The following is a 72089-nucleotide window of genomic DNA, read 5'->3' as shown; positions in this document are numbered from 1 at the left end:
GAGTGTAATTGATCATGGGATTCACTCTCCCAGTCCTTTGTTTGAAGAAGACCATCGAGAAGCTAAACTAGCTGTTGGCCAGGTTGGAAGGGTAATGTAGGAAACAGAACTTGCAAATAGCCATTGAGGTTCTTGTGTCATTGAAATTGTACTAGGCTCTTTATAGCCCTTATAAAATGTAAATGTAATAATCCTGATATAAGATATGACTTTGGCAGTTAGAAAAGAATATATTTTCTCTTGCCATGAATTTGGCAAATAAATACAATTACAGAATTAACAATCTGGTTGATATCTAAAAAGGCTTTTTTTAAAATCAGGAAAGAAATGGCAGAATTTTATAGAATCTCTGTCTCTACCACTGGAATTGTATTAGGTTAATTATTTTTCATGAGTCTTTAGCATTGACTCCTCATTTTCTGTTATTAACTCTATGAGTATGACCCCAGTTTTACCTTGGAAGGATCCAAAGTAGAAACAAAGAAAGAAAATAAGAAAATCCTATCCAGCAATTCCACTTCAGGACATACACATCTGAATAAAATGAAATTATGATGTCAAAAAGATACCTGCACCTCCACATATGCTGCAGCATGATCTCCAATAGCCATTGACATGGAAACAACGGAAGCGTCCATCCACAGATGAATGGACAAAGAGTGTGATATATATATATACACACAAGAACCCCTACATGTGAACCTTCCAGCTGCAAACCTGTGTTTGCACATCCCATCACGTGCGTTAGTCCATAGGCCCCTGCACACTGTCTCCTGCTGGCAGCCTCCCCGGGGGTCGCGTTTTGCGTACTTCAGTGGAGCAGAGTAGTGCGGCATCTTTATTTCAAGCACAGGGCGTGTGAGGGACAGTGCACTCAGTCTTGTCCAACTCTTGTGACCCCATGGACTGTAGCCCCCCAGGCTCCTCTGTCCATGGGATTCTCCAGGCAAGAATACTGGAGGCGGCTGCCATTTCCTTCTCCAGGGGATCTTCCCAACCCAGGAATTGAACCCAGGTCTCCATTGCAGGCAGATTCTTTACCGACTGGGGAAGGGGCGTGTAAGAACAAGAAAGCACATAGAACAGGGTGTCCAAAGAGTGGACTGATTAAGATTAATGGGGCTCTAACTGGATCCATTTTGCCATGGCTCCCCGGCCATCGCAGGCTCTCAACAATCACATGAGATTTTAAGAATGCACTACACAGAACTGATCAGTGAAAGGATACACCACATAGAACTGATTTGTTAAATATCACCCCTCCCTTGCCCTCTGCTTCCAGCATACTCCCTAGAGTACTACAGGCATGGAAGACCTAAACTATTGGGAGGAATCCCTAACACTTCTCCAGAGTAGAATTCGGCTAAGTCCAAAAAGGGTCCTTCTTTTAAGGGTTTTGGGAAACTGCTGCTGCTGCTAAGTCACTTCAGTCGTGTCCAACTTTGTGTGACCCCATAGACTGCAGCCCACCAGGCTCCCCGTCCCTGGGATTCTCCAGACAAGAACACTGGAGTGGGTTGCCATTTCCTTCTGCAGTGCATGAAAGTGAAAAGTGAAAGTGAAGTCGCTCAGTTATGTCAGACTCGTTGCGACCCCATAGACTGAAGCCCACCAGGCTCCTCCATCCATGGGATTTTCCAGGCGAAAGTACTGGAGTGGGGTGCCATTGCCTTCTCCGTTTGGGAAACTAGACACCGCAATTTTATTAGTATCAGCGATGTTTGTTTGGAGCAAATTCATCTCCAGGAGCTGCATGGTTGAATGCAGGAGGGGTTCCACCAATTGCCCCAATTCCTTCCATTGTAGCAGCTTGGCACAGGACGTCTAGAAGCAACTGTAAAAGCAGCAGGGATGTAGCTGCTAACTGCTACTGCTAAGTCGCTTCAGTCGTGTCCGACTCTGTGCGACCCCATAGATGGCAGCCCACCAGGCTCCCCCGTCCCTGGGATTCTCCAGGCAAGAACACTGGAGTGGGTTGCCATTTCCTTCTCCAATGCATGAAAGCAAAAAGTGAAAGTAAAGTCCTTCAGTCGTGCCCAACTCTTAGCAACCCCATGGACTGCAGCCTACCAGGCTCCTCTGTCCATGGGATTTTCCAGGCAAGAGTACTGGAGTGGGTTGCCATTGCTTCTCTGAGGGATGTAGCTGGTACTGCTAAAAGCACCATGCAGAAATGATGGAACCAAAAGCAAAAATAATTGAGAGAGTGGAGTAAGAACTGGGTAGATATGACTTGTTCTTACCATAAATAGTTCAACCACTGGCACAATTCTGAAGAACAAAATCATGGAACATGTGAGGTCAGCTATGCTAATGACATCAACAATAGTATAAAGAAGCACAGAGCATGGAAAAGTGATAAAGGAGATGGAGAAGCTTCTCAGTGTGTGGATGCAGGATCAGCATCAGCATCAGACATCAACAATAGTATAAAGAAGCACAGAGCATGGAAAAGTGATAAAGGAGATGGAGAAGCTTCTCAGTGTGTGGATGTAGGATCAGCATCAGCATCAAGTCCCACTTAGAAAACTAAAAGGATTTGTGAAGAGTTGAAGTATCAGAGGGTGCATCTTTTAAAGCCAACTGGCTGGTTCCATTGGTTCAAGGTCAAAGCCAATCTTAACAACATAAAAGTAAGTGGCGAGGCAGATACAGTAAGAAGTGCAGATACAATAGCTGCCCAGGAATTTCCTGAGACTCTTTGAGAAATTACTGATGAAGGCACATATTTACCCAAGAAGGTTTTCAATGGGGATGAGATAGGATTATACTGGAAGAGGATTCACATCAGTAAGGAGGAAAAGTTGACACCAGTCTATAAAGCAGCAAAGAATAGGCTAACCGTGTTTAGTGGCAACACTTCCAGAGATAAGAAGCCAAAGCCTCCCTTAGTTTATCATTCAGAGAACCCAGGAGCCCTTGAAAACATAGCCTATTGTGTGGAAGAGTAGCCCCAAAGCCTGGGTTACATGGGCCGTTTTACAAGATTAGGTTTTCCACCACTTTATCCCAAACATAGCAAAATATTGTTTGGAGAAGGAAATCCCATTCAATATATTTTGCTGCTCAAAAATGCTCCAGGCTGCATTCATGAATGACTTTAACCCCAACATCAAAATAGTGCATCTGTGCGGGAGAGGGCAAACTGGCCAAGATGGGTGTTCAGGATCTCTCGCCCCACGTTTTGAAAACAATGGCTATGTAAAGCTGAGCTCATTTGTAGCATTGTGCATGTGCGTCATGAGGTGCTTGCTGGGTCCCAGGCTGCACTGTGCTGTAGGGATATATGAGCTCCACCTAGAAAGCAATGGCATTGCTGCTGCGTCATGACTGGGTACATGGGGTCAGCCGTGAGAAGAGAAAATATAGGTGTCTACTGCTGCAGCGGCTGCGTCAGCCAGGAGAGAGGTTGTGTTGTGTTAGGTTATGCTACGGCTGCTGCTACAGCAGCTGCACCAGGCAGGAGAGAATGAACATGTCTGCAGTTCCTACGGCTCCTCAAGTCTTCTTCCAGCCTCTGAGCTCGCGCCCTGCCTACCCTGGGTCAGTGAACAGTGCACACGGTGAGATACCGCAGTACAACTGGCATCACAAACAGGATCAGCAGCACAACCGGCGCATCGAGGAGGGTGAAGAGCGACGCGATCTGCCACTGAATACTATGCTGCTCATCCAACCTATGGAACAGGAAGTTATAGTGACTTTCAAGCATTCTTATTTACATTACACTTTGAGTCTGGCAGTGTTCATTGGAAGGACTGATGCTGAAGGTGAAACTCCAATCCTTTGGCCACCTGATGTGAAGAGCTGATTCATTTGAAAAGACCCTGATGCTGGGAAAGAGTGAGGGCAGGAGAAGGGGATGACAGAGGATGAGATGGTTGGATGGCATCACCAACTCAATGGACATGAGATTGGGTAGACTCTGAAAGTTGCTGATGGACAGGGAGGCCTGGCATGCTGTAGTCCATGGGGTCACAAAGAGTCAGACATGACTGAGCGACTGAACTGAACTGAGAATTAGGAACAACCTTGAAACAATTTTAGAAGGACTCTCCAAGGCTATGAAAACATTGATTTTGCTTGGCTTCAAAGTACAGCTGTCACCATGAATGGAGTTTAGAAAAACAATAGCCCACAGTTGGGTTTCTCTTACCTTGGCGTGGGGTATCTCTTCACGGCTGCTCCAGCAAAGCACAGCTGCTGTTCCTTACCTTGGACGAGGGGTATCTCCTTACCGCTGCCGTTCCTGACCTTCAACGTGGGATAGCTCCTCTTGGTCCTCCTGTGCCTGCACAGCCACCACTCCTCGGGTTGCTCCTCCTGGCCGCCGCCCCTGGCCTCGGGCGCGAGGTGGCTTCTCCTGGCCGCCCCTGCTCTCGGACGTGGGATGTCTCCTCCCGGCCAGCGCCCCGACCTCAGACGTGGGGTAGCTGCTCCCAGCCCCTGCCCCTGACCTCGGACAAAGGGTAGCTCCTCTCGGCCGTTCCTACACTGTCGCAGCCTGGCACTCTAGGCTGCTGCCCCTGACCTCAGATGTGGGGTAGCTCCTTGCGGTCCCCTGCACTTAGTGAGCCGGCTCGCGGCCGCCTGCAGACACACTGAAACCATACTCACAGAAAACTAGTCAATCTAATCACACTAGGACCACAGCCTTCTCTAACTAAATGAAACCAAGCCATGCCTGCGGGGCAACCCATGACGGGCGGGTCATGGTGGAGAGGCCTGACAGAATGTGGTCCACTGGAGAAGGGAATGGCAAGCCACTTCAGTATTCTTGTCTTGAGAACCCCATGAACAGTATGAAAGGCAAAATGATAGGATACCAAAAGAGGAACTCCCCAGGTCATTAGGTGCCCAATATGCTACTTGAGATCAGTGGAGAAATAACTCCAGAAAGAATGAAGGGATGGAGCCAAATCAAAAACAATACCCAGTTGTGGATGTGACTGGTGATAGAAGCAAGGTCTGATGCTGTAAAGAGCAATATTGCATAGGAACCTGGAATGTCAGGTCCACGAATCAAGGCAAATTGGAAGTGGTCAAACAAGAGATGGCAAGGGTGAATGTCGACATTCTAGGAATAAGCGAACTAAAATGGACTGGAATGGGTGAATTTAACTCAGATGACCATTATATCTACAACTGCGGGCAGGAATCCCTCAGAAGAAATGGAGTAGCTATCATGGTCAACAAAAGAGTCTGAAATGCAGTACTTGGATGCAATCTCAAAATGACAGAATGATCTCTGTTCGTCTCCAAGGCAAACCATTCAATATCACAGTTATCCAAGTCTGTGCCCCAACCAGTAATGCTGAAGAAACTGAAGTTGAACGGTTTTATGAAGATTTACAAGATCTTCTAGAACTAACACCCCAAAAAGATGTCCTTTTCATTATAGGGGACTGGAATGCAAAAGTAGGAAGTCAAGAAACACCTGGAGTAACAGGCCAATTTGGCCTTGGAATGCAGAATGAAGCAGGGCAAAGACTAATAGAGTTTTGCCGAGAAAATGCACTGGTTAAAGCAAACCCCCTCTTCCAACAACACAAGAGAAGACTCTACACATGGACATCACCAGATGGTCAACAACGAAATCACATTGATTATATTCTTTTGCAGCCAAAGATGGAGAAGCTCTATACAGTCAGCCAAAACAAGACCGGGAGCTGACTGTTGCTCAGATCATGAACTCCTTATTAACAAATTCAGACTCAAATTGAAGAAAGTAAGGAAAACTGCTACACCATTCACGTATGACCTAAATCAAATCCCTTATGATTATACAGTGGAAGTGAGAAATAGATGTAAGGGCCTAGATTCGATAGATAGAGTGCCTGATGAACTATGGAATGAGGTTCATGACATTGTACAGGAGACAGGGATCAAGACCATCCCCATGGAAAAGAAATGCAAAAAAGCAAAATGGCTGTCTGGGGAGGCCTTACAAATAGTTGTGAAAAGATGAGAGGCAAAAAGCCAAGGAGAAAAGGAAAGATATAAACATCTGAATGCAGAGTTCCAAAGACCAGCAAGAAGAGATAAGAAAGCCTTCCTCAGTGATCAATGCAAAAAAAATAGAGGAAAACAACAGAATGGGAAAGACTAGCGGTCTCTTCAAGAAAATTAGAGATACTTAGGGAACATTTCATGCAAAGATGGACTTGATAAAGGACAGAAATGGTATGGACCTAACAGAAGCAGAAGATATTAAGAAGAGGTGGCAAGAATACACAGAAGAACTGTACAAAAAAGATCTTCACGACCCAGATATTCATGATGATGTGATTACTAATCTAGAGCCAGACATCTTGGAATGTGAAGTCAAGTGGGCCTTAGAAAGCATCACTACGAACAAAGCTAGTGGAGGTGATAGAATTCAAGTTGAGCTGTTTCAAATCCTGAAAGATAATGCTATGAAAGTGCTGCAGTCAATATGCCAGCAAGTTTGGAAAACTCAGCAGTGGCCACAGGACTAGAAGAAAGGCAATGCCAAAGAATGCTCAAACTACCGTACAACTGCACTCATCTCACATGCTAGTAAAGTAATGCTCAAAATTCTCCAAGCCAGGCTTCAGCAATATGTGAACCGTGAACTTCCTAATGTTCAAGCTGGTTTTAGACAAGGCAGAGGAACCAGAGATCAAATTGCCAACATCTGCTGGATCATGGAAAAAGCAAGAGAGTTCCAGAAAAACATCTATTTCTGCTTTACTGACTGTGCCAAAGACTTTGACTGTGTGGGTCACAATACACTGTGGAAAATTCTGAAAGAGATGGGCCTACCAGACCACCTGACCTGCCTCTTGAGAAATCTATATGCAGATCAGGAAGCAACAGTTAGCACTGGACATGGAACATCAGACTGGTTCCAAATAGGAAAAGGAGTACGTCAAGGCTGTATATTATCACTCTGCTTATTTAACTTCTATGCAGAGTACATCATGAGAAACGCTGGACTGGAAGAAGCACAAGCTGGAATCAAGGTTGTGGGAGAAATGTCAATAACCTCAGATATGCAGATGACACCAGCCTTGTGGCAGAAAGTGAAGAGGAGCTAAAAGCCTCTTGATGAAAGTGAAAGAGGAGAGTGAAAAGTTGGCTTAAAGCTAAACATTCAGAAAACGAAGATCATGGCATCTGGTCCCATCACTTCATGGGAAATAGATGGGGAAACAGTAGAAACCGTGTCAGGCTTTATTTTTGGGGGCTCCAAAATCACTGCAGATGGTGACTGCAGCCATGAAATTAAAAGACGCTTACTCCTTGGAAGAAAAGTTATGACCAACCTAGATAGTATATTCAAAATCAGAGACATTACTTTGCTGACTAAGGTCCGCCTAGTCAAGGCTATGGTTTTTCGTGTGGTCATGTATGGATGTGAGATTTGGACTGTGAAGAAGGCTGAGCACCAAAGAATTGATGCATTTGAACTGTGGTGTTGGAGAAGACTGTTGAGAGTCCCTTGGACTGCAAGGAGGTCCAACCAGTCCATTCTGAAGGAGATCTACCCTGGGACTTCTTTGGAAGGAATGATGCTAAAGCTGAAGCTCCAGTACTTTGGCCACCTCATGTGAAGAGTTTACTCATTGGAAAAGACTCTGATTCTGGGAGGGATTGGGGGCAGGAGGAGAAGGGTATGACCCAGGATGAGATGGCTGGATGGCATCATGGACTCGATGTACGTGAGTCTGAGTGAACTCCGGGAGATGGTGATGGACAGGGAGGCCTGGCGTGCTGCAATTCATGGGGTCGCAGAGTCGGACACGACTGAAGGACTGAACTGAACTGAACTGAGCCCACAGTTTGTTCACGAGTTTCATGGATTTGAGAAGGTGGATGAGGATTTCAAACAGATCTTCAACATCTTAGTGACCATCAACCAGAAGCTGGAGCTAGGTCTGCACGAGGACAACTTCACTGAGCTTCTTACTGGGCAACACAAGAAGCTTATGAGTGAAGACCTGGTAGAAATAGAGGCCCAGAGAAAGGACAGAGAGAGACAACAGGAAGAATAAGCAGGTGAAGGACCGAAGAGGTTCACAATGCAAGAGATGGCAAAGGGGTGTTCTTTACTTGAGGAGGCCCATTTTTGAGGCACAGGACCCGAATATAGAACAGTACTGGAAGGTTCCAGCCGCCGTTCACAATGCAGTCCAGCGCTACGATGTCGAATATGATGCGAGAAAAAGAACTGCTATCCAGGCATCACTGGATCAATTTTTCAGGAAGGTAGATGGAATTGAATCTAGCAAGGAACCGACACCCATGTCATCAGTGTCAGGTGTGACTGAAATTGCAGCTCGCCCTCAGTTCCCCGTTGCTGGTGATGCTCCAGCTCTACCGTCTCCGGCTTTCCCTCCCTCCTCCAGTCAGTAGCTCTTCTCGCCTGTTCCCTTGAATACAGCCCCTGTGTGCCAGCTGTCATGCTGTACTACTGTACTTTTCAAGGTACTATACTGTAAGGTTAAACATGTTTTATTTTCTGTGTTCGTTTTTCATTATTATTTGTCTGAAAAGTATTAAACACCTGCATAGTACTACATGGCCGATTGTGTTCATTGGGTACCGAGGCTAACTTTGTTGGGCTTTCCAAACAAATTGAACTTAGGAACGTGCTCTTGGAACAGAATTTGTTCATAGGTAGGGGACTTACTATATGTATATACATGTATAAGCATATATATATATGTATATATGGATAATATTTGGCCATAAGGAAAGAAGGAAATCTTGCCATTTGTAACAACATGGATGGATCTTAAGGAACTATGCTAAATGAAATAAACCAGACCTATAGACAAAGACTGTTTGATCTCACTTACACATGAACTCTAAGAAACAAACAAACAAAGCTCATAGAAAAAGAGATAGGTTTTATTCTTAACAAAAGCTGGGAGTGGACAGAGAGGGAATTGAATGAAGGTGGTTGAGAGGTACAAAGATAAAGTTGTAAGAAAAAGACTTACCACTTTAGCTGTAAGCTGTAATATAAATTGTAAGATAAATACTGTAAGTTGTAAGAAATAAACAGTGGGCATATGCATTGCAAAACGATGACTGTAGTTAACATTGCTGTAGACAGCACTTCAGATGATCTTTATTTTGACTGACTACTCTACTTTTCCTTTGCCCTATTTATCTGTTTATTGTATCAAGTTGCAAGTTTTCGGTTTTTTTCAAACCATGACCTCAAACACTTTTGTACAAAGTGAGTTATAATCAAAATGATAATAAAAATAATAATAGCTATGAATAACTACAATAAAGGTATAGCTTAGACTTTTGGAAGAGGTCCTCAGAGTTCACCCAGTGTAATAGCTGAGATCCAGGGGAGGCAACTTAAGTTTGTGGCAGGCTCAGGTGAAAATCTGTAATTTTGATTCTCTGTTTAATACTCTCTCCCCTATTCCAGGATGCCCCTTGGGTCAGAAGCCTCTGATTTTTCAGGGCAATCATTCCTGCTATCATCCCAACAGCTGGAACCCTTCTATCCTCTGTCAGAATATCACTGGAAACCCTGAAAACACCCTGACCTTTTCACAAGCATGAAAATTTTCTCAACAAAGATTCCGATGTGATGCTATTCAGGTAAACACCAAAGTTCAAATTTGGAATTTCAAGACTGAATAATAGCAACGATATCTTATAATGTAGTGAACTGTTCACACTTCATTCAGAGTTTGCAGTTGCACTCACATACACCTTAGAAATCTGGGAATTGTTTTAAGTATTCGTACCTGGCAAAAGATAACAGGGGGAATCCGAAATTAAAGGATTAGCTCTATCCAAGAGGCCATTATCAAAAGGAAACTCCTCTTATTCTCTGATAAAGATTTCCAAAGTGAACAGCCGCCAAGAAGGCTTTTCCTCCCCCCACCTCCTATCAAAGATTGCATCTCTATTTTAAAAGTCTAATGATGCTGGCCTCTTTCTGGATCCATCTGTGCTATATCTGGAATCTCTGTGCCAAAGAGACTCACGGTCTGGTTTTATTCAATTGTACTTTGCTCTGCGCTTTCTTTTTATGTACACTTTAAATGGTTGTTTTGACCATAGTTCTCATCAAACAAAAGATGTCTATCTTTTATCATTGGAAGATATTGAAAGGAATGTCCCTTCTCTCCCTGCCTCCCAAAGCATTTAGAGCCATTATATAATGAGAAGAGAAATCCCACAGGGAGCAACTACCACAAACATGTGCAGGTTAAGATATGGGAATGTATTTTATATTTGATATATTCAGTTCAATATCTGAAAGGGCTTAAGTAAATTTATGATGCTCTATTGCAAGCAATGTGATTTTTATAAACTCCAGGGAAAATATATTCTAACTTTTACTTCTCCATATCAAATGTATATTGAAGAAAAGGCAGCTCGTCTTCTAAAGGCACCTGGTCAGACTAAAAGTCTAAGTATTTGAGCTCTATTTGAAGTGTACTTCGATGTTTGAAAATGCATTCATTTTGCATAAGTCTTTTCTGTCACAAGGGCAAACACAGGTAGAAGTACCATCCAACAACTTTAATATTAGTCCTAAAGTATAATGATTATGCGGTTTGAAAATGCAGCTTGCCATGATCTGGAGTCTAGGAATGGTGAAACAAGTGGCCCTGGGGCCCGTGTAGTCAATTGTACTCACATGAGCTCACCCTAGGATAAGTGGAGACAGCAAGGCCAAGGGCGAAAGGAGGAGGCAAGCAGAAGACCACAGGGATGCAGTGGCTGCTGGCTGTGGTTGATCAGAAGCATTGGACGTATTGCAGGGAGGTTAAGGGTGCTATTTCTGGTCGACCTGCATGAGTTTGGACCCCAGCTCCAGAAGTGTACAGATGTGTTCTCTCTAAACTCTTTAACTCGCTTAAGTTTTTTAACCTCTCTAAGCTTTCTTAGCCTCATCTGTAAAGTAGGAAAACAATAGTACTTCATGGAGAGGGCAATGGCACCCCACTCCAGTACTCTTGCCTGGAAAATCCCATGGACGGAGGAGCCTGGTGGGCTGCAGTCCATGGGGTCGCAAGGAGTCGGACACAACTGAGCGACTTCCCTTTCACTTTTCACTTTCATGCATTGGAGAAGGAAATGGCAACCCACTCCAGTGTTCTTGTCTGGAGAATCCCAGGGAAGGGGGAGCCTGGAGGGCTGCAATCTAGGGGTCGCACAGAGTTGGACATGACTGAAGCGGCTTAGCAGCAGCGACAGCAATGTTGTCAAGATTTAATAAGACGATACAGATAAAGTGCTTATTCAGAGACACCCTTATAAAATGATGGTTAATTATGCAGACGCTGGCCTCAGTGTAAGTTTTAAACATAAACCCATCACTTAACTTTTTGTGAAATTCTCTTTTAGTCTCAGTTTCCTCTTTGGGAATACGGAGATAGTAAATATGAGGAGCATTTTTCTGTGCAGAGTATATTAGATAATTATAAAAAGTGCCTAATGTATGATAAATGCTCAAAAATATTAGATGTGATTATATTTTTAGCATTCCTAAAAATGTTACTTGGAAAGCATCCAGGGCCAAAGAAATAGTGCTCACTTTCAGCTGTTTGCTTATCTAGTTCCCACCATTCTAAGCCCGTTTGCTTTGCTTCCAGGAGAAAGGAGGTGTGCTTATTTGACTGTGGAGAACAGGGTGGTTCTACATTAGGTTTGCATCCTGATCCATCCTGACCCGCCAGTCTGTCAGTTCCTCCAGGATGCAGTGTGCATTGCCCTGCAAGCTGTGAAATCAGATAGGGCTACAGGTACATGCAATTTCCTGCCTGGTATCACGAAGGACTCTCTTTTGAATGTCTGAACTGAAGCGGTCTTAGACGTTCCTCTTTATTCACAAATGTGGCCTCCACTGCTAGTGAGCAGCCGTCTGTGGCACAGCCCTTGACAAAGGTGATTTTTCTGGACGATGAGTCTTACTGAACGTTCCCGCTAAGAACTCCATTGTCTGCCAGTGCCTTGGGCTGAGGTACCTCCCGGTGTTCCAATGCTGAGATGAAACAACGCTGGACTGAATGTTATCAGTTTCATAAAGCATATGCTTGATGTCAGGAATGCTTATTCTTTAAAAAATACATATGTTTGATAATACAGTGCCTTGACTTGTGGCATATTAAGCCCTTGAGCTCACAGATTCAATTGTGTTAACGTGATGAGCATCTTATACAAATGTTAGGCCTTCTCACTCATCACCCAAGGACAACTTGGAACAGCAAGTCTGTATGTGCGTAGGGAGGGACTGAGGTGGCTCTGGGCAGGAGAGAGGGTGGGGTGCAAAAAAGATGAGGAGCTAGATTTAGGTAGAGAATACTTTTCTAAAGAACTTTTACTGACGTTCATAATCCATATAACTTGACCTTTTTTCCCAGAGAAAATGGACCCATGATCTTGTGAAATTGGGTATATGCAAAATTTTCCCCAAGTTTCTCAGCAGCAAAATTTGTTCTTTCTTTGGCCAATTTTGCCAAGGTAAGAGAGCTTTCTATGTATCTACTTTATGGCATGTCTTTTCAGGCTAAGAATGCAGCATAGAACTCTTTATATTGACTGAGTGATCAAATGGTAAAAGAATCACTTTAGCCACTCTCTGTGTGTAGGGAACATTTTCTGATGATAAAATAAGTAATTCCATATGTACATGAACTGTTAGTATTCGATTCCTGTTTCTCTTGTAATGTCCTTGGGCTTTGTCTTTTGAATCAATTAGGTTCGTCTCAAGGGGAAAAAAAAAAAAAGAAAAAGAAAGAAAGAAAAACAGACCATAGTTTAAGCCAAAACATTATAATACTGTCCACTCAACATATGGTGTTTATAGATCTCGAAAACAGAATCAGGAGGAATGCTTCAGATTAGAAAGTCTTTTTCCACATCAGGAGTGGTTTCATTTTGTTAGCCTTTTAACTCTTTGGTCCTGGAATAGTTCTTATTACAGCCAATAAAATGGTCAGTGAAATAAAGAGAAAATATATTTTGTTAAATAAGATGTGTATGCCTCCATTTTATGCAAATATGCCATTTGCTTTTTATTTTATATGTATTACATAAAAATCCTCCCATATATACGTGTATTCCACATCTCTTTTAAGACACAATGTGAGACGTTGCAGCCATATCAGAAGTTGTGAGGGAAAGCTACCTAGAAAATCTTTGCTTTGAGCCAGAGTAGTATGGCTGACCTTTGACTCCACAGGAAAGTCCTCCCCCCTGTTCAAACCTTCTCAGTCCAGACAGCCCAGGACAGATGGTGCAAGCATTTCTGCCAAGCCAGCCGGTAAAAACAGTCAGGCAGACATCTGCAGGTGAAGGCCGGGAGGGAATCACGGCTGGAAGGTCATTGAAAGTCAATGCACAGAAAGCCTGTTTCCCCAGCAGCAGAAATTACCTGGTAAGACCTCAGCAGGTCCACATAGGCAGTAGGCCAAGGGCAATATACACCAAATACTTCAGCTAGCCCAAGAAGGGCCTGGTGTCTATTAAAATCCCAAACACCTGAATCGCATCTGACACGAAGATTATAACAAGCTTCCACCTAAAGGTTCTGAGCGCCAAATAGCCCTGGGAAGGAGTATATTAGCACAATAAAATCACAGGGTGAGTTGTTAAAAGTCCCAATGCCCAGGGCATACCCCAGACAAATCAAGTCAGAATTTCTGGGGGAGGATCCAGGCATCAGTACCTATCTCTAAACAGGCCCTGCAGAGGGGAGGTTAGAGACAGAAGCAGCACGTCTCAAAGCACAAAGCTGGAGTGTTTTTGTTTTGTTTTGTTTTAATATGTATTTATTATTTGGGGCGTCATGGGTCTCCGTTGCTGTGTGTGGGCTTTCTGCAGCTGTGGCGAATGGGGGCTACGCACTAGCTGTGTGCAGGCTTCTCATCACTGTGGCTGCTTTTGTTGTGGCCTGCTGGCTCTAAGGTGAGGCTCGGTAGTCTGGGCACATGGACTCCGACACCTCACAGCATGTGGAATCTTCCCAGACCAGATCGAACCCATGTCCCCTGCACTGGGTGATGGATTCTGAACCCCTGGACCACCAGGGAAGTCCCTGGATTGTTTTTCAAGTGGCAAGTTAGGGGTGTAGAGGCTGAGATCTGGACACCCACAATTAAAATTTAAGCAACTGGCAGTGGAGATGTCATCATTTCTCAAGAAATTATCTTTCCCAGGAAAAAGAATGGGGCTAAGAATCTAGAGATCTGATTATTATAACCAAAATTTCCCAGTCACTTCAACAGAGAACCTCATTTCTGCTTGATGAATAATAGGAGAGTTGGACAGAGGGATCTCCAAGGTCCTCCCATACCTCCCATTTCTGTTGTCAAATGCTGGTATATAACTTTGCATTGTCTATTCTTTTCTTTTTAAAAACTGCTAGTTGATTTTTTCCTAATGATTACAAATAAGAATATTACAATTTTATATTTTAAAGCCCCTCTCCAACATTTCCAGGTACCATGTAATAGTAAATAAAACATTTTAAAATGTTTCATTCTCTGATAACTCGTATTTAACACTGTATGGGAAATAATAACCAGTGCAACAAAGGAAGAAAAATAATTTAAAGGACTGGGAAAAAAAATAAAACTTTAAAAAATTTTTCAGATGACAGGATTGTCTATGTAGAAAATGCCAAGAATTTAAAAAAAAAAAAAAGACTACTGGATCTAATAAGTATGTTTAGCAAGGTCTTAAAATATAAATGGACTTCCCTGGTGGCTCAGATGGTAAAGAATCTGCCTGCAGTGCAGGAGACCCAGGTTCAATCGCTGGGCTGGGAAGATCCCCTGGAGAAGAGAATGACAATGCATTCCAGTATTCTTGCCTGGAGATCCCATGAACAGAGGAGCCTGGGGGGCTACAGTCCTTGGGGTCTCAAACAGTCAGACATGACTGAACGACTAAGCACACACACAAGACAGAAACATCATTTGTAATTTTTATTCAAGCACCCCAAAATTGAAAATTGAAATTTTAAACCACTATTAAAATAGGATTCAAAAAATAGAAATAAACTAACAAAATATGTATATTAAATCTTAAAAGGGCTTCCTTTTTAGGGCTTCCCTGATGGCTCAATGGTAAAGAATCCACCTGCCAATGCAGGAGACGCAAGTTCGATGCCTGGGTCAGGAAGATCCCCTGGAGAAGGAAATGGCAACCTACTCCATTATTCTTGCCTGGAGAATCCCACAAGCCTGGAGGGCTATAGTCCATGTGTTCACAAAAGAGTTGAACATGACTTAGAGAGTAAACAACAACAAATCTAAAAAAGATTTGTCTGTTAAAACTATAAAACATTGGTGAGAGTAATAAAGAAAGATATGGTATCCATGGTTGAGAAGGATCGATGTTATTAAGACATCAATTCGTCTCAAACTGATAGATAGGGTCAATGAAATTCCAATCAATAACCTAGAAGGCTTTTGTAGAAGCTGAGAAGCTGACTTTGATATTTATATGAAAAAAAAGAGGACATAGGATAGCCAAAACAATTTTGAAAAATCCCGAAGAGTCACACTACCTGATATTAAAACTTACTATAAAGCTTTAGGAGTCAGTGCAGTGTGACAAGACACATTCGATTCAATAAATCTGAAGTGGGACTCGAAAATAACTAACAAATTTCCATTTGATGCTAGTACGTACTGCTGGTTTGGAGACTTCATTTTGAGGAAAAATGATTTAGAGAGTTTCATGCAACTAATTTATGATTTTCTTAAGTTCAGATCTACATTCTTAGCTAAACCTAGTATGCAAAATAATGGAAATGTAGTATCACAGAATGAACTGTATTGCTTGTTATTCCACCATAGTATCAAATTACCTAAAAAAAAATGATAAAGTTTTTATGTGTTTCAAATCATGTTTGCCTTAACCCAGAAAGTCTCTAATGTTGTCAAAAGTATTGAGAATGTGGTCAAACTTTAAGTCTTAAATATGCCACTGAAAGGTTTTTGTAAAAATAGAACTAACTACTAGTAAACCAATTCAGCAAAGTAATGAAATACTCGGGAATAAACTTAAACAATGAAGTAAAGTTATACACTGAAAACAACAAATGTGGGAAGAAATTAAAGATCCAAATCAATAGAAAGACATCCATGTTCATGGATTGTAAAGCTTAATATTGTTAAGGTAGCTGCTGCTGCTGCTAAGTCACTTCAGTCATGTCCAACTCTTTGCAACCCCATAGATGGCAGCCCACCAGGCTCTGCCATCCCTGGGATTCTCCAGACAAGAACACTGGAGTAGGTTTCCATTTCCTTCTCCAATGCATGAAAGTGAAAAGTGAAAATGAAGTCAGTCAGTCGTGTCTGACTCTTCACGACCCCATGGACTGCAGCCCACCAGGCTCCTCTGTCCATGGGATTTTCCAGGCAAGAGTACTGGAGTGGGGTGCCATTGCCTTCTCCATACTAAGGTAGCAATGCTCTATAAACTGATAAATTAGGAAATTTATTCTCAAATTTATGTGTAAATGCAAAAGAACCAGAATAGCCAAAAAATCTTGAAAAGGAAGAACAATTTTGGAGGGTTTACAAAATTATGTTATGACCTAAATCAAATCTTTTACAATAATACAGTGGAAGTTACAAACAGATCCAAGGGATTAAATCTGATAGAGTGCCTGAAGAATTATTGGCAGAGGTTTGTGACATTGTACAGGAGGCTGTGCTCAAGACCATCCCTAAGAAAAAGAAATACAAAAAAAGCAAAATGGTTGTCTGAGGAGGCCTTATAAATAGCAGAGAGAGAAATTAAAGGCAAAGGAGAAAAGGAAAGATATACCCATATGAATTCAGAGTTCTGAAGAATAGCAAGGAGAGATAAGAAAGCTTTCCTCAGAAATCAATGCAAAAAAAAAAAAAAGACAAAAATCATAGAATGGGAAAGACTAGAGATCTCTTCAAGAAAATTAGAGATACCAAGGGAACAATCATGCAAAGATGGGCACAATAAAGGACAGAAACAGTATGGAACTAACAGCTGAAGATATTAAGAAGTGACAAGAATACACAGAAGAACAATACAAAAGGAATCTTAATGACGCAGATAACCACAATGCTGTGATCACTCACCTAGAACCAGACATCTTGGACTCTGAAGTCAAGTGGGCCTTAGGAATCATCACTATGAACAAAGCTAGCAGAGGTAATGGAATTCCAGCTGAGCTATTTCAAATCCTAAAAGATGATGCTGTTAAAGTGCTGCCAAAGCCTTTGACTGTGTGGATCACAACAAACAGTGGAAAATTCTTAAAGAGATGAGAATACCAGGCCATCTGCCTCCTGAAAAACCTGTATGCAGGTCAGGAAGTAACCATTAGAACTGAACATGGGACAACAGACTGGTTCCAAACAGGAAAAGGAGTACGTCAAGGCTGTATATTGTCACCCTGCTTACTGAACTTCTATGCAGAGTACATCATGAGAAACGCTGGGCTGGATGAAGCACAAGCTGGAATCAAGATCGCCAGGAGAAATATCAATAACTTCAGATATGCAGATGACACCACCCTTATGGCAGAAAGTGAAGAACTGAAGAGCCTCTTGATGAAAGAGAAAGAGGAGAGTGAAAAAGTTGGCTTAAAACTCAACATTCAGAAAACTAAGATCATGGCATCTGGTCCCATCACTTCATGGCAAATAGAAGGGGAAATAATGGAAACAGTGGCAGGCTTTATTTTGGGGGGCTCCAAAATCACTGCACATGGTGATTGCAACGATGAAATTAAAAGACTCTTGCTCCTTGGAAGAAAAGTTATGACCAGCCTAGACAGCATATTAAAAAGCAGAGACATTACTTTGCTGACAAAGGTCCATCTAGTCAAAGCTATGTTTTTTCCAGGATGTATGTATGGATGTGAGAGTTGTACTATAAAGAAAGCTGAGTGCTGAAGAATTGATGCTTTTGAACTGTGGTGCTGGAGGAGACTCTTGAGAGTCCCTTGGACTGCAAGGAGATCCAACCAGTCCATCCTAAAGGCTATCAGTCCTGAATATTCATTGGAAGCATTGATGCTGAGGCTGAAGCTCCAATACTTTGGCCACCTGATGTGAAGAACTGACTCATTTGAAAAGACCCTGGTGCTAGGAAGGATTAAAGGCAGAAGAAGAAGGGGACGACAGAGGATGAGATGGTTGGATGGCATCACCGACTCGATGGACATGAGTTTGAGCAAGCTCCAGGAGTTGGTGATGGACAGGGAGGCCTGGCGTGCTGCAGTTCATGGGGCCGCAGAGTCGGACATGATTGAGAGAATGAACTGAACATTTCCCAGTTTCAAAACTTACTAGAAAACTATGGTAAGCAAAGAAAAAAAGAAAGAAAGAAAACATAGTACTAGCTTAAAAACAGACATATAGAACAATGGAATATTACTGATAGTCCAGAAATGCACTCTCAGATTTACAACCAATTGATTTCTGACAAAGATGAAACAGCAATAGTTTTTTCAACAAATGGTGCTCGGACTGCTAGATATTCACATGAAAAATAATCAAGTCGGACTCTTACCTTACACCATATACAAAAAGTAACTCAAACTAGATTGAGTAACTAAGGCATAAGCTATGAAAATATTAGAATGAATGCTATATCTCGGCCTTTGTTAGTTTGGATCAGATAGTATCAGGTGTGGCACTGAAAACACCAACAACAATGAAAGAAAAACTGGAAATCATCAAAATTAAATACTTCTTGCTCCAAAAGACACTGTTAAGAAAGTGAAAAGATAACTCACAGGAGAACAGTCTTGCAAATAATATATGTAATAAGGGACTTGTATCTAGACCATATAAAGAGCTAATAAAACTAAAAAAGACAATCCAATTAAAAATAGGCAAGGGATCTGAATAGATAGCTCTCTGAAGAAGATATACAAATGTCTGAGAAGATACTCAGTGTCATTATCCAATATAGAAATAAAAATCAAAACCCCAAGGAGATACCACTTCACAGTCACTAGGATGACTATCATTTCACACACACACACACACACACACACACACACACACAGAAAATAACAAGTAACAGACAGGATATGGAGAAATTGTAACATGTAAACATTGCTGATGGGAATGCAAAATGCTGCAGCCACTTTGGAAACAGTCCAGCTGTTCCTTAAAAATGTTAAACATTGAATCACTATATGATCCAACAATTCCATTCCTATGTATATACCTAAGGGAAATTAAAATATATGTTCACATAAAAACTTGTACACAAATGTTCTTAGAAGCATTCTTCATAATAGTCAAAAGATGAAAACAACCCAAATCAACAGATAAAAGCAGTATAGCCCTAAACAGAACGTTAGTCATCAATGAAAATAAATTATCGATACATGCTACGACGTAGTTGAACCTTGAAAACTATAAGCTAAATAATCAGTCTCAAAGGACCATGTGTTGTACAGAATTGGAAAATCTGGACAATAAGAAAATCCATTCCTTAGGGATGGTGGAAATACGAGAGGATTAGAGAGCACTGGCTAAGGGGTCCAGGGTTTCTTTTTAAAATTATTTATTTATTTTTAATTGGAGTATAATTGCTTGACAATGTCGTGTTAGTTTCTGCTGTACAACAGCGTGAGCCAGCTATGTACACACATACGCTCCTCCCTTCGGAGCCTCTAGGTCGTCACGGAGCACTGAGCTGAGCTCCCAGCGTTGCGTAGCAGCACCCCTGGCTGTCTATTTCACACCTGGGAGTGTGCACGTGTCAGTGCCACACTCTGTCTGTCCCACCCTCCCCCCAACCTCCGTGTCCACAAGTCCGTTCTCCACCTCCGTGTCTCTGGGCCTGTCCTGCAAGGAGGGTCCCAGTACCATTTTTCCAGATTCCATATCAGTTCAGTTCAGTTCAGTTCAGTTCAGCCGCTCAGTCGTGTCCGACCCCGTGAATCACAGCACACCAGGCCTCCCTGTCCATCACCAGCTCCCGGAGTTCACACAGACTCATGTCCATCGATTTGGTGATGCCATCCAGATTCCATATATATGTATTAATATACCATATTTTCAGGATTTCTTTCCAGCCAATGGAAGTGTTCAACAATTGATTGTGGTGATGTATGCGCAACGGTGAGTATACTGAAAGGTGTTGAATTTTACACTCAAAAAATGTATAGTATATAAATTACACTTCAGTGAAGCCTTTTAAAAGAAAATAGGACTAATTATGTTAAGGACATTGTTCTGAAATAAAATACATTAGACATTTTGAAGTTTATTCCATTTCTAATTCTCTTAGGAAACATGGTCTTATTACATTGAGTTGAGTGTTTCTCGCTTAGTTAATCTTGTAGTCTTTGTAGCAAAACTACAGTACCACATATTTCCACTATTTGTGCAAATAACCAGCCTTTGCCTCAAACGAATGTTTCTATTAACACTGTGCCTAATTATTGAAAATAAACATGTGCAGATACGAGCTTCTGCTCACTGCCTCTCAACCTATCGTTTCCTGCTGCTGGCTCCCTCTGAGGGGCCTTGGCTCATTGAGGCTTGCCAGGACCCTGATTTGTATGAACATGCCCTGGAGTCTATTCTAAGAATTAAAATTTAAATAGTTCTCTTCATCATCCTGATAAAAATCATAAACATATACATGCAATAAAACAAATAAGGAAAGTTCCATTCAAAATAAAATGTTCAGTTTATGAAACAGTATATTTTTAAGATAATCCTTTTTTATCTGATAAATAAAAGCAGAATTCCAAAATCCCAAATCAATGTCCTGACACCAAAGTCATGGAGACTGAGTCTGCATGACAGATTATTTAAATTTAAAAAAAAAAAAAGCTAAATAAGGAATTTCAACTAACAAAACACGCTTTCCAAGGTGTGGCAAGAGCATCTTTTCTCCTTTTCGTTTTCCCTTTACGCTTTCAATGTGTTAACCAACTTCCTTTTCAATAGTTTATACTTCACATCACTTTTGGGCTGCAGTCTACGGGGTCACCAGAAGTCAAACACAACTGAGTGACTAACACTTCATTTATGACTGTATCACAATTTCCCAACACTTCTTTTCACTTTGTATCAAGACTATTCTAATACTAAGGAGATGACCCATCATGACTAACTGGAAATTGTTCTGACAGACACACTGCGTAATCTTTGGAGGTTCTATCAAATAAAGCACAGATATTCCTTTGTAACAGAAAATATGGAAGTCAATACATGGAAACCAGGACATGAGACAAAAATATATTTCACATATTCAATTCTATAGGTGTTCTACAATTAACATGAAAGAATTTAGTGAGAAATACATGTGAAGTGATGCTATAAATTACAACGGATCAGACAAACTTTAGTTCCTACCCGTGGTAGTAACAGTAACAGTTTCTAAGATCATAGTCATCTTTACTTATTTGCAAAACTGCATGGTTTGAGGACCTCTTAAGACCAAAAGGCAATCTATAAAGTTTTAAGAATATGAAAGTAGAGGTCAAATCAAATTTATTCATATTGAAATTTTCCTAAACAATAAATTGTATTGTTTCAGGATAATCCAGTGATAAAAAGATTCTGTTATCACTGAACCACTGAGACTTAGGAGAGCATCAGTAAACAGTGCTAAGTAGGTTCACTTCCAAGAAACAAGGCCCAGTCCCTGCTAATGAGGCTTCCATGCAATACCAGGCCAAATCTGATTTTATTTCATTCAGTGACTTCACAGCCACTGAATAAGACATTCTTGTGAATTTCTGCAGTTCAGTAACTGCAAAGGTTGATCAAAATGGTGTTTTTACTAAGCAGAACACTCTTAGTGCTTCCCTGGTGGATCAGTTCGTAAAGAATTTGCCCACAAAGCAGGAGACCTGGGTTCAGTCCCTGGGTTGGGAATATCCCCTGGAGGAGTGCTTGGCAACCCACACCAGTATTCTTGCCTAGAGAATCCCCATGGACAGGGGAGCCTGGTGGGTTACAGTCCACAGGGTCACAAAGAGTCAGACATGACTGAGCGACTAACAGCACAGCACAGAACACTCTTTCACATAAATCACAGCAAGACCCTCTATGACCCACCTTCTAGCTTAATGGAAACAAAAACAAAATTAAACAAGTGGGACCTGATAAAACTTAGAAGTTTTGTACAGCAAAGGAAACTAAAAATAAGGTGAAAAGACAACCCTCAGAATGGGAGAAAATGATAGCAAATCATTTTTGACAAAGGATTAATCTCCAAAATATATAAGCAGCTTATGCAACTCAGAAAAACAAACAACTAAATCAAACAGTGGGTGGAAGACCTAAACAGATATTTCTCCAAAGGCATACAGATCCCTAATAAGCACAATAAGAAAAGATGTTCAACATTGTTCATTATTAGAGAAATGCAAACCAAAACTACAATGAGTTATCACTTCACACCAGTCAGAATGGCCATCATCAAAAAATCTACAAACAATAAATGCTGGAGAGGATGTGGAGAAAAGCAAACCCTCTTGCACTGTTGTAATGTAATTTGGAATATAAACTGATATAGCCACTTTGGAAAACAGTATTCACTTCAGTCGCTCAGTTATGTCCAAGTCTTTGCGACTCCATGAACCGCAGCACTCCAGGCCTCCCTGTCCATCACCAACTCCTGGAGTTTACCCAAACTCATGTCCATTGAGTTGGTGATGCCATCCAACCACCTCATCCTCTGTCGTCCCCTTCTCCTCCCGCCTTCAATCTTTCCCAGCATCAGGATCTTTTCAAATGAGTCGGCTCTTCGCATCAGGTGGCCAAAGTATTGGAGTTTCAGCTTCAACATCAGTCCTTCCAATGAACACTCAGGACTGATCTCCTTTAGGATGGACTGGTTGGATCTCGTCTCAAGAGTCTTCTCCAACACCACAGTTCAAAAGCATCAATTCTTCAGTGCTCAGCTTTCTTTATAGTCCAACTCTCACATCCATACATGACCACTGGAAAACCATAGCCTTGACTAGATGGACCTTTGTTGACAAAGAAATGTCTCTGCTTTTGAATATGCTGTCTAGGTTGGTCATAACTTTCCTTCCAAGGAGTAAGCGTCTTTTAATTTCATGGCTGCAATCACCATGTGCAGTGATATTGGAGTCCCCAAAAAATAAAGTCTGACACTGTTTCCACTGTTTCCCCATCTATTTCCCATGAAGTGATGGGACCAGATGCCATGATCTTAGTTTTCTGAATGTTGAGCTTTAAGCCAACTTTTTCACTCTCCTCTTTCACTTTCAAACAGTATAGAGATTCAAAAAAAAAAAAAAAAGAACAAAACTACCATATGACCCAATGATCCCACCAATGTGAATATAACCCTCAGAAAACCATAACTGAAAAATATACATGTACCCCAGTGTTTATTGAAGCACTATATACAATAGCTAGGACATGGAATCAACCTAGATGTTCATTGACAGATAAATGGATAAAGAAGCTGTGGTACATGTATATGCTGGAATATTATTCAGCCAGAAAAAGAAATTCATTTGAGTCAGTTCTAATGAGGTAGATCAACCTAGAGCCTATTATATATAGTGAAGTAAGTCAGGAAGAGAAAAACAAATATATTAACCCATATATATGGCATCTAGACAGATGGTATTGATGAACCTATTTGCAGCGTGTCAGTGGAGACTCAGACATAGAAAACAGACTTGTGGACACAGTGGAGGAAGGAGAGGATGAAACAAATTGAGAGACTAGCATAGAAATGTATACATTACCATATGTAAAACAGACAGCCAGGGGGAATTTGCTGTATGATGCAGGGAGTTCAAACTGGTGCTCTGTGACAGTCTAGAGGGGTGGGATGGGGTGGGAGGTGGGAAGGAGGTTCAAGAGGGAGGGGACATTCATATACCTATGGCTGATTCATGTTGATGTACGGCACAACCAATCCAGTGTTGTAAAGCAATTATCCTCCAATTTAAATAACTTTCCATTTCAATGCCAAGTCTTAATGTAATATTTAAATAATATTTGTACAGCATTTAAACTCAACATATGTATCAGACTCAATTGAATTACCAATAAGACTGGCAATAGCCAAGTTCAAGCAACAGCTACTACAACTTGATTATCCTCTGACCATCCGTTATAAGATGTATGCCAATTTTTTAAAATGTTGAAATATGAAAACATGTGAACTTGAGAATTAAAGACTCCAATGACAATCCCCTATAATTCCATCATGGTGGCTATCAGCATGAACTTGGTAGCCAGACAGACATGAGAACGGACTCAGTCTTTTAATTGCTGTGTGATTGATACTGTGCAGATTCCTTAACCTCAACAAGCCTTGCCAGGTGGTGGTAGTGCTAGATTCTGCCTTCTAATGCAGAGAATTAAGAGACACAAGCTCAATCCCTGGCTGAGAAGATCCCCTGGAGGAGGGCATGGCAACCCACTGCAGTGTTCTTGCCTGGAAAATTCCATAGACAGAGGAACCTGGCCAGTCTACAGTCCCTGGGGCGGCAAAGAGTTGGACATGACTGAGCAGCTGCAGCTATAAGCCTTAGGTCATTCAAAAACAAGTAGTATAGTAATACCTATAGTACAGATTGATTGTAGGGATTAAACAATGTAATTTCTACATAAACTGTTCATTAAATACTAGATAGACTCAGTGACTTCACTTTCACTTTTCGCTTTCATGCATGGAGAAGGAAATGGCAACCCACTCCAGTGTTCTTGCCTGGAGAATCCCAGGGACGGCGGAGCCTGGTGGGCTGCCGTCTACGGGGTCGCTTTGAGTCGGACACGACTGAAGCGACTTAGCAGCAGCAGCAGCATTATAATTTTTTACTAGAAGCATTATTTGTTTGGCTCTTCACAACCACCCATAAGGCAGTAGAAAGAAGATATTATCCCCATTTGCTTGTTCTGCTCTCCTCAGAACAAAGATCAAAGATATTTTGATCTGCCCAAGATTAATTACAAAGTCAGTAAGTGACTGGCTCCTTCTGTATAGATTTTCCTCAGACTGAGACTGATAAATGTACATAAATTTCCCATTCTCACAAAAAGTGTTGAATTAGCTTAAAGAAAATAAAAATGATCAGAGCATTGTAAATATTTTTGATTCTCCAGTAGCCTACTCATCTTTATCCTAAAAACAGCACCCCTTCCCAACTTTCAATCCATATTAAATACAGCCTCAATTCCTGGCTCCTGGGATAAGGCTCAAGTTCAGCTAGTCAGAACTTTGAATTCCCCTGGCTGCAAAGATTTATCCAAGAACAGGCATTTAACTCAAACCAAGTTAGAATAAATCAGAACTAATTTCAGGATTTTTACTTGAACAACACAAAGAGATATTTCAATAGAGAGGACATTTCCCCCTTGGATTTGGCTTTGATTTGAGGAAGTATGAGGCTGGAGCAGCTGCTACCATCTTGTGACCACATGGACCCTGAAAATGAAGCCAAAATATGGCAGACCTGAGCAACAAGTTGAAACCAGATACTAAGTTCCAATATATGAGCTTCTAAATCCAGTCATGCTTGAATTTACCCTTTTTTTTTTAACTCTTAGTTATTTGAGACAACACAGTCTCTTTCTCTTCACAAATTCTAGCCTTCACCTTCTGAACAAGGGGCTCAAGAAAGGGCAGTATAAACCAAAAAGAGGTAGGTGTTTAACAAGCTTCAAGATTTCCATATCCAATACATAATTATTTATCTTTGTTCTGAAAAAGTGAAATCGATTAAACACCATCAATTTGCCATGTACACAATTTTAAGGACAGGAAACAAATGTTTACTGTGTCAATTTCCTTGTCACTGGCTAAGCATCCTAAGGACTTTCTGTATTAATTTATAGTAAGCAACACTATGAAAAGAGTTGGATTATATAAATTTAAATATCTTGAGATGTGAGTGAAACACACATGGAATTATGTCACTATCTAATTCCACTCAGATTGGTGTCATTGTGGATTTGTAAATCACTGACACTATGCAATTCAATTTTCTGTCTTTTAATTCTTTAAAACCTGACTAGTTAGAAACCCAAATACAATTTACTCAACTAGCTAGCTACAATAATTCATTCAGACTTATAAAAATCCATCTAAATATGATACAGAGTAAAATCTAGGCTCTTCAAAACAGCACTAAAACTAATATTTAAATATAAAAAGAGGAAAATGACAAATTCAAAAGCTGATTTAATAGTCAAGTAGTTAATTTTCTTGGATAAAAAGTGAAATGTTTATTCAGAAGTTCAGTGTGTCTAAGTTTCTTCCAGAAGAAATTAACAACAGCTGGGACATTTGTATATACATACAGAGAACGACAGTTGGACTGTGAAGAAGGCTGAGCACCGAAGAATTGATGCTTTTGAACTGTGGTGTTGGAGAAGACTCTTGAGAGTCCCTTGGACTGCAAGGAGATCCAACCAGTCTATTCTGAAGGAGATCAATCCTGGGATTTCTTTGGAAGGAACGATGCTAAATCTGAAACTTTGGCCACCTCATGCGAAGAGTTGACTCATTGGAAAAGACTCTGATGCTGGGAGGGATTGGGGGCAGGAGGAGAAGGGGACGACAGAGGATGAAATGTCTGGATAGCAGCACTGACTCGATGGACACGAGTCTGAGTGAACTGCGGGAGTTGGTGATGGACAGGGAGGCCTGGTGTGCTGCAATTCATGGGGTTGCAAAGAGTCGGACACGACTGAGTGACTGAACTGAACTGAACTGACAGAGAAATATATATATTCTCACATTTTAGGATTCCCCTCACCTAGAGCCAGACATCCCAAAATGTGCAGTCAAGTGGGCCTTAGGAAGCATCACTACAAACAAAGCTAGTGAAGGTGATGGAATTCCAGTTCAGTTATTTCAAATTCTAAAAGATGATGCTGTGAAAGTGCCACACTCAATATGACAGAAAATTTGGAAAACTCAGCAGTGGCCACAGGACTAGAAAAGTCAGTTTTCATTCCAATCCCAAAGAAAGACAATGCCAAAGAACGCTCAAACTACCGCACAATTGCACTCATCTCACATGCTACCAAAGTAATGCTCAAAATTCTCCAAGCCAGGCTTCAACAGTACATGAACCGTGAACTTCCAGATATTCAAGGTGGATTTCGAAAAGGCAGAGGATCCAGAGATAACATTGCCAATATCCACTAGATCATCAGAAAAGTGAGAGTTCCAGAAAAACATCTATTTCTGCTTTATTGACTATGCCAAAGCCTTTGACTGTGTGGATCACAAGAAACTGTGGAAAATTCCGAGAGAGATGGGAATACCAGACCACCTGACCGGCCTCTTGAGAAACCTATATGCAGGTCAGGAAGCAACAGTTAGAACTGGACATGGAACAACATACTGGTTCCAAATAGGAAAAGGAGTGCGTCAAGGCTGTATATTGTCACCCTGCTTCTTTAACTTCTATGCAGAGTACATCATGAGAAACGCTGGACTGGAAGAAACACAAGCTGGAATCAAGATTGCCGGGAGAAATATCAATAACCTCAGATATGCAGATGACACCACCCTTATGGCAGAAAGTGAAGAGGAACTAAAGAGCCTCTTGATGAAAGGAGAGTTAAAAAGTTGGCTTAAAGCTCAACATTCAGAAAACTAAGATTATGATATCCATTCCCATCACTTCATGGCAAATAGACAGGGAAACAGTAGAAACAGTGTCAGACTTTGCTCTTTTGGGCTCCAGAATCACAAGAAGATGGTGACTGCAGCCATGAAATTAAAAGACGCTTGCTACTTGGAAGAAAGCTTTGCCCAACCTAGACAGCATATTAAAAAGCAGAGAAATTACTTTGCTGACAAAGGTCCATCTAGTCAAAGTTTTGGTTCTTCCAGTAGTTATGTATGGATATGAGAGTTGGACTATAAAGAAAGCTGAGTGCCAAAGAAGTGACGCTTTTGAACTGTGGGGCTGGAGGAGACTCTTGAGAGTCCCTTGGACTGCACAGAGATCCAACCAGTCCTTCCTAAAGGAAATCAGTCCTGAATATTCGTTGGAAGGACTGATGCTGAAGCTGAAACTTCAATACTTTGGCCACCTGATGTGAATAACTGACTCATTTGAAAAGACCCTGATGCTGGGAAAGATTGAAGGTAGGAGGAGAAGGGGACGACAGAGGATGAGATCTTGGATGGCATCACCGACTCAGTGGACATGAGTTTGAGTAAACTCTGGGAATTAGTGATGGACAAGGAGGCCTGGTGTGCTGCACAAGCTGGCCTGTGCTGCACTGAACTGAACTAAAAGGAGCCACAGTACTATTTTGGTTTTCTTATTCCTTCAACATACTGACTTAAGTTGCTGCTTTTATATAACGTTTTTTTAACCATTTACTGTTACTACTAATCCACATGTTATAAAAATGTTTGTTCACAGAATTGTATTCCAAAGAAAAACAAACTGTACCTTAAACCACAGCATGGAGTTTAGTTGGATTTTACTTATAATTATATACAGTATAGATAACAAATCTTCAGAAGCATGTGTTCAATAGATACAAATATTACCATATTCTGCAATTTAAATGTTCTTTCTCTTTCATTACAGGTTCAAAACCCAGATGCAGGTGGGAAGGCAGAGGTGGGGAACTCCCTCAATTTTTGTGTGTCAATACATGGTTCATATATACCTTTTCTTTGAAATAGTAATTACAGCCTATCTTTCCTTGATATGGCAGGTGGGGCATTAAATAAAGAAGTCTTGTAGCCTGTCATGGACTGGAATGAAGAAGACTAGTCTGCTATCCTTCTCAGCCTTCATGAAGCTTTCTGTTTCTCCTTATTATCCTACCCTTGCTGTGAAGTGTGCTGGCCTGTCGATTACCTACAAACTTTCACCTTTATAGGAGTAAGTAATAAATGCATTAAAGTAGCAGCTGTAATTTGACCTTTATTTCACTAGAGGAGCTTTTCAAGCTTTTTAAACCTCAGCCAATAGTAAGAAGTACATTTCCCTTTATAACTCAGGACACACAAATACTTCTGTTTATATGTATGTATGTCTAACTGAAACACGAATTTCAACTGATCTTGACCCTTACTACATGTGGTGGACTCTGATAGTCTCTGTTTTATTTTATTCTAGTCTCTGAATCGTATTTTTTTCAACTGTTGTTTCAGAACCGCTAAATTGATCCCACTGATCCTTTGTGAAGTCTTGACCTAAAGGGTTGAAAATCAGTCTCAAGAGATGAAAGCAGCTTAAGCTAGAGCTTGAATCTTGAAATAGGGTTCAAATCTGACTTTGCTGTTGACAGTCATGTGACCTTTGACAAGATACTTAGCTAATATGCTGTTTCTTCATCCATAGAATGGAGGCAATATTCCTACTCCACAGAATGATTGTGAGAATCACTGTGATGACATAAAACCCAAGTCCATCTCTGATATATGGTTCGGTTCAGTCACTCAGTCATGTCTGATTCATTGCGCCCCCATGAACTGCAGCACGCCAGGCCTCCCTGTCCATCACCAACTCCTGGAGTCCACCCAAACCCATGTCCATTGAGTCAGTGATGCCATCCAAGCACTTCATCCTCTGTAGTCCCCTTCTCCTCCTTCCCCCAATCCCTCCCAGCATCAGGGTCTTTTCATATGAGTCAGCTGTTCACATCAGGTGGCCAAAGTATTGGAGTTTCAGCCTCAATATCAGTCCTTCCAACGAACACCCAGGACAGATCTCCTTTAGGATGGACTGGTTGAATCTCCTTGAAGTCCAAGGGACTCTCATGAGTCTTATCCATATATCTTCTTCTGATATATGGTAGGAGGAAGTTAATTAGTAGTTCCTGGACCATCCCTTAAATCTCAAAAAACCTAACAGGGGACAAGCTCTGTAGAAATGCTGCGTTTCAAACCCTTTTAAACCTTCTCTCTCCTTCCTTCTTAGTCTTTCCCACAAACCCACAGATAAAACGCATGTTTAAATTCTCCAGTCTGTTAAGGGCCACTTTAGCCAGGACCACGGTCACATCAGCAAACACTGGAAACCCCCAGAAGGAAGGTAATGTTGGTGACATGCATTGCCACAGGATCGACTTCAACAAATATTGCACAAGATACTTTGGGGAAGATGGTATGAGGTATTACCACTTAAAGAGAAACCAGAGCTTCTGCCCAACTGTCAAGTTTAATCAATTGTGGACCTTGATCAGCGAGCAGACACGGGTGAAAGCTGCAAAGAACAAGACTAGCTGCTCGTATCATTGATGTGGTGCCATCGGTTTTAAAGTTCTGGGGAAGAGGAAGCTCCCAGAGCAGCCTGTCATCCTGAAGGCCAAATCTTCCAGCAGAAGAGCTGAGGAGATTAGCAGTGCAATCGGGGTTTGAGTTCTGGGAGCCTGAAGCCACATGGTGGGAGATTCATTAAATGTTAACAAGTGCTTTTCAAAATCAATCAATCAATCACTAGTCTGAAGAGTGAGAGATTACTAAAGTAAGAAACATTTAATATCTCACACTTTCCCACCAATTCCTGTGCAGGCCTAGGTAATCAACAGTTCTTTGGAATATCAGGATAAAACCAATAGAAACTTCAAAATTCTTGGAACATCCTCGTCCATCATGATCTGACTCTGTTCTTCACCTCCAGCATTAGATGAAACAACTTCCCTCATCTTCCGAAGAATACGTAATTGATTTCCATTATTGCCGGCCTTGTCGTGCTCTGTGGCCTCCTTGTATTAATCAGTGTTTCCTTTGTGCTGGCCTCAGCATCTTGCCCCAGCTTTCTGTTCTGCCACTTAACTGCCGGTGTAATCTTGGGCGAGTTACCAATTCAGTATTTCTGAACACGCTTTCCTCATCTGTAGTATAATAATAATAATATCCACCACATGAACGTTCTTGAAAGGAGATAATGACATCAGGGTTGTAAATTGCCTGGCACATAATGAGCACTCAATGAGTGATGATTGCTAATATTTTCGTTATGTTTATCAGTCAGTGTTGAGTTAAAGTAACATCTGTTCTAGCAAATCTTTGCTGACCCTCCTCTTTTGCATCGCATGCCTTACTTACGGATTCTCCTCACACTCTGGGCACACATCTCCTTGCATCATGTTCTAAGCTTTTGTTTTCTAGCAGCTTCCTCTGCACGACTGGAAAACCTCTTGAGGACAAGCAAATATCCTTTACTTCCAAATCTAGAGCATCTAGCAGCGTGCCCGAACATTATAAGGTTTTCAGTAATTCTGTTTAACTTGTTTAATTAATGACTAGAATACAAAAGAACATAATTACCACCTCTACCATATACCTTTTAGAACTGGAGTCCTATTAGAAAAGAAAGGGTAGTGACTGGAATAAATGCTACTCAAAATAAAAATGATATTCTGTAATTTCAAAGGCAAGGTAATGCTAAAGAATTATTTCTTCATTTTTAGCTTTCTCAAGTTGCTTTAAAAACCTGAAAAGTGACAGTTCCTTTTTCCAGTGACTCCAGTAGTTATTCTCATACATTAAACAACATTTTATTGTGTAACGGCCAGGCGCACTGCTCTATGTGTTGGAGATATAATAATGAAAAAAAAGTCCATTCACTAGAGGAGTTTACATTCCGATGGGAAGAAAGAGCCAAATAACTTAAATTGAACTCTGTTACTTAAAAGAAGTGGCTCATGTGACCTCCAACCCTTTTATGCCATCAGCTTCTTTTATCTCTTCAAAAAAAAACCTGAGCCCTGCCCCACACTGGCTAGATTGCTTGACCTAGTATTTCATTTACTTGACCACTAAAGTTAGTAAAAGTCCACACCATCTAACTTTAAATAACTTAAAGTTGACCAGTCCCTGCATCTTTGTCGATACCGCCTATATCCTATATCCTAAGGCTGCATGGCTCCAATAATAGTAAAAGGATATCCTAGCCTGATGTTTCTCACTCCTTTGACCATTTGGTCACAATGTCCTAAGTTTTTCTATTGACCTAAATTTGTTTTTGAAAACAAATCTCAAGCTCATATTAACACAGTCATTTCAAATTATCTAAATTAACTCTTTCACATTTTAAAACGTCTATACATTATATATGAAAGTGAACTGTTAGTTGCTCAGTCATGTCCTACTTTTTGCAACCCCATGGACTGTAGTCCGCTAGGCTCCTCTGTCCATGGAATTCTCCAGGCAAGACTACTGGAGTGAGTAGCGGTTCCCTTCTCCAGGGGATCTTCCCAACTCAGGAACTGAGCTCAAGTGTCCTACATTGCAGGCAGATTCTTACCATCTGAGCCACCAGGGAAATCCATACTTTACATATACATATACATATAAAAATATGCACGTATATATACATATATGCTGAAAAACCAGTATAATTTTTCTAAGGGAAATAAAATAAAATATGATTTTTCTAGCCATATCCAAGTTATTAGACATACTTGCAATTTGTTTGTAGGAACTTGAATAAAGGAAAAGGACTCTCTAACTTCTTTCTGACAATATTTGAAGTAAACCAATGTTACCCAGATAGTTAAGTAGTATTTCAAACTGATTAGTACATTAATAAATTGGTGGAGAAACTACCTCAGTTGAATTTGCCTTTTATTTTGTGTATTAGTAAAAATGTCTGAAATAGGTGGATTCTGCAAGTTAACATTTCTAAATTTTGCGGGGAGCATGTCTGTCAATACTATAGCAGACTTTGTCATAAACTAACATCTTAAAATAGATATAATTGATTAGTTATTAGTATAGCTAAAAGTTGGTATAGCTATATTAGCTCTTCCATACAACCTTAGAAATACATGCAAACCTGTCTGAATTTAACATGCAAAAATACTGATTACAAATATCTGAAATGTACATATTTTCAGAGAGGTCCAAAATCCCATGTGCACATAGATGACATGAAAATATTCAATTAAATTATTTAAAGAAGTTCTTCTCATCATTAGTCACTAGTCAGCTTACTATTACCTTTTCCATCTTCCTAAACAAATAGTTTAAGAATATATTTATAAGTTAATGAGTTGGAGGGGGTGGACAGGGAGAGGGGATGGCTTAAATTATAAAAAGAATTGCCTTAATTCTTCAATTGGATATTTAAGTGCAGCACAGTTTTATTCAAGTTCAAATTTTTTTCTACTATTAAAATAATATGTAAGGTTAGTATCATTTTCTACTATATTTAGTGATTTAGAAGGCTGTTTTAATTGTTAATTGGCTTGGCTCTTCTGTGATGTAATCATAACCAGATAACTGTCTCCCAAATTTGTCTGGTCAGAAGGATCACTAGACCACAGTTCAGACCTATTAGTTCAGGACTTCCAGGGGTGAGGTATAAGTTTCTAACAAGATAATGAGACACATCTTCTAATCTTTAGGCAAATCAGGGAAAATCTGATTAAGTAATTGATGAATTGCAAATAAAGACTGAGAATCGTCACTTCTCAATTGTGCAAATAACTTCTTACAGTTCTTTCCTGTAAGAAATGCTTTAGTCTCAAAGCTAGAATCAAGAGTAAATATTATGGTCGTGAGGGGGAAGGAAGTGGAAGGATGGATAAATTAGAGGCTTGGGATTGACATATTTACACTGCCATATATTAAATAGATAGCTAATAAGGACCTATTGTACAGCATGGAGAACTCTACTTCTATAGTAATGACCTCACGGGGAAAGATTCTAAAAATGGATATCTGTATAACTGATTCACTTTGCTGTCCAGCAGAAAATGACACAACATTGTAAATCAACTATATTCCAATAAAAACTTCATAAAAAGAGTAAATGTGATAACAAAATGGATTAAAGACGAGTTTAGAACTGAAATAATATAACTCTTAGAAGAAAACATAGTCAGTATGCTCTAGATAAGTCTCCTCAGGCAAGAGAAACAAAACCGAAAATAAACAAATGTGGTTACATCAAACTAAAAAAAACTGTGCAGCAAAGGAAGCCATCAACAAAGTGAGAAGACACCCTACCAAACGGGAGAGTATAATTGCACATATCATATCTGTTGGGGGTTAATATCCAAAATATATAACAAACTTATACAACTCAACAACTAAAACAAACCTAATTTAAAAATGGGCAAAGGAGGTGACAGTTTTCCAAAGATGTACATATGGCACCTGTAAAGATGCTCAGCATCACCAATTATTATGGAAATGCAAATCAAAACCACCATTAGATATCACCTCATACTGTTAGAATGGTTGTTATCAAAAAAGTTAATAAATAACTAGTGTTGGCAAGGATGTAGATAAAAGGGAAGCCTCATACTACGTTAGCGGGCCTGTAAATTGGTACAGCTGCTGTGGAAGACAGTACAGAGATTTCTCAAAAAATTAAGACTAGAACTACCATATGATTGAACTTTTCTACTCTGGGGTATTTATCTAAAGAATGTGAATCCTAATCTGCAGCCCATGTTCACTGGACTCCCATGTTCATTCAGCAATATTTACAACAGCCAAGAAATTGAAACAGTTTAGGTGGGATGCTTTTTGAACTGCGGTGTTGAAGACTCTTGAGAGTCCCTTGGACTGCAAGGAGATCCAACCAGTCCATTCTGAAGGATAACAGCCCTGGGATTTCTTTGGAAGGAATGATGCTGAAGCTGAAACTCCAGTACTTTGGCCACCTCATGTGAAGAATTGACTCATTGGAAAAGACTCTGATGCTGGGAGGGATTGGGGGCAGGAGGAGAAGGGGACGACAGAGGATGAGATGGCTGGATGGCACCACTGACTCGATGGACGTGAGTCTGAGTGAACTCCGGGAGTTGGTGATGGACAGGGAGGCCTGGTGTGCTGCGATTCATGGGGTCACAAAGAGTCGGACACGACTGAGCGACTGAACTGAACTAAAGTGGTCATCAACAGATGAATGGATAAAATGATGTGGTGTAAGTGTATATATACATCTATATATATATATATATATTCACATACACAATGGAGTACTACTTAGCCATAAAGAATAAAATTTTGCCATTTACAGGAATGTGGATAAACCTGGAAGGTATCATGCAAAGTGAAATAAATCAGAAGGAGAAAAGCAAATACCATATGATCTCACTCATCTGTACAAAAAAAAAAAAAAAACTAATAAAATAAAAATAATATAAACAAACACCTAGATACCAAGAACAGACTAGTGCTTATCAGAGGGGAAAGGCCGGGGCGGGGGTGGCGGGGTCAGGGGGCGGGGAAGACAAAATGGTAAAGGGGATCAACTGTATGGAGAGGAATGGGAACTAAACGTTGGGTGGTGACCACATGGTAAAGTATACAGCAGTAGAAATAGAAGGCCGTCCTCATAAAATGTTATTTTAAAACCTCAAGAAATTAAAATTTAAAAAGAGTAAATGTAATTATCATTGAATCTACAGTGGTGGCAAGAAAAAAAATATGTCCTTCCAACAAATGGCATCACAGTTTCCCCAAAACTGTTTAGAAGTAAAGATACCGCCTTTCTGTCTGGATGCAGCAGTCTGGTGAGCTGAGATGGGTGCGTATGAGCACAGCCAGGAGCCAGCAGAGAAGAAGCAGTCGGAGGTGAGGTGCTTTCTGCTCAGGGTGTGCTGCTGGCGGTACCACCAGCTCTCAGCACTGCCCAGGACCCCCGCCCCAACCCGCCCGCCAAGGCCCGCAGGCTGAGGTACACATCCAGTTCAGTTCAGTTCAGTTCAGTCGCTCAGTTATGTCCGACTCTTTGCTACCCAAGGACTGTAGCACACCAGGCCTCCCTGTCCATCACCAACTCCTGGAATTCACTCAAACTCATGTCCATTGAGTTGGTGATGCCATCCAACCATCTCATCCTCTGTCGTCCCCTTCTCCTCCCACCTTCAATCTTTCCCAGCATCAGGGTCTTTTCAAATGAGTCAGCTCTTCGCATCAGGTGGCCACAGTATTGGAGTTTCAGCTTCAGCATCAGTCCTTCCAATGAACACTCAGAATTGATCTCCTTTAGGATGGACTGGTTGGATCTCCTTGCAGTCCAAGGGACTCTCAAGAGTCTTCTCCAACACTGAAGTTCAAAAGCATCAATTCTTCGGTGCTCAGCTTTCTTTACAGTCCAACTCTCACATCCATACATGACTACTGGAAAACCATAGCCTTGACAAGATGGACCTTTGTTGGCAAAGTAATGTCCAAGCAAAGTTATATCATACATCCATTGGTGTGCACCGCAGTGTCCCCAAACACCCAGGTCCTAGGGGTGCTACCCATGCAAGCCTGTCCACCATGGTATCAATGGGCTCAAATTTGCTTGAAGCCTTCAGTTGGTTGTGAGGAGCATGCTGGACACCACTGAGGGGCCCTGAGGGTCCTGGATTCCTCCTGGATTGGTAAAGATTCTACATAAAAATTCGTTGAGGTCATCATCATTGATCCATTCCATAAAGCTATCAGAAGAAACCTTGGCATCCAGTGGATCACCAAACCAGACCACAAACACGGGGGCGTGTGGAGGCTGACGTCTGCAGGCAGAAAGAGTCATGGCCTAGGCAGGGGCCGCAAATTCCACCACATGACTGGTGGTTCTCGCCGTGCAGCTTGGAGAAGTTGCAGTCCTCTCAACTTCACCACTACTGCTAATACAAGCAGTGTTTGTAAAATTCTTGCCTAATGAACAATTTAGGACATTCTTCTCCTTAAATAAGAGAAAAAAAAAGAAGTAAAAATACCTTGAGGATTCATTTTGAGTGATACAGTTGCGATTAGGAGGGTAAGAAGATCAAAGAAGGCTTTCCTTTCCTTGAGTCATGATTCTATCAGAATAAGGTACAAAAGAAAAATGCCATTTTTCTTTTAGTAAAATAATACTGCAATGGTTTATTTACTCTTTGTTCAAAGAGGGAATATCTGACCTACTTAGTATAATGGAGATCTTTTGAACAGGTTAAAAAAAAAAAAACACTCACACACAATTGCTAAATAGCATAAGAATGCTCCTAAAACTAAATAAAATGTATATATTTTTTCAAAAATATGCATGAAGATATAAAAGCACTAACAAAGCAGTGACAACTTGACATCTCAGAGGGAAGAAACAGACAGAGGGTCCCTTCAATCCCTCAGGGAATATGCTGATTCTCAGGTATGAACTGAGAAGATGAAAAAAAGTTTTGGACTCTTATAAGGCTGAAGCATAAAAACTGGAGTTCAGAATGTATTAAGAAAGCAGGTCACCAATGTAAATACCCTATTTTTTATTTGAAACCCTGATGGTTTTTCCAGTGGTCATGTATGGATGTAAGAGTTGGACTGTGAAGAAAGCTGACCACCAAATAATTGATGCTTTTGAACTGTGGTGTTGGAGAAGACTCTTGAGAGTCCCTTGGACTGCAAGGAGATCCAACCAGTCCATTCTGAAGGAGATCAGTCCCGGGTGTTCTTTGGAAAGACTGATGCTGAAGTGGAAACTCCGGTCCTTTGGCCACCTCATGCGAAGAGTTGACTCATTGGAAAAGACTCTGTTGCTGGGAGGGATTGGGGGCAGGAGAAGAAGGGCACAACAGAGGATGAGATGGCTGGATGGCATCACAGACTTGATGGACATGAGTTTGGGTGAACTCCAGGAGTTGGTGATGGACAGGGAGGCCTAGCGTGCTGTAATTCGTGGGGTCGCAAAGAGTTGGACACGACTGAGCAACTGAACTGAACTGAGGGTTATACCCTAGAAATAAAGACAAACTAAAACATGTTGGGGCCTAAGTAGATTGAAAATTGTTTTTAAGCCAACATAATTCCTGATTTGATTGAGATGATCTTCTTGATCTGATTGACACAAGTAGCATAAATATTCTGGAGGACACTAATACAGCCAAAGATTCAATTTGCCTCTACAAATATTCATATGTAACGTTCATCATTAAATTACAAGGGATACCAAGAGACAAGACCTAATGATCAAACACAAACAAGCAAAAAAAAAAAAAAGCATACAAATAAAATAGCAGAAATAGACTCACAGGTGATTTAGATATTGAGATATTAGAAGTAACAGACCCTAATTCTTAAGATGTATGATTTTATCCTCAACATTTAGATGACAAAACGAAGATTTTCAGCAGAAAATAAAAACTCAGTTTAAAAAAAAATAAAAAAACCCACATGTTAATTTTAGAATTGAGAAATACAACTGAAAATAAGAATGCAATAAATGAAAGTAGCTGGACCCAGGAGAGAAACCAACAACCAGTAATTTGATCAGAAGAGCTTAATATAGAGAATAGTTAACTAGACATAAATTTATTAAGTAACTGAAAGAATAGGATAAGATCTCTAAAATATCACAGGGTAGAAACTTCAGTTAGTCATTACCACACCTACAGCAGAAACAGGGAAACCAAGGGAAGACATTGACATTTCTAAAACTTAGGAACCTTAAGGAAGAGCCCCATGAAGCTGAAACTTGGGCCTCTGAGGAGGCACTGGCCATCCGGTGTTGGTGTTCTTGAGACTGTGATTTAATCTCGGAGATTCTGTCCTCTCAGAACAAGAGATGAGCAAACTGGATTCAGCTATTGCTACAGGAAGGCATTTCAAGAAGTATGGCTGGAGGTAATGCTCAAATGATGTGCTAAGAGAAAGAAATCTCATATGAAACCCACAGGACAGTAAGAGTAAGAAACAAGTTCCTTCCTCCTCCTCCAATCTTGCACACTCCCTCTAGCATTTCCTCCTGTTAAATGCTAGCGTAGAACCAGCTGACAAAGCAGAAATGTGGTTTGTAGCATCTTGGTTCAGGATACAGAAGCAGAGTACAGAAGAGTGGGCTTGGAGCCAACAGGCAATAATATAATTACCGACACAGTAGATTTAACAGCAGGTTAAACTCAGTGAAGAGAGCACTTGTTATTTGGAAGATGGGACAGAAAAAAATGTCAAGACTAAAGCTGTAGAGAAAAAAGAGAGATAATACAGAAATGGGATAAATTAAGAGTTCTAATATGCATGCAATTGAGTCCCAGAAAGGGAAGAGAGAGAACGGAAGCAAAGCAATATTTGAAGCATAATGACTGATGATTCCTGCCCCACCCACCCCCAAAAAAAAGATGGCAAGGCACAGATTAAAGAAACCTGATAAATATTGAGAAAAGTGTTTGTAGAGATAGTACACGTGTGTGTGAGTGCTCAGTCGTGTCTGACTCTCTGCGACCCCATGGACTGTAGCCCTCCAGGCTCCTCTGTCCACAAGATTCTCCAGGCAAGAGTACTGGAGTGCCCTCCTCCAGGGGATCTTCCCAACCAAGGGATCGAACCCTGGTCTCCCACATTCTTCATTTAGGAAAGCTTTCTTATCTCTTCTTGCTATTCTTTGGAACTCTGCATTCAAATGGGTGTTTTCCTTTTCTCCTTTGCTTTTCACTTCTCTTCTTTTCTCGGCTATTTGTAAGGCCTCCTCAGATAACCATTTTGCCATTTTGCATTTCTTTTTTGGGGGGTTGGTTTTGATCACCACCTCCTGTACAATGTTACAAACCTCAGTCCATAATTCTTCAGGCACTGTATCATATATAATCCTTTGAATCTATTTGTCACCTCCAGTGTATAGTCATAAGCAAATTGATTTAGGCCATACTTGAATGGCCTAATGGTTTTCCCTACTTTCTTCAGTTTAGGTCTGAATTTTGTAATAAGATGTTCATGAACTGAGCCATGGTCAGCTCCTAGTCTTATTTTTGCTGGCTCTTATTTTTGCTGACTGTATAGAGCTTCTCCATCTCCAGCTGCAAAACATATATAATTGGTCTGATTTTGGTATTTACCATCTGGTGATGTCCACGTGTAGAATCTTCTCTTGTGTTTTTAGAAGAGGGTGTTTGCCATGGCCAGCGCATTCTCTTGGCAAAACTGTGTTAGCCTTTGTCCTGCTTCATTTTGTATTCCAAGGCCAAACTTGCCTATTACTCCAGGTATCTCTTGACTTCCTCTTTTGCATTTCAGTTCCTTACGTTAAAAAGGACAGGGTTTTTTTTTTTTTTTTGGTGTTAGTTCTAAAAGGTCTTGTAGGTCATCATAGAACCATTCAACTTCAGCTTCTTCAGCATTTCTGGTTGGGTCATAGACTTGGATTACTGTGATATTGAATGGTTTGCCTTGGAAATGAACCAAGATCATTCTGTCATTTTTGAGATTACACCCAGGTACTGCATTTTGGACTCTTTTGTTGACTATGAGAGCTACTTTATTTCTTCTAAGGAATTCTTGCCCACAGTAGTAGATATAATGGTGATCTGAATTAAATTCTCCCATTCCCCTCCATTTTATTTCACCGATTCCTCAAATGTCAATGTTCACTCTTGTCACCTCCTGTTTGACCACTTCCAATTTACCTTGTTTATGGACCTAACATTCCAGGCTCCTATGAAATATTGTTCTTCACATCATCGGACTTTACTTTCAACACCAGACACACCCACAACTGGACATAATTTCCACTGTGGCTCAAGCAGCCTATTGGACACCTACTGACCTGGGGGGGTGCATCTCTCAGTATCATATCTTTTTGTCATTTCATGCTGTTCATGGGATTCTCAAGGCAAGAATACTGAAGTGCCTTGCCATTCCCTTCACCAGTGGACCATGTTTTGTCAGAATTCTCCACCATGATCCCTCGGTCTTGGGTGGCCCGACATGGCATGGTTCACAGAATCATTGAGTTAGGAAAGACTGTGGTCCATTTGATCAGTTTGGTTAGTTTTCTGTGATTGCGGTTTTCATTTTGTCTGTCCTCTGATGGATGAGGATAAGAAGTTTGTGTAATCTTCCTGTTGGGAGGGACTGACTGTGGGGAAAACTGGGCACAATAAAAGACAGAAACTGTACAGACTAATGGAAGTAGAAGCTATTAAGAAGAGGTGGCAACAATACACAGAAGAACTTTACAAAAATGATCCTAATAATCTGGATAACCACAATTGTGTGATCACTCACCTAGAGCCAGACATCCTGGAGTATGAAGCCAAGTGGGTCTTAGGAAGCAGCACTACAAACAAAGCTAGTGGAGGTGATGAAATTCCAGCTGAACTATTTCAAATCCTGAAAGATGATGCTGTGAAAGTGTTGCATTCAATATGCCAGCAAATTTGGAAAACTCAGCAGTGGCCACAGGACTGGAAAAGGTCAGTTTTCATTCCAATCCCAAAGAAAGGAAATGCCCAAAGAATGTTCAAACTACCACACAATCACACTTGTTTCACATGCTAGCAAAGTAATGTTCAAAATCCTTCTAGCTAGGCTTCAACAGTACATAAACTGAGAACTCCAGATGTTCAAGCTGGATTTAGAAAATGCAGAGGAGGGCAGAGATCAAATTGCCAACATCTGCTGGATCGTAGAAAGGCTGGAGAATTTTTTAAAAATCTGCTTCTGTTTCACTGACTATGCTAAATCCTTTGACTTGAATCACAGGAGTATCTTATTTGATGTCTCTTCCAGAATAATAGAAATAAAACCAAAAATAAACAAATGGGACCTAGTTAACTCAAAAGACTTTGCACGGGGAAGGAAACAATAAACACAAAGACAATCCTAAGATTAAAAAAATCGTTTGCAAATGATGTGACCTACAAGGGATTAGTCTCCAAAATTTACAAACAGCTCAGGAGGTTTAATATCATCAAAAGAAACAACCCAAGCAAAAACTGAGCCGATGAGCTAAAAAGACATTTCTCTAAAGAAGACATACAGATGGCCAAGAGGTACATGAAAAGATGCTCAGCATAGCTAATTATTAGAGAAATGCAAGTCGAAACTTCAGTAGCCACACCGGTGAAAATGGCCATCATCAAAAAGTCTGCAAACAAGAAACGCTGGAGAGGATGTGAAGACAAGGGTACTCTCCTATACTGTTGGTGGGAATGTAAATTGGTATAGCCACTGTGGAGAACAGTACGGAAGTTCCTTAAAAACACTAAAAATAAATCTACCATATGACCCTTCAATCCCAGGCTTGGGCACCTACCCAGAGAAAAACATGATCTGAGATGATCCCTGCACTCCAATGTTCATTGCAACACTGTTTACAATAGCCAAGACATGGAAGCAACCTAAATGTCCATTGAAAACGCTATAGATAAGGAACACATATACAATGGAATATTACTACTTAGTCACTAAAAAGAATGAAATAATGCCATTTGCAGCAACATGGATAGACCTAGAGATTGTCATCCTGAGGGAAGTAAATCAGGCAGAGAAGGAGACCTATCATTTGTCATCACTTATATGTAGAATTTAAAGAGAAATGAGAGGCTTCCCAGGTGGCATTAGTGGTAAAGAATCCTCCCGCCAGTGCAGGAGACATGAGAGACTTGGGTTCAATCCCTGGGTCAGGAAGATCCCCTGGAGGAGGGCATGACAACCCACTCCAGTGTTCTTGCCTGGAGAATCCCACGGACAGAGGAGCCTGGTGGGCTATAGTCCACAGGGTGGACAGAAGAGCCTGGTGGGTCCATAGGGTCGCAAAGAGTCTGACAAGACTGAAGCAACTTAGTAGACACATAAAGAGAAATGATACAAATGAACTTATTTGCAAAACAGAAACAGACTCTTGTCAGACTTAGAGAATGAGCTTATGGTTGTCAGAGGGAAGGATGGGAAGAAGGGATAATTAGGGAGTTTGGAATCCATATGTACACATTGCTATATTTCTTTTTTTTTTTTTTTGGGTTTAGTTATTTGTTTTTTGTTTTTTGTTTTTTTTTTGTTTTCTTTTTTTTTTAATTTTAAAATCTTTAATTCTTACATGCGTTCCCAAACATGACCCCCCCTCCCACCTCCCTCCCCACAACATCTCTCTGGGTCAAATGGATAGCCAACAAGGACCTACTGTATAGCACTGGGAACTCTGCTCAATGTTACGAGGCAGGTTGGGTGGGAAGGGAGTATGGGGGAGAATGGATACATGTAAATGTGTGGCTGAGTCCCTTTGCTGTCCACCTAAAACTGTCACAACATTGCTAATCAGCTATGCTGTGCTGTGCTTAGTCACTCAGTCATGTCTGACTCTGCAACACCATGGACTGCACCCCGCCAGGCTCCTCTGTCTGTGGGGATTCTCCAGGCAAGAATACTGGACTGGGTTGCCATGCCTTCCTCCAGGGGATCTTCCTGACCCAGGGATCGAACCCATGTCTCCAGCATTGCAGGCAGAGTCTTTACTGTCTGAGCTACCAGAGAAGTCCATGACTACTGGAGTGGGCAGCCTATCGCTTCTCCAGGAGATCTTCCCAACTCAGGAATCGAACTGGGTTCTCCTAATAATCAGCTATGAAAGAAAGAAAGTGAAAGTTAGTCGCACAATCGTGTCCGACTCTTTGTGATCAAATGGACTGTAGCCCACCAGGCTCCTCTGTCCATGGGATTTTCCAGGCAAGAGTACTGGAGTGGGTTGCCATTTCCTTCTCCAGGGGATCTTCCCGACCCAGGGATCAAACCTGGGTCTCCTGCATTGCAGATTCTTTACCATCTGAGTCTATGTTTCAATACAAAATAAACCCTTTAAAAAAAATAGATATTGAGTGCATCTGTGGTAGTGTGTCATTTAAGGCCTGTGTTTCCTGTTTGATTTTTTGTCTGGATGATCTGTCCATTGACGAGAATGGAGCATTAAAGCCCCCACTATTATTGTATTACTGTTGATTTCTCTTTTTATGGCTGTTAGCATTTGGCTTATATATTGAAGTTCTCCTATGTTGGGTGCATATAGATTTGCAATTGGCTATATTTTCTTCTTGGATTCATCCTTTGAGCATTATGTAGTGTCCTTCTTTGTCTCTAACATTCTTTATTTTATAGTCTATTTTGTCTGAGTATTGCTTTTGATTTTCATTTGCATGGAAAGTCTTTTTCCATCCCCTCACTTTCAGTCTGTATGTGCCCCTGGCTCTGAGTTGAGACTCTTGTAGACAGCATATATTCATGTCTTGTTCTTGAATCTGTTCAGCCAGTCTGTCTTTTGGAGCACTTAATCCATCTACGTTTAAGGTAATTATTGATATGAATGTCTTATTGCCATTTTGTTCATTGTTTTGGATTTGTTTTTGAGGATCTTTTTTCTCCCTTTCCTCTTTTGTTCTCTTGTGGTTTGATGTCTATCTTTAGCAATGTGTTTAGGTTCCTTTTTTTTTTGTTGTATCTATTATAGGTTTTTGGTTTGTGGTTCCTATGAGATATAGTAGTTTATCTACATGCTGCTATATAGTAGTAGATATATAGTAGTATATCTGTAACGATGGGATGCAGTAATACTATATTCTAAACAAGGTTGTTTTAAGTTGTTGATCTCAGAAATTTCAAATACATTTCCAATATTCTGCATTTTTGTTCTCCTCTTCTCATGATAGCTGGTTTGATACCACATTTGTATGTGGAGGATTTCATACCTTTCTTTTATGACAGTACTGGTGAGCCTCACCGTTTGTAATTTTCTAGATTCTGGTTGTGGCCTCTTTCTGTTCCTAGAGAAGTTCCTTTAGGATTTGTTATAATGCTGATTTGGTGGTGCTGAATCCTCTTACCTTTTACTTGTCTGTGAAACTTTTGACTTCTTCATTGAATCTGAATGATAGCTTTGCTGAATAATTTATTCTTGGTTGTAAGTTTTTTCCTTTTATCACTTTAAATATATCTTGCCACTTTTTTATGGCCTGCAGAGTTTCTGCTGAAAAATCAGACAATAACTTAATGGGGGTTCCCTTGTATGTTGTTTTTCCCTTGTTGCCTTTAATATGTTTTTTCTTTATCTTTCTTTTTTTTTCAGTTGGTTAATCTGTGCCTCAATGTTTTCCTCCTTAAGTTAATGTTGTATTGGACCCTCTACGCTTGCTGGACTTCAATGAGTGCTTCCTTTCTCTTGCTATGAAAGTTTTCAACTATAATCTCTTCAGATATTTTCTCAAGCTCTTACTCTCGCTTCTCCTTCTGGTACCCCTGTGATGTGACTGTTGGCATGTTTAATGTTCTCTCAGAGTCTCTGAGACCATTCTTATTTCTTTTAACATTATTTTTTCTTTGTTCTGTTCCATAGCAGTGATTTCCACCATTCTGTCTTCCATCTCATTTATTCTCCTGCCTTAATTATTCTGCAATTGATTCCTTCTAGCATATTTTTCATTCCAGTTACTATATTATTCATTGCTGTTTGTTCTTAAATCTTCTAGCTCTTTGCTAAACATTTCTTGTAACATCTTGGTCCGTGCCTCTGTTCCTTTTCTGAAATCCTGGATAATCTTTACTATCATTACTTTGTATTCTTTCTCAGGTATGTTGCCTATCTCTTCTTAAAGCTATTCATTTGGTTTTTGCCTCATCCCTTCATCTGAAGCATATTTCCTGTGATCTCATTTTACCTAATTTTCTGTGTTTGTGACTCCTTCCCACTGGCTGGAGGATCACAGCTCCTCATGTTTCCTGTGTCCACCCTCTGGTGGGTGTGGCTGGTCCTGAGGCTCGTGGAGGCTTCCTGGTGAGAGGGGCTGGTGCCTGCCCACTGTTGTTGGAGCTGGGTCTTGTCCCTCTCATGGGCAGTGCTATGTCTAAGAGTGTGTTTATAGGTGGCTACAGCGTTAGGATGGCTTTAGGCACGCTGTCTGCTGATAGATGAGTCTGTTCCCATCCTGCTGGTTGTCTGGCCTGAAGCATTCCGGCATTGGAGCCTGTAAGCTGTTGGGTAGGTCCAGGACTCGATGCTAAAATGGCCACCTCTGTGAGTGCTCATGCTGACCGATAGTCTCTGGGGCCTCTTGTGAGGGCCCGACATATCATTTTTGTCTAATCTATCTTCTGAGTTTTATTTATACAGTTAACAACTGAATCTAAGCCTATGCCTTGTACAGCATCAAACACACAATATGCTATTAGTATATTTTAAATAATTATTTGAGGTGAGGGGTAATAACCAGCAGATGAGAGCTTGAATTTATTGATTCAAAAGCAGAAATAATTATAGGAGATTTGGTTTGTACTGGTCAACCCTGTGCACATATTCATTGTATCACAGTGAAACTCTAAACTACTTCATTTATAAGGAAAAAAAAAAGAAAAACCCAGTATCTAATAATGCGACTCACTAACTGAATAATTATATTAATTCTTGGTTTACAGATTTCCGAACATTTTCTGAGGTGACTTAACAATTAACTATCATTTGTTAGTTATATTTGTGACACATTAAAAATAAAATTAAAACACGCTTACTTCTTGGAAGGAAAGTTATGACCAACCTAGATAGCATATTCAAAAGCAGAGACATCACTTTGCCAAGAAAGGTCCATCTAGTTAAGGCTATGGTTTTTCCTGTGGTCATGTATGGATGTGAGAGTTGGACTGTGAAGAAAGCTGAGCGCCGAAGAATTGATGCTTTTGAACTGTGGTGTTGGAGAAGACTCTTGAGAGTCCCTTGGACTGCAAGGAGATCCAACCAGTCCATTCTGAAGGAGATCAGTCCTGGGTGTTCTTTGGAAAGACTGATGCTGAAGCGGAAACTCCAGTACTTTGGCCACCTCATGCGAAGAGTTGACTCATTGGAAAAGACTCTGATGCTGGGAGGGATTAGGGGCAGGAGGAGAAGGGGATGACAGAGGATGAGATGGCTGGATGGCATCACAAACTCGATAGACATGAGTTTGGATGAACTCCAGGAGTTGGTGATGGACAGGGAGGCCTGGCGTGCTGCAATTCACGGGGTCGCAAAGAGTCAGACAGGACTGAGCGACTGAAATGAACTGATAATAATACAATATTGCTAAGTAATTTTAATTTGATTACAATAACTTAGATATACAGATGTGCTATCTAATTTCAGATATACTGTCTCAAGAGCATGGTGCAACTAAACTGGTAAAGAAGACCAGATTCTGTCAGCTTTACTAAAATCTAGATAAGTTTCCCCAATTCTGTGTGTTTTTCTTTTTGATACAATTGTTTGTCTTACTTTAAAAATATCATGTTTCTATTAAAGAAATGACAATGCAGCGAACAATCACAGAAATCGAACCAATCAAATTTGTATCTTTCATTTCTCTAATATTACTTTCTCAGAAGTTTAGGATCAGTTCAGTTCAGTTCAGTTGCTCAGTCGTGTCCGACTCTGCAACCCCATGAATCAAGGCACGCCAGGCCTCCCTGTCCATCATCAACCCCTGGTGTTCACTCACTCATGTCCATCAACTCGGTGATGCCATCCAGCCATCTCATCCTCTGTCATCCCCTTCTCTTCCTGCCCCCAATCCCTCCAGCATCAGGGTCTTTTCCAGTGAGTGAACTCTTCGCATGAGGTGGCCAAAGTACTGGAGTTTCAGCTTTAGCATCACTCCTTCCAATGAACACCCAGAACTGATCTCCTTCAGAATGGACTGGTTGGATCTCCTTGCAGTCCAAGGGACTCTCAAGAGTCTTCTCCAACACCACAGTTCAAAAGCATCAATTCTTCGGCACTAAGCTTTCTTCACAGTCCAACTCTCACATCCATACATGACTACTGGAAAAACCATAGCCTTGATTAGATGGACTTTGTTGGCAAAGTAATGTCTCTGCTTTCTAATATGCTATCTAGGTTGGTCATAACTTTCCTTCCAAGGAGTAAGCGTCTTTTAATTTCATGGCTGCAATCACCATCTGCAGTGACTTTGGAGTCCCACAAAAAAATAACGTCTGACACACTTTCCACTGTTTCTCCATCTATTTCCCATGAAATGATGGGACCAGATGCCATGATCATCGGGTTTTCTGAATGTTGAGCTTTAAGCCAACTTCTCACTCTCATCTTTCACTTTCATCAAGAGGCTTTTAGCTCCTCTTCACTTTCTGCCATAAGGGTGGTATCATCTGCATATCTGAGGTTATTGATATTTCTCCTGGCAATCTTGATTCCAGCTTGTGCTTCTTTCAGTCCAGCATTTCTCATTATGTACTCTGCATAGAAGTTAAATAAACAGGGTGACAATATACAGCCTTGACATACTCCTTTTCCTATTTAGAACCAGTCTGTTGTTCCATGTTCAGTTCTAACTGTTGCTTCCTGATCTGCATATAAGTTTTCTCAAGAGGCCAGTCAGGTGGTCTGGTAGTCCCATCTCTCTCAGAATGTTCCACAGTGTTTATCCACACAGTCAAAGGCTTTGGCATAGTCAATAAAGCAGAAATAGATGTTTTCTGGAACTCTCTTGCTTTTTCCATGATCCAGCGGATGTTGGCAATTTGATCTCTGGTTCCTCTGCCTTGTCTAAAACCAGCTTGAACATCAGGAAGTTCACGGTTCATGTATTGCTGAAGCCTGGCTTGGAGAATTTTGAGCATTACTTTACTAGCCTGTGAGATGAGTGCAGTTGTACAGTAGTTTGAGCATTCTTTGGCATTGCCTTTATTTGGGATTGGAATGAAAACTGACCTTTTCCAGTCCTGTGGCCACTGCTGAGTTTTCCAAATTTGCTGGCATATTGAGTGCAGCACTTTCATAGCATCATCTTTCAGGATTTGAAATAGCTCAACTGGAATTCCATCACCTCCTCTAGCTTTGTTCATAGTGATGCTTTCTAAGGCCCACTTAACTCACATTCCAGGATGTCTGGCTGTAAGTGAGTAATCACACCATCATGATTATCTTGGTCATGAAGATCTGTTTCGTACAGTTCTTCTGTGTATTCTTGCCACCTCTTCTTAATATCTTCTGCTTCTGTTAGGTCCATACCATTTCTGTCCTTTATCGAGCCCATCTTTGCATGAAATGTTCCCTTTGTATCTCTAATGTTCTTGAAGAGATCTCTAGTCTTTCCCATTCTGTTCTTTTCCTCTATCTAGTTCCACTGATTGCTGAGGAAGGCTTTCTTATTTCTCCTTGCTATTCTTTGGAACTCTGCATTCAGATGCTTATATCTTTCCTTTTCTCCTTTGCTTTTCACTTCTCTTCTTTTCACAGCTATTTGTAAGGCCTCCCCGTCCAGCCATTTTGCTTTTTTGCATTTCTTTTCCATGGGGATGGTCTTGATCCCTGTCTCCTGTACAATGTCAGGAACCTCCGTCCATAGTTCATCAGGCACTCTATCTATCAGATCTAATCCTTTAAATCTATTTCTCACTTCCACTGTATAATCATAAGGGATTTGATTTAGGTTATACCTGAATGGTCTAATGGTTTTCCCTACTTTCTTCAATTTAAGTCTGAATTTGGCAATAAGGAGTTCATGATCTGAGCCACAGTCAGCTCCCGGTCTTGTTTTGGCTGACTGTATAGAGCTTCTCCATCTTTGGTTGCAAAGCATATAATCAATCTGATTTCGGTGTTGACCATCTGGTGATGTCCATGTGTAGAGTCTTCTCTTGTGTTGTTGGAAGAGGGGGGTTGCTATGACCAGTGCATTTTCTCGGCAAAACTTTATTAGTCTTTGCCCTGCTTCATTCCGCATTCCAAGGCCACATTTGCCTGTTACCCCAGGTGTTTCTTGACTTCCTACTTTTGCATTCCAGTCTCCTATAATGAAAAGGACATCTTTTTTGGGTGTTAGTTCTAAAAGGTCTTGTAGGTCTTCATAGAACCATTCAACATCAGCTTCTTCAGTGTTACTGGTTGGGGCATAGTCTTGAATTACTGTGACATTGAATGGTTTGCCTTGGAAATGAACAGAGATCATTCTGTCGTTTTTGACATTGTATCCAAGTACTGCATTCAGACTCTTTTGTTGACCATGATGGCTACTCCATTTCTTCTAAGGGATTCTGCCCACATTAGTAGATATAATGGTCATCTGAGTTAAATTTGAGATACAATACTGCAGAGGGTTATTAATATCTAGCAAAATACAGCAAGATGTACATTTTCTGTTTTCTAGGTAATAATTGTTTTCCATAAGGCCCCAGTCTTAGCTTTCTACTATTCTTTGAAATTTTTTTCAGTTTCCCTTCTACCTCCTAAAGAATCCTGAATTCACAGGGGTAGAAAACAAACTTATGATTATGAGGGGGGAAAACAGAGGGAGGGAAAAAATAAGAGATTGGGATTTACATAGACACGTTACTACATATAAAATAACTAATAAGGACCTACTGTATAGCACAGGAAACATTACTCAATACTCTGTATTGGCCTATATGGGAAAAGAATCTAAAAAGAGTGGGCATATGTAGGTGTCTAACTGATCACTTTGCTGTACACCTGAAACTAGCACAACATTGTAAATCAACTATACTCCAGTAATTTTTTTAAATTAAAAATATGAAGACTCCTGAATTATTTTTGGCCCTTGTTTTAATGCTAGAGCTAGGGGAAAATCAAAGAGAAAATAACCTAACTGGAAGCAGAAAAAAATACAATGGTATTTATGAGCCTACTTTGTAAGGACTCCTGGTTTTATATGCAGCTTATGTTGTGGCTTTCACTATGCCTTTCCCATTGTCTAAAGATTCTGAGGGACTTCCCTGGTGGTCCAGTGGCTAAGACTCTGTGTTCCCAATGCAGAGGGCCCAGGTTCAATCCCTGGTCAGGGAACTAGGTCCCATAGGTTACAACTAAGGGTTCAAATGCCCCAACTAAAGATCCCACATGTTATAACAGAGATCAGAAATCCTGTGCCCCATAATGAAGACCCGGAGCTGCTAAATAAATAAATATTTAACAAAAATAAAGATGCTGAGAAGACAGAAGCTTGTGTTAAACCACTGTATTATAAGTAGGTGTGGATACAAATGTAACAGAAGAGTAAAGAAAGAGTGTAAAGGGTAGCACCAGAGAGAATAGGAGGAGGAAAGAAAGGACTGCCAATATCAGGCCACGTATAGTCTTGTTTGTCTGGACAACATAGTGATGAGACCACTAAAAGTACTTATTTAATTGAAGACCCAATTTCAGTACAGTCAGTTCTCATATTGGCCAGTTACCCCATCTGACTTGAATCTGACTTGTTTCATTTCTAGAATGCCCAATAAAGGTCACCCAACTGAATACAGCTGCCTTTGAAAATGTGAGCAGAAGGTAACTAGTGAGTTTGAATAATGAAATACAACTAGCCTGCCAAGAAGTCATCTCTACTATCAGAAACCTACACATGAGGCCCTTATTTTTATTTCCTCTTTCTAAATACATGTTGGTCTCTCATGCCCATCTTACTGATGTGTGGGCAGTAACAGTAGACCATTCAGAAGATGTTAAATGAGCTATTTTGGTTAGAACTGGCATTCTATTGATTACATGCTGAAAGTGAAAGTAAAAGTGAAGTCGCTCAGTCGTGTCTGACTCTTTGCGACCCCATGGACTGTAGCCTACCAGGCTTCTCTGTCCATGGGTAGGCAAGAATACATTTCCTTCTCCAGGGGATCTTCCCAACCCAGGGATCAAACCCGGGTCTCCCGCATTGGAGGCAGATGCTTTAACCTCTGGGAAGTTTGTTGTTGTTCAGTTGCTAAGTCATATTTGACTCTTTGGACCGCAGCACACCAGGCTTCCCTGTCCTTCAGTATATCCCAGAGTTTGCTCAAATTCATGTCCACCTTGTCAGCGATGCCATCCAACCATTTCATCCACTGTCACTCCCTTCTCCTCATCTCTCAAGCTTCCCCAGCAGTAAGGTCTTTCCCAATGAATCAGCTCTTTGTATCAGGTGGTCATAGTATTGGAGCTTTAATGTCAGCATCACTTTTTCCAATAAATACTCAGGCTTGATTTCCTTTAGGATTGACTGGTTGGATCTCCTCGCAGTCCAAGGGACTCTCAAGAGTCTTCTCCAACACCACAGTTCAAAAGCATCAATTTTTCCACACTCAGCGTTCTTATGGTCTAACTCTCACATCCGTACATGATGGGAAGTTAAGCGCAAATATTTTGCTGAAGTGTATTTTGTCCCAGGAGTGCAATTTAACTAATGCTAAGAACACCAGAATCTCAAAAAATTTAATTCAACAAAGATTGACTTTTAAATACTTAGGTAAATAGATAAAAATATTTGCCGTATAAGTTATCTTGATAAATAAGGGATAGCGGATGGCAGGAACAGCATGGTTCATTTTAATGATAAATTTGAATTCCAGTTAGAAATAAGATATTTTCCACTTTGCCACAGTACTAACAGTATTAGAAGGTCTAACCAGTAATTACTGGAGTTGCAGAAAAATGCAGGCTTGTACGCTATTGTACCCAGCCTTCCAATGTCAGATTTTCCCTACCTGATTAATCAGTAACTATGAAAACTAGATTGTTTCATTAATTCTGAGTTTTATAGTTTTGAAACATTCTCATTCTCATTGAACCCAACCACTTCAAGAAATACTGTGCATGTGTGTGTGTGTGAATGTGTGTGTGTGATGTGGTGTTAAGAACAAATAAGACTGAGCGAATTTGATTTCTCCACACATTTTTCTTCATCAAAGTGACCACAGACCAATGAGCAATCCAAAGATCATGATACATTTAACATTTACGCAACTAAAATATATCAGGATGCTTATCTGAGTTGCATGGAAGATAACAAATGTGAATATGCATTGAAAAGCACTATAAATTCTTGCCATGTAATTCTGATTACACTATATAGATTGCAACTGTTAAGTTTTACACTATTTGTTGCCTAAGAAGGTTATGAAGAGATTTTTGTTATTTTATCATTTTTTTCTTTGTCCAAAAAATAAAATTTCATTTGTCTAAAAAACGTACAAGAATAGCAGAAGGGACTATTTTACCCTTAAGTGATTTAACCTTTTGGCCAAGACTGTGTTCGTATGCAAAACAGTGCATTATATCTTTCAGTTTCCAAGTTCTGTTTCAATTTCTTCACATATTCATATTTGAGGGACAAGTCAACCCTATGAACATCTTTCAGCTCACATCTTCACAGTGGCTAAAAGGAGTATGCAAGTGAAGAAAAAATTAGCCCTTATTGACTGCCAAAAGTCTCTTCTGTATTGTTAAAAAAAAAAATGTAATTGCATTCACTGATGACAAGTGTGGGTACATTTGGCAGACAGGGGGAAAGGACTTTGCTGTGTATCTGCTGTTCAAAAATTCTTCTCATTCTGCTAACACTTTTCCTCTTCATGTCATCAAAAATAATTTTTTACTGATTATGTTGACACCTTCACAAAGCCAGAATTTTTCTTACATCTCAGATGTAACTGTCTATCATGATCTTCATTCAAGTGTGTTGTCTTTTTTTTTTAAATATAGAATATAAGTAAAAAATACTTTGTGAAACTAACAAGTTCAAGTTTTACTTTGCTTAAAGAATTTGAGTTCATATCTACGCAAGATTGGACAGGCAACGCATTCATTTTCAACCTTCAAAAACTAATTTTGTCTTTCTGGCTGGTTGAAGCCTTGAAGCCATGTTTGTTAGCTTACAACATGAAGTGGTATAAAATGAGACAGTTTTAGAAGGTGAATGACTTTTGTCATTTCACTAGTGAAAGGGTGTCTTTAAGAATATTTTTTAATTTAAAAGAGACATAATCTACCACAATAAAAATGGAAAAGATAAAGATTCACCACAGGTGGCTTTTATGTAATAGTTGTGTTCCTGAAAGTGTAATTGGAAACCAAGTCATATTTTCCCATTGACTTGTTTTATATTTGAAATGTGTGTTTAGGACTCTTTTTGCAAACAATATATTCAATTCCATCTTCTTGGAATAACTCTTGCTTCCCTAATGTTTCTGATATCTGTATCTTTCACTAACTGGACTCTTTATGAGCCTTTTATTATAAGTGGTGAAAGTGGAAGTGTTAGTTGCTCAGTCATGTCCGACTCTTTGCGATCCCATGGACTATAACCCACCACGCGCCTCTGTCCATGGAATTCTCCAGGCAAGAATACTGGAGTGGGTTGCCATTCCTTTCTCCAGGGGATCTCCCTGACCCAGGATTGCGCCCAGGTCTCCCGTATTGCAGGCAGATTCTATACCATCTGAGCCAATAATTTCTTCTTTAGATTACAGCATATGGTTTTTGCAGTTTCTGCGATTAACTTCATATTTTCCTTTCTCAGTTTCTAATAGAATTAAATGGACAATTTTCTTACTGATAATCTCATGGATAAATTGGAATTAAAAGGTTAATAATTTCAGCGGTTTTGTCCCTTTAGAACCACATTCAACTAAAGACCATTCTGAGTAGAAAAATCACCCATCCGGAAAAAAAAAAAAAAAAACCCTAGTCAATAAAATTAAAAAAAAAAAAGGTTGAAAAATAAGAGACAAAACAAAACAAAAGCATAATGTAAAAAAAATAGGATTAAATTAATAGAAAGCCTGGCCATAAACCTGTTAAAGGAAAATTGCTGGAACAGTATGGTACTTCATGGAACTCATATAATGTGTGTCTGCTAAATCATTAAATCTGTAGATTGATATATCTAGTAACCATCACTACAAGTAGATAGCATCCAAATCAAACAAGTGCTGAATAGATATTCCTTGGCATTGACATGCTGCTAGATCAATTTTCTTAGCAAAAGTTTTAGAACACAAGTGTTCTAGTTTGTCAGTAGAATTGCCCAGTGCTGCTTGCATGTGGTTAGTACAACCAAGGGAAACACTGGAGACCAAAGGAATAGAGGGCTTCACTGTAAGAGATATGATCAAAATGCTACAACACATCTCTGCCCCAGACACAGTCTAGACAGGCAGCATGAGTGAGTGAGTGAAGTGAGTGAAGTCGCTCAGTCGTGTCCGACTCTGCGACTCCGTGGACTGTAGCCCGCCAGGCTCCTCTGTCCATGGGATTCTCCAGGCAAGAATACTGGAGTAGGTTGCCATTTCCTTCTCCAGGGGATCTTCCCAACCCAGGGATCGAACCCGGGTCTCCCACATTGCAGGCAGATGCTTTACCCTCTGAGCCACCAGGGAGCATAGGTGTACACAAATTAAATTTAGGAAAATATATTACTCAACAGAAGTGCTGAGCTACAAGGTACAAAGCAAATACTGATTACAATAAGGTGTGTGATAAAATAGAAAAAATTAATTTTAATACACCACACCAACAGACATATCAAAATATAATAGCTCTCCACTCATATATTAGCTTACCAAATAGTCTGGCTTAAAACTGATATTAATTTTATTAATATGTTAATATTAATTTATATTGCAATCAATTAATTAATATTAAGGATTTCTCTGGTGGCCCAGTAGTAAAGAATCCATCTGCCAATGTAGGAGATGTGAGTTCAATCCCTGGGTCGGGAAGACCCCCCTAGGTAAGGAAATGGCAACCCACTACAGTATTCTTGCCTGGGAAATCCCAAGGAAAGAGGAACCTGAAGGGCTATAGTCCATGAGGTTGCAAGAGCTGGACATGACTTAGTTACTAAACAGCAACAATTAATATTTTCACTCACTGAAGCACTGGTTCCCCATAATCTGATAATATATTGAACAAGTCTGAAATCAGTAGGTTAACCTTATAAATGTGTATCTCAATTTCGTGTGTGTGTAAGGGGGAATTGTTGGTAAAAACATATATATGTGTATATATGTATACCATGGCTCTGAGCCTACCTATTTCACTTCATGAACTTAAGCACTCCAGGTTCCCGCCTTCCAGTTAGCTATGGGAATCATAAAAGTGCTCAAAAGTCATGCGGCTGCTGTCACATGACGTTTACCACAATTTTTTTCTCTTTGTTTCAGTTTCCACTTGGTTGTGTTCACTGTAAGAAAAGTGGCCTGAATCATTCCCTGTGTTGGTGAGGCAGACAGCTCTTCCTGTGTAAAGACCAATACCTAATGCCATGGATACTGGAATGGAGAAATCTAGTGAAACCGTAGTAGGAAGGACATACCCAGGAAGATTGGAGAAGAGGCAAAAAATGAAAGCAAATCACTCATTTGGGGAGAGAGATTTGTGGAGTTGAGGAGCAAAGCAGATGCTTTGAGAGAACTGTGTGGTACACGGAAAACTAGAGTAACTGAAAACCAACTCCGTTTTTTCATTGCAACTTCTAAAAGAATGTAAAAAAAACTTATTTGGTAACTCATGTCAAAATGTCTTAAATGTTTCCCTTTTTAAGCATCTCTTTATTTATTGAGGATAATAAGCCTTTGTCGTATATGCTGCAAATGTTTTCCCATTCATCTTTTACCTTTCGATTCTATTGTATAAAGTTTTAAGAAAAAAACATGTATTTTAACATTTTAGATAGTCAGACTTTCTCATTTATCATTATATTTTAATGTTAAGTTTATAAATGATTTTCTTTATTCAAAATTTATACAGACGTTCATCAATATTTTTATAGTTACTCTTATTTTTTGCATTAAATTCTTTAATCAATTAATTTTATCCATCAATTACTATGTCATAATTTATAAAATAATTAGAATTGTCCTCCTAAAGACTATATTACCTACTAAGTACTTTAAAACTTTGAGCTTATTTTGGAAGATTTACACTTTGCTCCCTTAGTCTATCATTTATTCCAGCACATGTACAATATTCAGTTAATTTTTGTAGTTTTATGTTACCTAGGGATATAAATCCTTCTCAATAATTGCTATCCTTTCAGCTTTTCCTTGCTTTTAAAATTATTATGGCTAAATAAACATACTATAAAATTAGTCATTTCAACCATTTTGAAGTGTGCAATTCAGCGGCCTTAACTACGTTCACATGTCGTACAACCAACACCACTATCTAGTACCAAAGCATTTTCCTCACTTCAGAAGGAAACCCTGCACCCATTAGGCAGCTCTTCTCCCCAGTTTCTGGGAATTACAAATGTGCTTTCTGTCTCTAAAGGATTTCATGGAACAGAGAGTTAGTTGCACAGTCATGCTTGGCTCTGCGACAACATGGACTGTAACTTACCAGGCTTCTCTGACCATGGGGTTCTCCAGGCAAGAAAACTGGAATGGGTTAAATCACACATATCTGTCCTTGCGTATGGCTTATTGCACTTAGCATAACATTCTTGATGCTCACCCATGCTGTGGTTTATATCAGTATTTCATTCCTTCCTATGACTGAATGATGTTTCATTGCATGGATATACATTTAGCTTATTCATTCATCATTTGGGTTGTCCCCACCTCTTGACTAATGTGAATAATGCTGCTATAAACACTTGCACACAACTTTTTAATGACTGTTTTCATTGATTTTGGTAGTGAAATTTGCTGAGTCGTATGGCACCCCACACCAGTACTCTTGCCTGGAAAATCCCATGGATGGAGGAGCCTGGTGGGCTGCAGTCCATTTGGTTGCTAAGAGTCGGACACGACTGAGTGACTTCACTTTCACTTTTCACTTTTATGCATTGGAGAAGGAAATGGCAACCCACTCCAGTATTCTTGCCTGGAGAATCCCAGGGATAGGGGAGCCCGGTGGACTACCGTCTAGGGGGTCACACAGAGTCGGACATGACTGAAGTGATTTAGCAGCAGCAGCTAATTCTATGTTTAACTTACTGAAGAACTGCCAGACTGTTTTCCACAGTAACCATTTAACATTCCCAGCATCAGTGAATAAGGATTCTGATTTATTCCTTCCTCTCTCCTTCATTGCCTCTATTCCTTTCTTCCTTCCTTTCCTATTATGAATTGAATCTCTTTTTTCTATTAAATTTTCTAAATGATTATTGCTGATATACAGGATATAGTAGGCCATTTTGATAGTGACCCATTTTGTCTACCATTTCTGAATTTTTATATTACTATATAGACTCCACTAATATTTAGCACCTGGTTCTATACTGCTTTTTATTACTGTCAAATTGTTTTATGTAGGAAAGTGCTTTCTTCTCAGACTCGTCAGGAATAACTGTATTGCCTCTTGTTTGACCCAAGTACTTAGCCCAATTATTTAAGAAGTATCTATTGACCTTATTAGAGATCATCTTGTAAGTTGTGACAGATACTTTTGAAGACAGCCTGTGTTATAGAATTCAACATAGCTCTAAGTTATTTGATAATTTCTAGAATTACATCTACTTTAGCTCTGGGAAGTAAATAAGCTACTCTAATTGGTTTGGAAATGGAATTAATAGAGAAAAATTCAAGAGAATATGAGGAGAAGAATTACTAGAACTTGGTCAAAGTGTATATTTGTTTTTATCTGCATTCACTAGTGCACAAAGAAAATCAGGTACTAAACAACACTGAAATAGTCTGAGATCATTATGTCTTCCCAAACTCTTTTAGTGTCATTAAAAGCTGCAAACCACATGGGACTTTGATTTTTCATAAGGCTTTAAAAACAACCTAGTCATGTCAACCTTAGAAATACACAAACATCAACTTTTTATTACCAACATTACAGAGCTAAAGGGAAGATATACTCATCTGAATGCAGAGTTCCAAAGGATGGCAAGGAGAGATAAGAAAGCCTTTCAAAGTGAACACAGCAAAGAAATAGAGGAAAACCATAGCATTGGAAAGAGTAGAGATCTCTTCAGAAAAAATAGAGATTCTGAGGGAACATTTCATGCAAAGACGGGTGCAATTAAGGACAGAAGTGGTATGGACCTAACAGAAGCAGAAGATATTAAGAAGAGGTGGCCAGAATACACAGAAGAACTGTACAAAAATGATGCTAATGGTGTGGTCACTCACCTAGAGGCAGATATCCTGGAATGTAAAGTCAAGTGGGCCTTAGGAAGCATCACTAACAACCAAGCTAGTGGAGGTGACAGAATTCCAGATGAGCTATTTAAAATTTTAAAAGCTGGTGCTATTAAGGTGCTGCAATCAATATGCCAGCAAATTTGGAAAACTCAGCAGTGGCCACAGGACTGAAAAAGGTCAGTTTTCATTCCAATCCTGAAGAAAGGCAATGCCAAAGAATGCTCAAACTACAACACAATTGTATTCATTTCACATGCTAGCAAGGTCATGCTCAAAATTCTCCAAGCTAGGCTTCAGCAGTATGTGAGTCAAGAACTTCCAGATGTACAAGCTGGATTAAGAAAAAGGCAGAGGAACCAGAGATCAAATTACCAACTCTGTTGGAGCATCAAAAAAGCAAGAGAATTCCAGAAAAACATCTACTTGTTTCATTGATTATGTTAAAACCTTTGACTGTGTGGATCACAATAAACTGGAAAATTCTTAAGGACATGGGAATATCAGACTACCTGACCTGTCTCCTGAGAAATCTGTATACAGGTCAAGAAGCAACAATTAGAACTGGACATGGAACAACGGACTGGTTCAAAATTAGGAAAGAAGTACATCAAGGCCGTATACTGTCACTCTGCTTATTTAACTAATATGAAGAGTACATCATGAGAAATGCTGGGCTGGATGAAGCACAAGCTGGAATCAAGATTGCTGGGAGAAATATCAGTAACTTCAGATATGCAGATGATACCACCATTATGGCTGAAAGCAAAGAACTAAAGAGCCTCTTGATGAAAGTGAAAGAGGAGAGTGAAAAAGTTGGCTTAAAACTCAACATTCAGAAAACTAAGATCGTGGCATCTGGTCCCATCACTTCATGGCAAACAGATGGGGAAACAATGGAAACAGCGAAAGACTTTATTTTGGGGGGCTCCAAAATCACTGCAGATGGTGAGTGCAGCCATGAAATTAAAAGACGCTTGCTCCTTGGGAGATGAGTGATGACAAATCTAGATAGCATATTAAAAAGGAGAGACATTACTTTACTGACAAAGGTCTGTATAGTCAAAGCTATGGTTTTCCCAGTGGTCATGTACAGGTGTGAGTGTTGGACTATAAAGCAGGGGTTGAGCGCTCTCAATAATTGATGCTTTTGAACTGTGGTGTTGGAGAAGACTCTTTGAGAGTCCCTTGGACTGCAAGGAGATCCAACCAGTCCATCCTGAAGGAAATCAGTCCTGAATATTCATTGGAAGGATTGATGCTGAAACTGAAGCTCCAACACTTTGGCCACCTGATGGGAAGAACTGACTCACTTGAAAAGACCCTGATGCTGGGAAAGATTGAGGGCAGGAGGAGAAGGGGATGACAGAGGATTAGTTGGTTGGATGGCATCACCGATTCAATGGACATGAGTTTGAGCAAGCTCTGGGAGATGGTGAAGGACAGGGTAGCTTGGCGTGCTTCAGTCCATGGGGTCACAAAGAATCGGATATGACTGAGCAACTGAACAACAATGACATGCTCTATCCTTTCGAGAAAAAATAAATTTTTATACTTAGAAAAAAGCATTTTAAAATTCTGAGTCTAACATTTCACCTTATTGTAATTTGCCTAATCTTTAAAAGAAGTATAGAATTTTAATCATGGTGTGTAATTGTGTCTGAAATCACTACATTATTTATTATGCAAAACACCCTAGGTTGACCAAAAAGTTAGAGGTTTTCCATAAAAGACTTTTTGGCCAACCCTGTACAGCAGGCACAGCGAAGGCAATGGCAACCCACTCCAGTGTTCTTGCCTGGAGAATTCCAGGGGTAGCGGAGCCTGGTGGGCTGCCGTCTATGGGGTCACACAGAGTTGGACACGATTGAAGTGACTTAGCAGCAGCAGCAGCAGCAGCAGCAGCATACAGCAGGCATAATTATAAAACCTTACTAACCAATTCACTCACTAAAGCAAACAGAAATGTTCTTAAATTTAGAAGTATTAATAAAATTCTTCTTTACTCAAACAAAGTAGAACAGAAAGTAAATTTAAAATGGAAAGATTTCCTCTTACCACACCTCTCTTTCTCTTATTTCCTCTTTGGTCCTCTCTCCTTCTCTCACTCTCTCACACACACATGTACCCACACACACTCCTCTAATTTGAAGGTGCATTTGCCAGTGTATATTACATCCTTTTCAATATATATTAATTTTTCTAAGGTCGTCTTTCATTGGGAAATCTTCATAGGATAAAACAAAAAATGGAGTCACACAAGTTAGAGAAGCACTACTTGCTATATTACATTCTTGGAAACTCACAGTTAATATTAGCATAGTGAGGGCTTTCAAAAATCCTACAGAAGGAAAGTGTTAATTGGTATGTCCCAAATGTATTTGTCCATGTTGCCATTTTACATCTAACATCTTTCCCAAGATCATAGTAGTTAAGATGTGCTTGGTCATCCCACAGTAAGAGGTTACGCCAAAATATCAGGGGTTTAACATGATAAACTTTATTTATCACTCAGAATACTTGTCTAATGTAGTTCAGGAGGAAGTTCCATTGACTATGTTCATGTGGAGAAGAGTGTGAGTTGGATTTTTTTTCATGGTCACTACAACAATGTCAAAGATATTTAGCAAACCATTCTCTACTTCTAAACATTCCTCCAGAAGGTGACATTCATCTCTTTCTGTCAAATCTCATTGGCCAAGGCAAATAATAATGCTATGTCCAACTTCAGTGTCAAAAGTGAAGCTTAATTCTGCCACGTGCTTCAAAGATGGAAAGCCAAATTCCTTGATGAACAACAGGACTACCACAAACACACTTTGGGAAAAGGCAGTCTGAAGAAACAGCTTTGGAGCCTGCCATTCAGCCACTCAGCAAACAAATACATTTACAAAATACATACTCCCTGGCAGATGAATTATCCTGGGGTTCATCCAGCAAGGCCAACTTGGCTTCTTGGCTTTACCAGGTGTGTAGTGTGGTCTATTGCAGTTGAGTGTCCCTACCTATAATTCAAACCCTGACCTGGTCCCTCCGTTGATGTTATTTCCTGGCAATTGGTGACCATACTAATAACATAAAACAGTCATTCACCAAACTGCCTTGAAAGCCACGGGCATCCCAATGTATCTTACCTCCTCTAAACCTTTCTGCTTCTGGCCTTCTCTCATGGTCTCTGGTGTTTTCAACAGAAAGAAGCTAACACATTTTTCAGTGGCCACTGTGTTTTAGTGATTTCCATTCATTATAATTCCCATTCATTTTATATATATATATATATATATATATATATATATATATAAAGGCCTGCTTCCTTATCTCTAAATTTATGGGTCTAGGGCAGGGGTTTATAAAGCAGAGTTGTTTCAAGACAGGATAAGGTGCCAAGTAGGTTGGATTTGGTTCTGCTTTCCTGGCTTCATCTCCACCACTTCCCTTGCATATTGGGATTTCTTATATGATTTTGCCTATATCAGGAGTCCTGTGGTTAAAAAGTAGTTTACCTCCTAACCATATTTTCTTTAAGGTCCTTTTCAGCCTTGACATTTTAATGTACCCTGATTGCCAGTAAGATGAGACTTTGATACATTCTACATAGGGTAAATGGGGATTAATTTCACTAATTAAAGTTGCTTTCACTTGCTAAACCTTGGGAAGCCTAACTTTTTTCTAATTGTGAAAAAGGTAACTTGCTCTCAAGAATGTAAAACCATGCTGGTTCCCTTGGTTTGGGGTCTGGCGATTCTGGTCATTCTACACAAGCCTAAGAAGCTTAGTTTATTCCCTTGAAAAACCCAAACTACTGGGCTCAAACCAAAGCCAGATGGCTGCTGTGTGCAGAGAATTCAGACCTGCCATGTGCCTTAGGACTCCAGTTAAGTTTGCTCAGCCCCATCCAAGTGTGACTTAATGTCTGAGGATCCAGGATACTTGTTGAGGGTTGGAGGCTCAAGTCTACCCAGTTTCAACAGTGAAGCTTCTTTGGATGTTTTTAACTTCCCATCCCCTTCAATAGTTTTTATGAGACCACCAAAGTTTAGTCCAAGGATCATAAAACTGTTTCATCACACATGTTAATTCTGATATATTGAGAATGCTACTGGAGATGGAATAAGTAAAGAACTCTGAGGTCAAGAATAGAATCAGCAGAGAAAGAATACCATCATTCATCTGCGATGTCTGCATGGCAGATTCATGTCACAGATTTGTCATTTTGAGACCTTTTCAGTTCTGTGATAAACTTCCATCATCGACATGGTTATCTTGGAACTGGTTCTCTTGTGCTTTCTATACCTGAAAATGACTGATGTCCCACGTGTCAACACTCAAAAGCCAGAGCAATTACAATTGAGTGATCAGTAAGGTATCATAAATTGGATCTGAGCACCTTTGGGTGGGAAATATATTGCCTGTGTTTGACACTTTCACTAACAAGAGATAACTGGTATTATTTATATTGATTTAGTGAGAATTCACACTTATCCTTTCAAAGTTAAGTAGATGTGTATTGGTGTTCACTTCCCATTAGAATTTTTCGTTAAACAGTTTTATTTTTTTTAATTCCTCAGGATAAAAATTTACATGCTGACATTTCAGACCTTGGTGGTACAATTAGAGACAAAAATTATGACCACTTATCAGTATGGTTTACCGGGCCTAAAGTAATCCCTACTAAGAGAGCTGCAGTAGATTATTTTTTAAACCCATTTGTTTCTATTAACCAACCAATCTATAAGTGAAGTTTAACCTTTAAAACGGTGAGGATTTATATTTCTTGTCATTGCTGTTCTTTACATCTAAATAAATAGAATCCAGGTCTCTTTCAGTTTATTTTAAAGCAAGGATTGTCTTCAGTATATGAAATCAGCCCAATCCAGTTATCATATTTTTCAGAATGAGTAAGACCTATGAATTAACTGGTTGCTCATCTCATATATCTTTGGGCTGGGATTTATGTTCACGGTTCTGAATGAAACACACAAGGAATCTCACAGAAGGTTTAGATGGTAAAATTTTAAGCAAAATGCTGGATGCTGCTCCATCTCAATTTTGAAGCTCTGCTCTATTTTTCAAGACCAAAAGAGTGAAATAGTGTGGTGAAGACAAGCTAGTTGTTCACCAAATTGTTATCCCCTTTCCTCCAGGCACACAGTTGCATGACATGTTCAAGCTTTCCTTGCATTTAGATACAGCTAATGAAACTAAGCTCTGTTCAAAAAACAGAAAGAAACCAAGTTCTGCTCAGCAGAATATGGGGAGCAGTGATGCATGACCCTTCCATGCTTGTCCTTTAGCTCTCTCCTGTGCACAACCATCTGTTCTCTTCACATCCGTTGGCTACATCAGATCAGATCAGTCGCTCAGTCGTATCCGACTCTTTGCAACCCCATGAATCGCAGCACGCCAGGCCTCCCTGTCTATCACCATCTCCTGGAGTCCACTCAAACTCACGTCCATCGAGTCAGTGATGCCATCCAGCCGTCTCATCCTCTGTCGTCCCCTTTTCCTCCTTTTCCTAAGAACTCAGAGAAGGGAAGAGATGAAAGAGGCAGAACAATCGAGGTCCCTGAGTTGCCATTTGGATGGGACGTGACCAACAATGAATTGACTGTTGACTATTAAACAAATTGTAAGTGTGAAAAGGCTCTGAAATTATAGGGTTGTTTGTTGCATCAACTATTCTATCCTGACTAATTCAGCTAGTATGAGGTAAACAACCAATGATAATCTTGATCATATTGTTTTTACAAAAATTCCTGGACAATAGCCTGTAAGTAATTATCCATCTCAACAAATCACAAAAATAAAAGTGAATAGCTACATATGGCACCATAAGGACTGCATACTCTTCATATGCTAAGCAAACTGTAATTTTGTAGTCACTATGTACAGATCATAAAAGTGAAAATCTAAACGACTAAATAACAGGATCAAGATCAGTCAGTTAATAAATAATAGAGCTAGGATTCAAATCTAACTTTGTTTGGTTGCAACACTTACACCATTAAGCATCAAGATGTACTGACCCAGTTCTCACTCATCCTCTTTCTAGACAATCACAGAATCAGTTTAACCTATTTTATCACTTCAGAGGATGCCTACTGCTTGATATGACTCATTGTACTTGAGGTTCCTGAATTCTGAACCTGGTGAAAATGATCACTTTGAAGTTTACATCTATCACCAAAGATCTCGTTTACAAGCAACATGACCCACATGAGTTAAAGTAGAAAAATAGTTTATTGTAAAGTGTTAGAAAACTAACGGAAAATTTCAGGAGGTTTAAAGATTCACGGACAAGAACAACCCACAAATTGTACACTAAACCTCTTCAGTAGAGGCCCTTCTGAGCATGGATTTGGCTATTAACACAGCGGACTCTGCGTGCATGCATGTCATCCTTGGGACATCTGCATTACGACTTCTGGAGTGCCTGATATCTCTCCTTCATGCTCTGCTATTCTCGTTTCTAATGGACTTAGGAAGTACTCTTAGATGGTGTTTAAGGCAACTAAGTTTTGACAGCTAACACATTTGGTTAGACTCCTGGCTCTACCAGTAGCTTTACCACCTCACTACTTTACAATTCCATGAAATTGTGGATTATGTCTCATTCAAAATTTTTCCAATTATAGCCCCCCCTCCTTTAACACAGAGGTTAGAAATTCATATTTGTTGAACTAATTCTTTCAACTGGTAGTAGGAAAAAAATGAATTTTACTTATTTAGATTAAACAGAATGTACAAGCAACTACTTAGTAGTTGGGAAGAATGATGCATTGGACAGCATGGGTTTTCAACCAGCCGTGATTCGATGTATCATTTCTAGAAGGTTTGCTTTAGAGAATCAATTTTATACCCTTTTTAATTGCCACACGTGTGCAAACCGGCCTCAAATGCCCATATCATGATTATAGCAACTATATATCACTTTGACTGTGACATTGCTTCTCCTAAGTCCAAAAGCTAGTTAACATATAGTGCTCAGTATCCCTCTCCCTTTCTGATGTTTGTGTCCAAGTATTGTTTCTTAAGTAGTCATATTGATCATATTGATTAATACTCCTGGTAGAAATGATGAGAAATATTGATTTTCTCTGTAACTCTCAGCGCTAACCAAAATATCTGGAGTGCTGCTTCCTTGAACTTTACAAGGGGTCTCTTTGCAAACCTCTTCATTCTTGCTGATTACATCTGCAGATGGAAATCAGGTGTGAAAATCCATTCAGACGCTGAACAACAGGACAGACTCCGACTCTTATTGAACTCTCATGTTCTCTCTTCCTTAATTAAGTCACAAGAACATTTTACTATGGAGAGAGAGTGACTTAGAGTATGGATCTATTTCCTTCTAATGGCACGCATTCCACCCAATTGGGGCATAATACATTCTTACTCCATTGCTTTGCAAAGAGCCACTTCGTTCTTCCAAGGAGGGAATAAAGAGCATGATTATACCTATAAAGAGTGCTCCCTTATTCATGCCACAAAAGAGAAATGAAGTATACATCTGTTCCCTCCAAATCATAGCATGTTTTTTTCTCTGAACATTTAAAACCCAAATAAAGAATAGCATTTAACTGCATTAGTGACACGGAGAAGGTGATGGCACCCCACTCCAGTACTCTTGCCTGGAAAATCTCATGGATGGAGGAGCCTGGTGGACTGCAGTCCATGGGGTCTCGAAGAGTCGGACACGACTGAGCGACTTCACTTTCACTTTTCACTTTCATGCATTGGAGAAGGAAATGGCAACCCACTCCAGTGTTCTTGCCTGGAGAATCCCAGGGATGAGGGGAGCCTGGTGGGCTGCCATCTATGGGGTCACACAGAGTCGGACACGACTGAAGTGACTTAGCAGCAGCAGCAGCAGTGTTAGTGCCATAGAACCTTATTTTAGAACTAGAATAATCCTTAACATTTGCAGCACACACACACAAAGCAGTTACAAGCACAGGCTTTGGAGTGAGATGACCTGGATTAAAATCCTGACCTCAAATTTATTATCTGTGTGACCTTAGGCCATTGCAAAACCTTCTACACATCAATATTTTCTGCTATATAATGGTAACTATACAAATAAATAATATTATTTTAATAATACTATTAAAAGCAAAAATATGCAAGGGATTTTTAAACTAAAAATTTCTGTACAGCAAAGAAAGCTATCAACAAAATAAAAAGACAACCTCCTGAATAGGAGAAAATATTTGCAAATCATATATCTGATAAAGGGTTAATAGTCTAATATCTAAAATCTATAAAGAAGTAGTATAAATTAAAAGCAAAAAAATGATTAAAAAACAGGCAGAAGATCTGAAAGGATCTTTTCAGACATTATTAACAAGCACATGAAAGGATGTTCAATATCATGAATCATCAGGGTAATGCAAGTCAAAACTACAATGAGATATTACCTCACACTTGTTAGAATGTCTATTAACTAAAAGAGAAAAGATAACAAATGTTGGGGCAGGTGTCTTGTGCCCTGCTGTGAGAATGTAAACTGTGCAGTACCACCTGGTCTATCCTGGATCTTCAAGTTCTGTGACCATTCAGGGACTGGCGTCAGCTGAGGGCCCAGAGGTGTGGATGGACAGACTCCATTCTTTTCCATACAGTTCTTCCCTGTTGCCAGATGTCCACTTGGGGCTATGTGTCTATTCCTGTCCAGTGCTGTGCTAGGTCACTTCAGTCGTGTCTGACTCTGTGTAATCCTATGGACTGCAGGCTTCCAGGCTCCTCTGCCCATGGGATTCTCCCTATAGCTCCTCAGTTCAGTTCAGTTCAGTTCCTCAGTCTTGTCTGACTCTTTGCCTCCCCATGGACTACAGCACGGCAGGCCTCCCTGTCCATCACCAACTTCCAGAGTTTACTCAAACTCACATCCATTGAGTTGGTGATGCGATTCAACCATCTCATCCTCTGTCGTCCCCTTCTCCTCCTACCTTCAATCTTTTCCAGCATCAGGGTTTTTCAGATGAGTCAGTTCTTTGCATCAGGTGGCCAAAGTATTGGAGTTTCCGCTTCACCATCAGTCCTTCTAATGAACACCCAGGACTGATCTGCTTTAGGTTGGACTGGTTGGATCTCCTTGCAGTCCAAGGGACTCTCAAGAGTCTTCTCCAATACCACAGTTCAAAAGCATCAATCCTTCGGCGCTCAGCTTTCTTTATAGTCCAACTCTCACATCCACACATGACTACTGGAAAAACCATAGCTTTGACTAGACGGACCTTTGTTGGCAAAGTAATGTCTCTGCTTTTTAATAGCTCCTCAACCAATCATGTAACGCCACCCTTCTGCAGGAATCTTCTGTCTTGAGACAGTGAAAATGGGCTGTGCTGTGCTGTGCTTAGTCGTGTCTGACTCTGTGACCCCCATGGACTGTAGCCCACCAGGCTCCTCTGTCCATGGGGATTCTCCAGGCAAGAATACTGGAGTGGGTTGCCATGCCCTTCTCCAGAGGATCTTCCAGACCCAGAGATCGAATCCAGGTCTCCCATACCACAAGCGGATTCTTTACCACCTGAGCTACCAGGGAAACCCCCAAATTGGCTACTAACATACTCAAAGCACTGACTCCCCCTGAGCGGTCAGGGGGCTGGCCCACTATGCTTGTAGTGCTCTGATTATGTCTGCTCTCTGTTCTTAATAAACTCCCTACTTTCTGAAATGTTTCTGGAAATCCTTTTCCAACCCGAGTACAGACCACAGCAGAGGATAGCTAATTTAGTCACAAATAAATATAGCTGGTAAGGAGACTAGTCAAGGATAGTAGTGTAATCTAGAGGTAGAGAGGAGAGAGGGAGACTAGTGATGAAGGGCCTGGAATCCAGACCATGGTGTTCAGTCTTTATTCTGAAGACAATTAAATAGCCATTTGTAGTTTAATTTTGTTAAAAGTTGAACTTGGGGAAGACTGGTCATTTAGGTGTGCAGTTATGGATGATAAAGAGCTGGTCTTTGTAAACAAAATATATACAAGGGGAGGGATTGATAAGATGCAACGGCTTGTTTATAATAAATGTGACAAATGAGAGGAAAAAATGTATTACAGAAGCTTATATGAATCAGAGCTTTATGAAAGTATTCGTATAAAGTTTGGGAAATATCGGAGTACATAAAATTACCTGATCATTCCAGAGCTAGACTTTTCAGATCCCTTTGGGCATATAAATTATAACATTAACCATGGGTTGATCATTGAACACTTTTTAGATTTTTTTCCCCATAAGTTGCCTATTACTGACTTCTGGAACAATTGTTCCAAAGAACATGTTTTAAGAAATGTTGAGTAACTTGTAGATTAAGCTGCAACTGTTTTACGAGCAGTTTCTATTTCAGCCTTGGGTTATCAATCTCAGACCTTGTATAAGCACATTTGAATTCAACTTAATATTTTTGTTTCAGATTTAGATTACCAAGTTACTGAAATAAACTTAGCTGATAATGTGGTAAGACTATTTCATAAAAGTAGGTAGTAATCACAAGGGACACAAACAGGTATATATAGTATATGCATGTATACATATGTATATGTGTGTGCTTACATATGTATATGTATGTGTGTTTGTATTCTTTATATTCCATTTAATTCCACAAAAAAATGATAGTTATTACTTTATGCCTACTTTTTAGGGAACATGTTAAATGGTAGGACGGTAGGAAAAAGTTGCTAACATTTTTCAAAGTTTTTGCTAACAGAGCAAAGAGAGTACTATTTGCCATCAAAAGAGGTGGTTTGTGCTTGCCTTAATTTTATGGTCTGTTATTTTGTTAGTAAAATACACAGTTGTAATAAAGGGAATTTTAAAAGACTGCCCTTTTTTTTTTTTTTTTTTTTTTTTGTAGACTGTCTATCCTTCATCACACCTCCAGAAGATGGGTTTTAAATGGCAGTATTATTGTTTAGTAGCTAAGTCATGTCCGACTCTTTGCGACCCTGTGGACTCCAGCCCACCAGGTTCCTCTGTTCATGGGATTTCCAAGGCAAGAATACTGGAGTGGTTTGCCATTTCCTTCTCTAGAGGATTTTCTTGACCCAAGGATCAAAACCCTGTTTCCTAAACTAGCAGGCAGATTCATTACCACCGAGACACCAGGAAAGCCAAAATAGCAGTATACACCATTGAAGACAAGTTTAATTAGGAAAACAAAAATCTTTCTCTTTGGCAGAGAAAATGGTGACCTCACTTGCAAGGAAGCCAAGAATCAATAATGTATTTATTTATTTTCTGCACACAGGAAAGTCAAGCCATCATCAGTTTCCTGAGAAAGGCTATTATTATAAAACTTTGCCTCTCTCTGAAAAACAAAAAACACACCACTGCCTTGTTTCAGCAAAATTCATGGCTGTGTTCCTTCACAGACACACCATGTTGCTTTTTCGGCTTCTATGCTTGTACTCATGGAGTCACCTCTGCCAAGAACGTTGTCTCCTTCTGTCTTGGTTCATTCAGGCTGCTGCAACAAAACATCACAGATCGGGTAGTTTTTGAACACAAATGTATTGTTCATGGCTCTGGAGCCTGGAAGTCTGAGATGAGGATACCAGCAAGGAAGGGGGATGTTCCTCTTCCGGGACACAGACTTTTCATCACGTCCTCACATGGTGGATCTCTGTGGGGTCTCTTTTATAAATGCACTAATTTCATTCATGAGAGTTTCACTCACCCTCACGATCAAATCACCTCCTACCCACTCCCTCCAACCTTATAATACTGTCATCTTTGATATTAGGGTTCAACAGACGAATTTGGAGGGGAGACATTCCGATCAGAGTGCCATCACGCCCTCTTTCTCTGGCGTCTCTCTGTCCTCACTCTTCTGTAGCTCATCCTGAGAAAATTTCCTGAAGCAAATGAAAGTTCCCTCAGAATGAGTTATGAGCTGATTTGGAGACTGTTGCTCCCTCTGCTCCCTGCTCTAAGATGACCAGCTGCCTGCCCAACCATCTGGTCGGACAGGCTTAGTTCTCCAACAAACAGGGCTTCATTATCACTGGGCTTCCCTGGTGGCTCAGCTGGTAAAGAATCCACCTGCAATGTCGAAGACCTGGGTTCTATTCCTGGCCTGGGAAAATCTCCTGGAGAAGGGAAAGGCTACCCGCTCCGGTATTCTGGCCTGGAGAATTCCATGGACTATATAGTCCATGGGGTCGCAGAGTCAGACAGGACTGAGCGACTTTCCCTTTCACTTCACATTCTCACTATGAGTGGTCCCTACATGTGGCTGCATGTCTGGCTGTAAGATTCTATAAGCCAGCAGTGGGGCCCAGGGAACAAAATCTCACCTGTAGCCCATGGGGCCTTGTAAACCTGCTTCCTGCTTAACTTGACAGCAGCCACACCATCCTCTTAGACGCCACTACTGACGGTTCCTCGAGCTCTCCGCCTACAAGCCTTCACTCACATCCTTCTGCCTGGCGTGCACGCCCCTGAGATCTTCAGGTGCCTCATCTACACCCATGTTTCATCTTAAATATCACTTCTTTCCTTGGCCATCTGAATTAACGGCGTTGCCATCCTCAGGCCCACCGCTGTTTCTTCCCCTATACTGCCTTGTATTTCTTTTTCTCACATATCCACGTTGTAGGGATCTGCCAGGAATCATGCAGCCAGCGTGTGCTCAGTCGTGTCCGACTCTTTGCGACCCCACGGACTATAGCCTGCCGGGCTCCTCTGTCCACAGGATTTCCCAGGCAAGAATACTGGAGCGGGTTGCCATTTCCTTCTCCAGGGGATCTTCCTGACCCAGGGATCCAACCCGCATCTCTTGAGCCTCCTGCATTGGCAGGTGGGTTCTTTACCTCTAGTTGCACTTGCGAAGTGCAGGAATCGGGTAAATAGTAATAATCATAACTGCAGAGGGAGGTGAAAAGCAAGGCACTGCCTCTTTATCACCATCCGAGCAAGTTGCCTATGAGTTCATCTCTTCCTTTTCAAACTATTCCTCAAGCTGATTAAATCATTCCCTCTTGCTTTCTGTTCCCCCAGCCAATTTGTTCATTTCTGGGAAAACTGGTACATTATTCTAGCTGCAAACTCAGTTGTATTTATTGAGTGCTAACTGGGTGCTGGAGCTTCCCTAGTGGCTCAGAGGTTAAAGCACCTGCCTGCAATGTGGGAGAACTGGGTTCGATCCCTGGGTCGGGAAGATCCTCTGGAGAAGGAAATGGTGACCCACTCCAGTATTCTTGCCTGGAAAATCCCGTGGATGGAGGAGCTTGGTTGGCTACAGTCCAAGGGGTCAGAAAGAGTCAGACACGACTGAGCAACTTCACTTCCACTTTCAACTCGGTGCTGGGCTCCACAGTAGGCACCAAAAAGGGCTCCAGTTGCCACTGACTTACGTGGGGACCTACCTGGCATCCAGGCAGCCATGTCCTCACTGTCTCAAATTCTCAGTGTGTAACTTATCCCTTCCTTGACAATGGAATACAGAACTCCAACACAAAGAACATTGCAACCTAAGAGCATATAATCCTTCTCTTACCCATTGTAAGTTTTCTCCACATTCAAATATTATTTTTATTATAGTAGAATAGATGATTGTACTGATCTTGAGTTCTCATAGATTCCCCATGTATATTCTTGAAAAGTTTT

At 40.3% G+C, this 72089-nt stretch overlaps 1 non-coding gene and 1 pseudogene across 1 annotated transcript; both read left to right on the top strand.

The window, feature by feature from the left end:
- Window positions 1–35433: 35433 nt before the first annotated feature.
- LOC114116432 (large ribosomal subunit protein eL15-like) lies at window positions 35434–36562 on the top strand (annotated as a pseudogene).
- Window positions 36563–50352: 13790 nt separating this feature from the next.
- Window positions 50353–50425, top strand: TRNAG-CCC (transfer RNA glycine (anticodon CCC)). Its single transcript has one exon. It is a non-coding gene; the product is annotated as a tRNA-Gly (tRNA).
- The last annotated feature ends 21664 nt before the right edge of the window (window positions 50426–72089 follow it).

Source organism: Ovis aries, chromosome 9 (assembly GCF_016772045.2).
Source record: "Ovis aries strain OAR_USU_Benz2616 breed Rambouillet chromosome 9, ARS-UI_Ramb_v3.0, whole genome shotgun sequence".
Lineage (NCBI taxonomy): Eukaryota > Metazoa > Chordata > Mammalia > Artiodactyla > Bovidae > Ovis > Ovis aries.
The sequence above is the reverse complement of the archived record's forward strand: the minus strand, read 5'-3'. Positions and strand labels throughout refer to the sequence as shown.